Source organism: Bidens hawaiensis, unplaced genomic scaffold (genome assembly GCF_021521415.1).
Source record: "Bidens hawaiensis isolate Kalapana, Puna unplaced genomic scaffold, B.hawaiensis_p1.1 tig00030170_1, whole genome shotgun sequence".
NCBI classification, from domain to species: Eukaryota; Viridiplantae; Streptophyta; class Magnoliopsida; order Asterales; family Asteraceae; genus Bidens; species Bidens hawaiensis.
In genome coordinates this window covers 34,069-106,157 of record NW_027505170.1, presented here as the reverse complement: position 1 = coordinate 106,157, position 72,089 = coordinate 34,069, and the positions used below count along the sequence as shown (strand labels likewise).

General features: G+C 35.6%; 4 protein-coding genes across 4 annotated transcripts; 3 read left to right on the top strand and 1 right to left on the bottom strand.

The window, feature by feature from the left end:
- The first annotated feature begins 19,830 nt into the window (after nucleotides 1-19,830).
- LOC143611206 (protein ALWAYS EARLY 3-like) lies at nucleotides 19,831-28,410 on the top strand. Its single transcript, XM_077085465.1, has 18 exons — nucleotides 19,831-19,929; nucleotides 20,024-20,122; nucleotides 20,240-20,302; nucleotides 21,259-21,336; nucleotides 21,535-21,703; nucleotides 22,694-22,926; nucleotides 23,008-23,287; nucleotides 23,379-23,441; nucleotides 23,987-24,225; nucleotides 24,335-24,616; nucleotides 24,687-24,865; nucleotides 25,374-25,656; nucleotides 25,874-26,062; nucleotides 26,140-26,292; nucleotides 26,378-26,521; nucleotides 27,078-27,275; nucleotides 27,352-27,576; nucleotides 28,121-28,410. The coding sequence occupies exons 1-18, from the start codon at nucleotides 19,831-19,833 to the stop codon at nucleotides 28,283-28,285; spliced, it is 3,141 nt and encodes a 1,046-aa protein (XP_076941580.1). The 3' UTR covers nucleotides 28,286-28,410.
- A 2,938-nt stretch (nucleotides 28,411-31,348) lies between these two features.
- Nucleotides 31,349-32,752, bottom strand: LOC143611209 (putative methyltransferase At1g29790). The gene has a single exon (XM_077085468.1). It carries the CDS (start codon nucleotides 32,750-32,752, stop codon nucleotides 31,364-31,366), a length of 1,389 nt encoding a protein of 462 aa, XP_076941583.1. The 3' UTR covers nucleotides 31,349-31,363.
- Nucleotides 32,753-44,261: 11,509 nt separating this feature from the next.
- On the top strand, nucleotides 44,262-45,983 carry LOC143611207 (pentatricopeptide repeat-containing protein At1g80150, mitochondrial-like). Its single transcript, XM_077085466.1, has one exon. It carries the CDS (start codon nucleotides 44,262-44,264, stop codon nucleotides 45,471-45,473), a length of 1,212 nt encoding a protein of 403 aa, XP_076941581.1. The 3' UTR covers nucleotides 45,474-45,983.
- Nucleotides 45,984-49,060: 3,077 nt separating this feature from the next.
- On the top strand, nucleotides 49,061-50,970 carry LOC143611208 (psbP domain-containing protein 7, chloroplastic-like). Its single transcript, XM_077085467.1, has 3 exons — nucleotides 49,061-49,381; nucleotides 49,456-49,660; nucleotides 50,576-50,970. Exons 1-3 carry the CDS (start codon nucleotides 49,108-49,110, stop codon nucleotides 50,886-50,888), a joined length of 792 nt encoding a protein of 263 aa, XP_076941582.1. The 5' UTR covers nucleotides 49,061-49,107; the 3' UTR covers nucleotides 50,889-50,970.
- The last annotated feature ends 21,119 nt before the right edge of the window (nucleotides 50,971-72,089 follow it).

The following is a 72,089-nucleotide window of genomic DNA, read 5'->3' as shown; positions in this document are numbered from 1 at the left end:
TGCAACCCTTCACAAATGTGGAGATTTAAACTTGTTACAAGCTTATTTATCACAGGTCACATTTTGGCTAAGAGTGTTCACATACATACATCACAGGTATGATTAGATATAAAACCGAGTGTGAGTGAACATTGTGAGAACATGACGTTTTGCATAAACGGAAGCTCATAAAAACAAATCATCTGTTTATATATCATTACATATATTCCTATGATTTAAGGTTGGATATTTTGTTCCCATTTTCTTGGAACTCTTTTGGGGATGTTTAAGCTATGGTCCTAACTTGCTATTTTTAGAGAATATTTGTAAGTAGCTTGCTTGAGGACAAGCAAGGTTAAAGTGTGGGGATGTTTGATGTATATAAAAATATACATCTTTTTAGCATGAAATAATCTCTAAAAACTGCAACTTCTATCATATAATATAGTTAAACAACTACTTATCATGTTAAAATGTATTTTCAGGTGAATCCAAGCCTCAAACGAAGAAACGAATGAAAAACCGAAGAAACACCAAAGAAAACCCAAGAAAACAGCAAAACATGGGGCTGTGCTTCTGAAAGCATGAGGATGTGCTTTTGAAAACACGGGGTTGTGCTTCTGGAAGCATGGGGCCGTGCTTCTGAAAGCACGGGGTCGTGCTTACCTATCAGAAAAGACAAAAAATCTACAAGAAAAGACAAAATAGCGGACAACTAGACACGGGGCTGTGCTTCAATGGACACGGGGCTGTGGTCACCTTCGAGAAAAAGACAAAACGAATTTGGCACATGTCATAATAAAACACGGGGGCGTTCCTACCTAAGCACGGGGCCGTGGTCACCTTTCAGAAACGACAAAAAGAATTAGCACATGTCACTAAAAAGCACGGGGTCATGCCTCAGGAAGCACGGGGCCGTGGTGAGTCATCATGTACGATCTAAAAACATGCAACTGGGACACGTAGACACGAGGCCGTGCTTAATAAAGCACGGGGCCATGCTTCTATCTCCAGACAGCCTATAAATAGAGGCTCTTGTGCCATTTGAATAATGTGCCTTGAAAAGAATTCTATCCGGTTCTCTCTTATAAAAACACACACTAACACTCACATAGAAGATTTAGTGAAGAGTTTGAAGGCTTGGAGGTCATCACAATCAACCATCATCATCCATCATCACCATCATTAAGAATGAAGATTCATCCACATTTTGTTAGATCATTCCAAATTTAATCATGTATTTGTTATCATCATCCATCTTAATGTTTATCATTATGCTCGTTATGAGCTAAATTCCTTTTACCATCTAAAATCTATGAAGAAGCTTTGTTTTACTTGATAATTATACAAAACATGTGGTGTAGTCTAGTAAAGTACATGGTTATATTACAATTATCTCTTGATGAGAAATGTTTCACCATCTTAAATCACTAATTCAAAGTTGGTGGTTGTCAATTCTATTGGCAATCGTTCATGATCGATTCATGTTCTTGAAAGATATAAATACTTTGATACATTATCGAAACATGGATCCTTATAATGTACTTAGAAATGATGAGATATAAGTTATGATGTATTTCTCTAAGTCTTGGTAATCCGAAAATGGCTTTGCTTAGGATATCATGCTAGTTAAAGAAGTCATATGTTAATGGAATGTGTAATTATAACCTACATAACTCAACCAAGGGGAGGTTGTGTGAGTTAACTACAACCACCTGAAGTTGTTAGAATTGGTATTTGAGAAATCGAAGTCAATCATAATCTTTCTACTTTACGAAACTACTTGCCAACTACATCATTGAGATGGCATGACATTAGGAAAGGATGGACTTTAAAATGCTCATGTTATCTCCTTAGTGCCAAAGATACTCACTTAAGGTTTAAGGAGCTATCTATCATATATTGCTACGGAAAGTTTACCACATGTTTAAATATTAATTGTTAATACTAAAATGGAGTGGATTCTTGATCTTAGATGATAACCTTCTCATAATTGAACAACTCGTTTAGAATCTCTTGTCTTGGTCACCTATATATTATATATAAGTATTTATATTTTATAAAAAGTTCGAAAATTAACCCCAAAATAATTAAAACCTCCGATTAAAGTAAAACAACGATTTATTATTAGAAACATTTGTGTCCACGGATCGATACTTGGTTCTTACCAATACTATTCTACATATACGATAGGTACACTTGCCTATTTTGTGTGTGTTTAGTGTTTGTAGAAATCACTTTTATAAATTTAAAACACGATCTTGTGCAAAAGCAAATAATCCATCTCTTTCATATTTAACCTCACGCATAGCACACATCACGCTATAATTTTCGCGTAGAAACTATGGCGACATTATCTTTATGGTGTAAAGTTCACAATATACACTGATCACAAAAGTTTGAAGCATATATTCAATCAAAAAGAATTGAATATGAGACAAAGGCGTTGGATGGAAACTCTCAACGATTACGACTGTGAAATCGTATATCATGAAGGAAAGGCCAACGTAGTGGCTGACGCCATAAGTAGAAAAGAACATGATAAGCCTAAAAGAGTTCGAGCTCTTAGATTAGAACTTAGAATTGATTTAGCTAATCAAATTAAAGAAGTTCAGAAGTTAGCACTGGAAAAAGGAAACATTAAAGCCCAGAAAGAAAATGGTACCATCGATCAGTTGGTCAATGGAGATGACGAAATACTTGACTCGGCAAATGAATTTGGGTACCTATAATTGGAAATTTAAGAGATAAGATTCTTGAAGAAGAAAATAAGTCAAAGTATATGATGTATCCGGGAAGTGACAAGACGTATCACAATTTGAAAGACGAGTATTGGTGGATTGGTATGAAGAAAGATATTTCTCTATATGTTGCAAAATGCCTAACATGTTCTAAAGTTAAAGCCGAACATCAAAAGTCGTTAGGATTATTACAACAACCAGACATACCAATTTGGAAATGGGATATGATAACCATGGATTTCATTATGAAGTTACCCAAAACTTCTCGTCAAAATGATGCAATATGGGTTATTGTAGATGACTTACCAAGTCTGCTCATTTCATTCTGATACAAGAAACATATAGTATGGAAAAGTTAGCACGACTGTACGTTGAGAATATAGTATCTTTACATGGTGTGCCGCTATCAATTATCTCCGATAGAGATAGCCATTTCACTTCAATTTTTTTGTCAAGCTTTTAAAGGGCAATGGGGACTTGACTAAACCTAAGTACCGCATATCATCCCCAAACAGATGGAAAAAGTGAAAGTACGATTCAAACCTTGGAATATATGCTTCGTGCCTGCGTAATTGATTTAGGAGGAAGCTGGGATACTCATATTTCTCTAATGGAATTCTCGTACAACAATAATTATCATACGAGTATCCAAATGGCACCTTTTGAAGCTTTGTATGGGCGGAAATGTAGAACACCTGTATATTGGTCTGAGACAGGTGAAAATCAATTGTCAGGACCCGAAATTGTTTAAAGAACCACTGATCAAGTAATACAAATTTGTGAAAGATTGAAAACAGAAAGAGATAGACAGACAATCTATGCGGACATCCTCCGTAAACCATTAGAATTCAAAGAAGGTGATAGAGTACTATTGAAAGTATCACATTGGAAAGGTGTAGTACGATTCGAGAAGAAAGAGAAATTGAGTCCACGTTTTGTTGGACCATTCAAGATACTCGAAAGAATGGACCAGTTGCTTACCCACTAGAGTTGCCTGAGGAAATGAAGGGCATTCACGATGTATTTCATGTATCAAATCTACGCAAGTGTTTAGTTGATGAAACTCTTGCGATGCCATTAAAAGATGTTAAAGTCAATGATAAGCTTAAGTTTGTTGAACAACCAATTCAAATCGAAGACAACTTGTAAGTCCCCCCGGGGCGTCGCCGATCGATACGAGATCCGCACGAGGTCTAGGAGTGCGGAATCCTCCTAGACTCGTTTATTGGTGTAGAAGACGAAGAACACGATTACACATACATAAACACACGAACAAACACACGAATGGGATAAACAAATCTGCAGATCTTTTATAAAATAACCAAAACACTTACATACCAAACATGAAAACAAATGACGGCCGACCCGAGGTGAGCTCTACCTCGGGCCGTCCCACACGACTCTCACTCTTGGTTTCTCTCTAGACAAATAAACTGATCACTAAACTCACTCAACTTTCTGGATTCACAAACCTAAACAAGACACACATATATATATATAAACTTCACGGGCTTGGGCCTGTAGGCGAAGTTGCTCTAACTTCATACTTCCACAACGCTGAACAGAATTGCATAGCGACGGTCACAAAACATGCACCAACGGACTCCCCTTTGACCGTTGCTCTCAATTCTAACAAACACAAAAGATCATCTGTTACAAAACATGCACCAACAGACTCCCTCTTAACTGATGATCTTCTGTTTGCTCTTCAACCAGCCGTGTCTGAAACTGTCTTGTAGCTTCACAAATCTACCAATCACCCAGCGTCTTCCATATCCGATCTCCCCTTCAGTGTAAGCTTCTCCGACTATATAGATTGAGGTCTTTGAAATGCATGCATCCCTGTGCCTAATTAATCATCTCAACCAATCACGAGAGTCCTTCTGACTTCACAACACGTGAAGTTCTTCTAACTTCACCAACACGTGAAGTTGGGCTCCCTCCACAACTTCACCAACAAGTCGGCATACGATAAGGTTTAATCTTCAACTACTCAACATCAAGTGATCAATTTCATCACAAAACCACCTTGACAGAATCTAACACACATGACCATTAACTAATCCGAAGCATCTTCAATCACCAGGGATAACGATCAAGAACATAAACACTTTAATTCCCGATTAAATCCAACTTGTTCCAGAATTTTCACTTTAATAAATAAGCATCACGTTTCAGGATCCAATTCTCGAACGCCTTGAAAATAACATAAATAATATGCTCTGACCGCAATCCAGTAATGACGAAAACCTTCAGTTCAATTTGACTTTCTTCAGTTGGTCAACCTCGAACAACAACAATTTCATTTTCCCACAAACACCCAAATATGTGTCAATATCCAGTTTCAATCAATATCCCATTCACAAACTCAACTCCATATCCAGAGTTGACACGTATTTGTTCACACGTAAGACCCAGAGATAACAAGTTTCACTCATTGACGGAACAACATCTCAGGTCTCACAATAATCGTGTACACCTGGCCATACAGACGAAAACTCCAAAACACTCTTTTTTTTTCTCGTTAACTTCGCCTGTCCATAACTTCGCCTGGCTATAACTTCGCCTGGCTAAAACTTCGCCTGTCAATAACTTCGCCTGGCAATAACTTCGCCTGAGATAAGCGAACTTGTGAGGTAGGCGAAGTTGTGAATAACTTCGCCTGGCTAAAACTTCGCCTGTCAATAACTTAACCTTATATCTTCGCCTAAACCCTAAAATTTAAGCGACAACTTCGCCTGAACCCAATAACTTCGCCTGCGACGCTGATCGGCCAGAAACGCATCAGAAACGTGCTAGAAACACCAAAACGCAGATCTCGAACCATAGCATAAGAGCCTAAGGCTCTGATACCACTTGTAAGTCCCCCAGGGGCGTCGCCGATCGATATGAGATCCGCACGAGGTCTAGGAGTGCGGAATCCTCCTAGACTCGTTTATTGGTGTAGAAGACGAAGAACACGATTACACATACATAAACACACGAATAGGATAAACAAATCTGCAGATCTTTTATAAAATAACCAAAACACTTACATACCAAACATGAAAACAAATGACGGCCGACCCGAGGTGAGCTCTACCTCGGGCCGTCCCACACGACTCTCACTCTTGGTTTCTCTCTAGACAAATAAACTGATCACTAAACTCACTTAACTTTCTGGATTCACAAACCTAAACAAGACACACACATATATATAAACTTCACGGGCTTGGGCCTGTAGGTGAAGTTGTTACAACTTCGCCTATGGCGAAGTTGCTCTAACTTCGTACTTCCACAACACTGAACAGAATTGCATAGCGACGGTCACAAAACATGCACCAACACAACATGATCAAGTTCCTCAAACGCAAGCGACTCAAGTTAGTAAAGGTTAAATGGGATTCAAGATGAGGGCCCGAGTATACGTGGGAGCTCGATTCAGAAACGAAGAAGAAGTATCCCTATCTAATCCAATAAATCTCGAGGACGAGATTATTCAAAAGGTGGGGAGGATGTAACACCACGTAGAAATCCATCATAGAATTAACCTAAAATGCCAAACCATAAGGTACAGGGCTTGAAAATGAAAATTCTGATCTTCAAGATCTTAGCGCGGCGCTAAGGTTTCCAATTTTTGAAGATGTTAGAGCTACGCTAAGGTTTCCAAATTTTGAAGAGGTTAGAGCTACGCTAAGGTCTCATCAGGAGACGTTAGCGCGGCGCTAAGTCTCCAAACAGCAACCGACTTAAGAGATATTAGAGCTACGCTAATGGACTAAAGGAGACCTTAGCGCTGCACGAAACCTTGCTAAGTAAACAGAGACACGTGACCAACCATGTGTCAACATGTGGCACGATGATACAAGCCACGTGTTAACACGTGGCAGATACAACCTTAGCGTCGCGCTAAGTTCTCATAAGGAGATGTTAGCGCCGTGCTAAGGAATCAGTTTTCTCCTATAAATAGTGGCTATGGGATTGAGCTTTCTCACTCTAAAAACACACTCATATTCACACACTTAGCCTAGAAACTCATGCTAACTTACCCGGCCAACCGAGGACTCATGTTCTCGAAGAACGTGCAAGAAACGAAGTCCCGAAACCCTGCCAACGACTTGTCGCTCTTTTTCTTATTATTATTATTATTATTATTATTATTATTATTATTATTATTATTATTATTATTATTATTATTATTATTATTATCATTATCATCATCATTTCTAGTGCCCGCTTTAAGGTAGAGATTATGTTTAAGCTATTTAAATTATATCTTAGACAATAAACGAGGCTATGGTCTTTAACCTTGAAAGCATTTTATAAACATTCAACGAGTTTTCATAAACGTTACTTCTTGACGAAGTAATGTTAACAAGGGGCATATTTTGACGGGCATGTAGTAAACTGTAAGGGTGATATCACTAGTAGTGAGTTTCTTGCCTAAGGAAAAGTGATTTGTATAAATCTCAATCAACTGTGTGACCCGTTTACTTACCTGGAGAAACTCACCAACGTGTTAGAACCTATTAAGCCAAAGCATGCTATATCAAACGTCACATAAAACAAAGTGTTTACATTCACAAACAAAGCTATAAACTATTTCAAGGTTAAGCTTAAGAGTTATAGCTTAATCAATAAACACCATTCAAATATTTATATAAACCTATTTATGTATAGGTTAATATAATTCTCAATCAAGAAAGGTTTCAAACGCACCGATGGTACAGGTTAATACGTTAAACCTTTAAAACAGTCTAAACATATTTATACTCTATAAGATGAATGGGTTGTTTATCTTAAAGAGTCGATCAACGTTTACATGAGATTACGTGATCTATAAAACGTTATAATACAAAATAGAAAATAAAAGCAACTCAGACTGATTACACATAATTGTTCAGCCTAAACAGTCAAAGGCTATGTGGCCACGGGCTAACAGTGATAACTAGTTCTCCATTAGGGACTACGTGGCTCGGGGAACACTTTTGTGTGTGTAGGTTAGTGGTACAAATCCCGGGAGTAGAAATACTTCTGCTGAGCTTGTACAAATAACTATATTTGTTTGGTAATTGATATTCAATTATTTTTGGAATCATACGTATTCACCAGCACATAGCTGACGTATTTTTCCAACCCAGTGCAGGTAATTAAGTATTTATAAGAAGTAGGAAGTATTGGAGTCACCGTGGAGTTAGAAGCTCGTAACAAGATGGCTCAACTTTTTATATTAAAAATCCTTGCAATATGAACATATATTTTGTGAATGAATACATGGGTATTTAATTCACAAGCAAATTTTCAATGTAAATTAATATTTTAATCAACTTTAAGTCTTCCGCTAAAATTAACCCATAAACTCTGATATATTTACAAAACAGGTACCAACTATTGGTCACACTTCTAGGCCCTAAGTTGGTGTGTGACATACGAGCCCCGGCCAACCCACTTTTTGATATTTTTAAGGGTTTAATTGATTTAAAAGACTAATTAATTAATTTATAATTGATACAAAATAAATATTACTTTATTAAACCGACATATTTAAATTTACGATTCTTGTAAATTTATCTCGTTCAAGTTTTCATATAGGTATATATACATATACATGCATATATATACACACACATATGAATGTATTATAGGTATACATTAATAATAAACTTTATCCTATTAAAACTCAACACCATGCTTTTATGAACTTTGTACATTTCTTATATACGTATATATATATATGTGTGTGTATTTCAGTTTAATGCCTAACTTGCTATATGTTTATTTGCTTTATTTTACCGCATTCGGAGAGGTCCATCATAATAGTATGATCATACGACCGTTGTAGTGGCCGACGTCCAATCGCATGACAATGGTTTCACCGACAACTCATTTTGGTAACCAATGCCCGATTCGCATGGCAGAAAGTTAGCCATACGTTATTATCTGTTTGAATTGTGTACATGCCATAACTTAATTGTTATCTCACAAGAACAGTGCCATACCCCAACCTAATTGTGATCATACGACCGTTGTAGTGGCCGACGTCCAATCGCATGACAATGGTTTCACCGACAACTCATTTTGGTAACCAATGCCCGATTCGCATGGCACAAAGTTAGCCATACTTTATTATATGTTTGAATTGTGTACATGCTATAACTTAATTGTTATCTCACAGGAACAGTGTCATACCCCAACCTAAGGCGGAAACTTCGGGGCATGAGCTCAGTGTTCGCTATGTGTTAATATGACAATATCTAATTAATTTATTTAATAACAAACAACATTTAAGTACATTAAATGTAAATAAATTACAAAACAAGATCATATAATTATTGAATAAGTTTTAATCCTAATGGTTTTCGCTATATGTTCTTCACCTTGTTAAACAATCCAATAGTAGCCTACAAATGCGTACAAAATATATAGGTTTGTCACCAACACATGTTGAGTGAGTAGGTCACCAGTTTAAGAATACAAAATTAATGAGTATAATTATATATAACAAAAGCAAAACCGTTATCTGTGAGTATAAACACTCAAAGCAAATGAGCAAATAATAAGTGTCGGTAAAACCATTGTCATGCGTCGAATGTTGGCTACTACGACAGTCGTATGATCATACTATTCTATGATTATGATGGACCTCTCCGAATGCGGTAAATAAACAATGAGCAAGCAAATAAACATGTAGCATATAAGCATTTAAGTGATACACTCACTAAGATCACAGTTTACTATTGACTATAAGATATAAAATGTAATTGGATTATAGGTACGCATAAGTCCCCAAAAAGGTTTAAAAATAAGTGAAAAGAAAGGGAGTGTAACATCCCCAAAAATTTTGATCCAAACAAGTTAGTAAAGTTGAAGGATCAAAGTTATTCTCTAAATAAGTAATGAGAAAATTTAAATAAAGAAAATAAAATTATTCTAAAGAAATAAAAATCTCCCATAAATAAAGTTATCTTATGTTAAAGATATGGAATAAGGAAATTCCATCCCACATTGAAAGAGTAAGAAAGTGGAGGCATTCCACATGGGTATAAATAAGGAAGTTAAGAATCCATCCCACATGGAAAGTGGTAAAGATTTGGAAACTCTTTATAAAGAGATAAAATTCCATAGTAATATTCTTTTATGCCTAGCATGCACCCAGTGGTACTAGTGGAGGGTGCGAAGCACCCGACGCGCACGCGCACGGGCGAAGGGCGATGGGCGCAATGTGGTGCTTTGATGGCGCACTTTGCACTTGATGACTCCGCATGACACGTGTCAGCTTGTGGTATGGCGGCGGAGATAATACGGCGCCGCGATACGCGACGGGATTACCAAGACCCATCGCGTATCGCGATGGGCTGCGAAATCAGCCTATAAATAGGAGGCTCATGGCTCATTCATCACTCACACCAAAATCCTTTCTCCCTCTAGAAATACTCTCTCTACCTCGATTTCAGTGCCATATACCGACGATACCTCGAAGTGCGTGCCACCCGAAAATAACCCGACAATCTATCTCGAAGTACGTGCACGACACAAAGACCACCATATGTCGCCTCGTTTTGCGTGCCAAGCATCGTTTTGTGTGCCAAGTATCGTAGTGTGTGCCAAGATCTGAGGTTCCGATAGATTAAGCTCTAGAACGCGATAGAGAGTGGAAGTGTTGCTCAATCAAATCTTAGTAATAGAACTTCGAATACCCGTGTAAGGTAGGAGATCTGTTTAAGTTATTATTTTACTATTATAAATGGCTTAGACCATAGTCGGGGGTATAGCCCAAACCTTGATCATAATTATGTTTACATAAGCTTTAAACACACAAAGGATTAGAGTAATGTTTCTTTACAATTAAGAAACACATAATTTCACATTCATAAGGATATATAATTTCTTCGTGATTAAGAAACGTAATATTTTATATACAAGGAATATAGTTAATATATTGTTTCTTCATGATTAAGAAACATAATATTTTACATACAAAGGTAGCAATCAATGAATGTTTCTTCTTAAAGAATAAACAGATTATAGATGTTTCTTCATGAAGAAGAAACTCAACATATGATTAGTAAATAAACTAACAGACTACATGTCTATATAATTTATTCAAACAAATGATCAATCAAGGTTTAAAGCTATCAAAACTAGACTAAAGGTCTATAGCCCGATCAAGATATGATCCGGGTATTTATATACCTATTTTATTATAGGTCAATCAATCAGTCAGTCAATCAATCAATCATTCACAGTCAAGGTTTCAAACGCACACCGACGGTACAGGTGAATACGTTAACCTTTCGAATCAATCAAAACATATTTATACTCGACTAAGATGAACGGGTGTTTGTCTTAACAAGTCAGTCAATGATTTCATGAGATTACATGATCCCTAAAACGTTATAATACAAAGTAGAGAATAAAATCAACTCAAACCGAAGATGCATGTGACTGGATCCAAACATAACTGTTAAGCCTAATCAGTCAAAGGCTAGGTAGTCGTAGGCTAAACGGTCATGACTAGTTCTCTGTTCAGGGCCTCATGGCTCTGAGAATACCATTATGTGTGTAGGGCAATGGTACATATACCGGAAGTAGAAATACTTCCGCTGAGTTTGTCAAGAAAACTATATTTTTATTATAATGTCATTCAAATGATTTATAGAGTCATACGTGTTCACCAGCATATAGCTTACGTATTTTCCCCACATTTCAAGAAACAGATTAGTACAGGTAGCAAGGAATTATAGACATTCATGGAGTTAGACGCTCGAAAGGTAATGATGGCTCAGTTTTAAATTATTAAAATATTATAACAAGATTTAAACATGATTAATAAATCAAAAGACTTGGGTATTTATTATCCAAAAGGTTTTCAAATAAATTAATATTTTATTATAACCAAAGTCTTCCGCTAAAATAAACCGCAACTCTGATATTTTACCAAACATGTACCAACTTGTGGTCACACGCCTAGGCCCTAAACCAGGGGGTGACAGGGAGTAATTACTCACCTTATCAAATGAGCAAAGAAGATAATATAAGAACGATAATATTAGATTTATTACAAATTTTATCATTTTTTTGTAGATCTTTAAATACATTTTAAGTAATATATTTAATGTTATAAACTATTACGTAAAAATACATGTTTATAACATATACGTATAAAAAGGTTAATTTAATCATTTAAATATATTTATAACACATATAAAATTTAGTTTAATCATTCAAATATATATAACCAATTTTTATTTATATAAATCTTAAGTATTTAGATTTAAACAAGTTTTATTATATATATATATATATATATATATATATATATATATTTGTGTGTGTGTTTATACATATATACATAAACATATAAAGGGTTTCTAAAAAAGATACGGAAAAACACAAGTAACCTTGTCGGTTTTTTTATAAAAATATAACTTATTTATCATTTATTATTGTTATTATTTATTAAAATTGATTAAAAGTAATAAAATACCAAAAATAAACTAAAAAGACGGGCTGGGGAGCTCGAACCCGCTTCCCCAGCCGTCTTCGCGTCTTAACAATATGTGCACCAGCCATCTGGGCTGGTTACTAACCCTAACAATATCAATTGATAGATCCAGTTGATATCATTCAACTAAACATAGGGTTTTTATTTAGGGACCAATCACGCCTTTAATTACCTGTTACGATGTTAATTGACTGGATAATTATGAGCAACAGTAGCCGGCCTAGACGATTTGAAGAACACGATCAAAAAGGGGACTATAACGTAATTAAGTATAGGGTTAAGGACAGTGAGGGTTTTAGGATACTAAATGTATGTTTAATTGAATTATAACACCCGATATTATGTATATTATTTAAAGATTCGTGATGGACAAGAATAATACGAAGAACGGATAAATGTTGATCGATTGTACATAATTAGAGTGTCGGCATGTCAATTAGGAAAAGTATAATATATCCTTTGATTCAATTTCCATGTTAACAACGAGAATTAAGGTCCAAGTTAAGAAATGGGTATACGGGTTCGCAAAACGGGTTAAGGGTACGTGTTTGGATAATGGGTAAATGGATTAATTGGTAACAATATGCAGAAATTGCATTTTAGTGTAACATCCCATGTTTCGTATTTGTATGAATTGGGTTTAATTAAATTATAGAAGATTCATGTAATTATCTAAAGTATGAAAAGAACAAGTGTCATTAGATGAAAATTTAAACATGAAACCCTACCATCTTTCTATAAATGTAGTCACCCTCTCATTCATACTCATCCTAGTCTTCAAACTCATTCTTTAACAAATTCCCATTTTCGAGAAAACAATCCACAAAGACACAACGATTCTTGGAGATCTAACCGTCGGATCGGTCTCAAATTTTAACTGAGTGTTTATGGCATACAAATGAAGATTCCCACCGATCAGATCTTCGATAAGGGGTAAGGAAGTCCGGTTTTTATCAGCAAAACCGTAACTGCTAAAAATGGAATTTTCCGGAAAATGTTCAGCTTCTCTGGCAACTGTAGCGGCGTTTTCCGGAGACGGCGAGCTTATGGGTTTGTAGATCGAGTCGATACGATTCCGTGGCCGCTTGAATCACTCAATTTTGAGTTTGTTTGATATAGTTTTGGTCTATTCGAGTGATAACGAACAAAAACCTCAAATGTACATTTTTGTTAAAAAGGTTTAATTTTCGTGTACGGATTTGCATGAAAATTGGTAGGATGATAGAACGGTCACGATTATTTATAAAGTAATGAAATTGTGAGTAAATGGGTTAGCTGGTTCATTTCGGGTGAAACGAGTAGTGTTCAGTTCGTAAAAGGACGAGTAAAGGAAGTCGGTTTTGCATGAAACTTGGTAAGATAGTAATCGGACCTTACCATGTGAGAAAAATGTAAACTTGAACATAAACAAGTTGTTTGGAATGAAACGGGAACGAGTAACATTTGAACCAAGTTAGTGCAAGCAAACAATATGGTTCAAGTCCAAGGCTCATTTATTATGTAAGACGGACAAAACGAGTCGAAAAGAATGATGGAAATGATGGGAAATTAAATCATATTCAAACGAAAAGTAATCGAATCAAATGAACAAAGTAATCGAACGAGTGGGCGAAGTAATCGAATCGAATGGGCAAAGTAATTGAATTGAATGGACAAAGTAATCGAATCGAATCCGTCATTCAATTAGAATCTGTCGTTCGATTGGAATCTGTCATTCGATTAGAATATGCCATTTGATTAGAACTGTCATTCGATTAGAATGGTCATTCGGTTAGAACAATCGTGCGATTAGAACTGTCATTCGATTAGAATTGCGATTCGATTATAATTGAGATTCGATTATAATTGAGATTCGATTAGAATTGTGATTTGATTAGAATGGTGATTCGATTATAATGATGATTCGATTATATGATATAGTTAGCACGAGTAGTTAACTGATACTTATAATTATTACATAGTTAGCCATGCACAGCTAAGGAAGGGTATTACTGTTAACTCGGAGAAGAACAAGACTCAGGTGAGTTTCTAGCCCCTTTTCTCTGTAATGTATTTCAGGGCTGTGTGCATACTCCTATGTGTTAGTTAATACACTTACTTTAAGCGGTAAGTGTATGATGTATGAATGTATTATGAAAGATATATAAATTGTATTGAAATAATGAAAGAATGTAGAAAAGGTTAGGAGTATATATGTAGATGTTTATGAAATATGTATATATATAATGTATGTATGGTAATGAATGTATGGTGGTATGACTAGGAATGTATGGTTGTATGGAAAGAAGGGCACCGAACCCTAATAATATCCGAGGATGAATGGCACCCGGGCCCTAATAATATCCGAGGATGAAGGGCAATGAACCCTAATAATATCTAAGGATAAAGGGCACCAGACTCTACTAATATCCGAGGAGGAAGGGTACTGGACCCTAATAATATCCGAGGTATGTAGGGCGAAATGCTCTTTAAAATATAAAGATAATTATGTATGTATTAGTATGAAAGAAAGAAAGTATGAAAGTATGTAGGAATGAAGTATAAAAAAATTTAAGTATGAATGTATGTATGTATGTATGTGTGTGTATGTATGTGTGTGTGTGTGTGTATGTATGTATGTATATATGTATAAGCATGTTAAGTAATTAATATGTGTCTTAGGATACGAATACGTATGTATGTGAATGTATTGTATGTTGCCTGATTAACTAGAACTCACTCAGCATAGCTGACTTTTAGTATGCACGTAGGAAAATAGGTTAAAGCAGCTGGCTTGAGGAGACACATAGTAAGAACAGAAGAGGCTGGCGCCTGAAGAATATTTGTCATGATGTTTTATTACGATGTTTTATGTTATGTTTAAAGGCAAGATTTGAATATTTGTATTGAATGGTTAAAGTTTATATTCCACGAAAAGTTTTAAGTCACTTTGATATTAAAAACTGTGTTTATGAGTAAATCCATGTCTAAGTAGGGCACCGGGACCGAGGCCTTACATTTAGTCTTTAAACTATGAAGATGAGATAGATTTGGGTTAAAGTATATCTTAGGGTTAAAAAGGTATATTTTCATAGTTAATTTATATATAATAAATAAATATAATAAACAAAAAAAAATAAAATCATAATTATTCAATAAACGTGATATTTTATTGATAAAATTTCCCGAACAATGAAACGATTCGGGTAAATGATAAAAAATATTAATTTGAAAAATCCTAGTTGTTACAAACAATTTGCGTTTTCTTTTATATATCATATTGTATTCAAATTAACTGGTATTTTACTCACTCAACATGTGTTGTTGACAAAAACTATTTTATTTTATACGCACATGTAGGTTATCGTATGAATTGAATGCAAGTTGGTGAAGACTTATTGATGAACTTACATTAGAAGAATTTTAATCAAGATCATTAGAAGTATTTGTTTTGTTGTATTTTATGGATTATGTACTTGTTTATATTTGAATATTTAATTAAATTAATAGATATTGCCACCTTTAATATTACATGATAGTACTTTGAGAACTGTGAGCAATCAGTTCACGCCCCAGCATTTCCGTCTTATGTTGGGGTGTGACAAACGTAAAATGCAAATTAGGTCAATTTTGAAGTTTAAGGACAATCCCTGAAATTTGGTACAAACATAAATGACAATCTCTGTAATTTGTCTAAAGTTAATCACTTGTTTAAATATATATAAAGTTTAAGTACTTGAGATTATAATTATAAACATGATTATCCCTTAGTCAGTGATTTTATTATGATAATGTCAAGGAAACACATTAATGCAAGACTTTATAATACAAACCTATAATGAAATGAAATGAACATGACCGATAATAAATAATAATTAATGTTAGGTTAGTTATTACAAATAAAAAATTACAAAAGATAATACAAACCTTTAACTAACGAACGCAAACAAACATAAATGAACACTTTATCGAACGTTCACGAATGCAATCTATATCCATGTCCGTTCATTTAACTAAACAAACAAAGTTTCTTGTTCGTTTTTGTTCATTTAATTAACAAATGAACGTAAGCGAATTTCCCATCGAACGATTCATGAACTATTCGCTGAATGTTTAGTTTGTTTACAACGTAACACAAAAGGGATGCAATTGAGCTTTGTGTTAAGGGTTAGTGTCTAATTTTGGTTTCATTTACATGAAAGCACGGTAAAAAAAATGTTTCATTCACATGCTCGTACGGTAAAAAGATAAATTGTTTCATTTTCGGTATAAAAAAAATATTTACTTAAAATTTTGTTCTAAATCCACTGCTACTTTAAAACTTGTATCAACTTGAGCTTTAAGCTTGAACTTGAATGTTTGTATGTGTGTTATATGATTATATGGAGCCTAAGTGATAAACCGTTTAATAGAATTATTTCTCTAATTTATGAATGTCTCGGTTTCAAAAATGGAATGAATGTTTGTATATGTGTTATGAGATTTGGGAGTCGAAGCCATTTAATAGAATTATTATTCTAGTTTATGAAATGTCTCGGTTTTAAAAAACAGAATGAACGTTTGTACGTGTTTTATGGGATTAGGGAATATAATTAATTTTCTAGTTTATGAAATTTCTCGGTTTTACAAACAAAATGAATGTTTGTACGTGTGTTATGGGATTAGGGAGCCGAAGCCATTTAATAGAATTAATTTTCTAGCTATGAAATGTCTTGGTTTTAAAAACAGAATGAATATGCACGTGTGTTATGGGATTGGGGAACCGAAGGGATAAACCATTTAATAGAATTATTTCTCTAATTTATGAAATGTCTCGGTTTCAAAAACGGAAAACCCATACAGATCAAATGCAAAGTTATAGTATCTTATTATGCAGTTTTAGTGAAAATTGACATATTTTATTATATACATGAAATTTGATTTGGTTTTATCTTTTCACTATGTCACGTAACCCAATCAAAAAATTTAAAATATAATTATAGACAATCGAGCATTGAAAAATTCCGACAATTGTCTAGGGGTACTTTGTGTATTAGTTTTGTTTTATGGGGGCGTTAAAAGAATATGAGGTGTGAAGGATATAGAAGGTTTAGAAATTTCCTACACCCATATAAAAAGTTGACAAGTCTGTCAAAGCCGTAGGTAGAGGTGGCAAATGGGTTGGGTTGGGTCAAAACGGGTCATGGGTCTGAACGGGTTAGGGTCGAAATGGGTTAGGGTCAAAACGGGTCACTTAAAAAAAGGGTTGTTTTGGTTCGGGTCGGAACGGGTTAGGGTCAACAGGTTCGGGTTATAACGGGTCAAGGTTGGAACGGGTCAAAACGGGTTTGGGTCAAAACCCGTTTAAGCGATTTTTCAGTTCGTTTCAGCGCGTAACAGCTCGTTTAAGCGATTTCTCAGTTCGTTTCAGCACCTAACAGCTCGCTTAAGCGATTTTTCAGTTCGTTTCAGCGCGTAACAGCTCGCTTAAGCGATTTTTCAGTTCGTTTCAGCGCGTAACAGCTCGCTTAAGCGATTTTTCAGTTCGTTTCAGCGCGTAACAGCTAGTTTAAGCGATTTTTCAGTTCGTTTCAGCGCGTAACAGCTCGTTTAAGCGATTTTTCAGTTCGTTTCAGCGCGTAACAGCTCGTTTAAGCGATTTTTCAGTTCGTTTCAGCGCGTAACAGCTCGTTTTAAGCGATTTTTCAGTTTGTTTCAGCGCGTAACAGCTCGTTTAAGCGATTTTTCAGCTCGTTTAAGCGATTTTACAGTTCGTTTCAGCGCGTAACAGCTCGTTTTAGCGATTTTTCAGTTCGTTTCATCGCGTAACAGCTCGTTTAAGCGATTTTTCAGTTCGTTTCATCGCGTAACAGCTCGTTTAAGCGATTTTTCAGTTCGTTTCAGCGCGTAACAGCACGTTTTAGCGATTTTTCAGTTCGTTTCAGCGCGTAACAGCTCGTTTTAGCGATTTTTCAGTTCGTTTCATCGCGTAACAGCTCGTTTAAGCGATTTTTCAGTTCGTTTCATCGCGTTACAGCTCGTTTAAGCGATTTTTCTGTTCATTTCATCGCGTAACAGCTCGTTTATGCGATTTTTCAGTTCGTTTCATCGCGTAACAGCTCGTTTAAAGCGATTTTTCAGTTCGTTTCAGCACGTAACAGTTTGTTTAAGCAATTTTTCAGTTCCTTTCAGCACGTAACAGCTTGTTTAAGCAATTTTCATTTCCTTTCTGCACGTAACAGCTCGTTTAAGCAATTTTTCAGTTCGTTTTAGCACGTAACAGCCTGTTTAAGCGATTTTTCAGTTCATTTCAGCACGTAACAGCTCGTTTAAGCGATTTTTCAGTTCGTTTTAGCATCAAATAGCTCGTTTTAGCGATTTTTCAGCTTGTTTTAGTGATTTTCAGTTCTTTTCATCACTTAACAGCTTGTTTCAGCATGTTTTTGTTTCGTTGTTGTCGACATTTCAGTTTCGGTTAATTTGTCGATTTTTTTTGAACGAGGACAACGGACGAAACGTTTTAGTTTTTTTACATTTTTTATTTTTGTTTTATTTTTTGAGTTATGATTTTTTTATTAATTTTTTTGAATATTTTTTGATGATTTCTATGAAGATCAAAATCCCTACAAAAAAAATTCACAAAAAACAAATAAAAAATCATAACTCAAAATATAAACAAATAATGAAAAAAGTAAAAAGACCAAAATATTTTCACCGTTAACCTCGTTCATCAAAAAAAAAAAAAAAACCCGACAAATTAACCGAAACCGAAATGTCGACGAAAATGAATCAAAAACCTTTATCGACCCGTCTAGTGCGAAAACTCGAAAGAAACCGAAACCCAACCCGTCCAGTGCTAAAACTCGTGTCGGCACGAAAGCTGATCCGAGCCGAAACCTAAACCGATATCGTTCCAGTCTAAAACCCATTTTAACCCAAACATGTTACTTTTCCTTAATACACTAACCCACATCGACCCATGTAGGTAAATTTGTCAACCCATTTTGACCCAAAAATAAGAAAGTGGAATTTCAAGTGACCCATTTTGACCCATTTAATTAAAACCTATGACCCAATTCAACCTATTTGAATTTTAAAACAACCCAAATTGACCCATTTGGAATGATTTGGGTCAAGGTTGCCACCCCTAGCCGTAGGGGTGTGCAAATGGGTCAAACCCTCGAGATCCCAGTTGGACTTAATTGGGGCGGGTCTCGTGGATCTTACCCGGTTTATGTAAGAGAAAACCATCAGACCCTTAAGACCCAACCCTGACCTATTTAATGATATTCTTAAAACCCAGGAACCAGCCTTATTATATAAAATAAAACCCGAGTCGGGTCCGGCATTGGTAATGTGTAAGGGGAGTGTTGTGTATTATCGGTGTTTTCGGGGGGTTTTAAAAAAATATGAAGTTTGAAACATATATATTATATAAAGCCGAGAAGATTGAAAGAGTTGAGTGTATGAATTTTAATTTGAAAAGCAAAAAAGGAAGAAGAGATTTGATGATCGAAAGCTGATGTTCGATTAATCAAATCAAATTGAGGTAAAATTCATTCAATCCCTAATTTCTTTAAACCCTAACCTTCATTTACGTTTGTTTACTTGCGGAATCTGAATTTTGATGAAAACCCTTGTTTTTGTGTTTTTTGTTAGGTGGATCGAATGGCTCCGACGAGAAAGTCTAGAAGTGTCAACAGGCGGTATTCCGATTATGTTGATGTTTCGCCCAGTAAAACTGTTGCCAACAAATCCGGACCACAGGTTCTAGATTATATATTTACTTCTTTAATCATTATCTACTATATATGCGATGTAAAGAACTATACAAAGTGTTCTAAGCAAGAATATCATGCAGAAGAGGAAGCTTTCTGACATGTTAGGATCTCCATGGATTGATGAAGAGGTTCATCGCTTTTATAAAGCCTATCGGAAATATGGAAAAGATTGGAACAAGGTTTATGTTTTCTTTCTTTCTCTCTATCTTTTTCAACGTGTTTCAGTGATGTTTACTTTTTTCTTTATTACAATCCGACTGGCTGATGTGCGTGTTTTGTTTTCCGTTCAACTTTAGGTGGCTGCCATGGTGCGTACTAGGAATTCTGAAATGGTGGAAGCTCTCTACACAATGAATCGGGTAAGAATGGTATCTTCTTTGAAATTTTTAAGGATGGCATCCTATATATAAATGTGGTCACATTTTTACTAGTATCATTAGTTTAGTGAGATACACGTCAACATACAATTGCTTGCATTGATGACTTAGAGGTGGAAAAATGGCAACTTGGTTACATGTCAAGGTGGATAGTTTATTAGCGGGTCAAAATGGGTTGGGCCAAACTGCAAAAAAATAATAATAATAATAATAATAATACGTATTAACTTTTTGATTCAAATATGACCAGAAAAAAATGTTAGTACAATAGTTGTATATCTTTTTTTCTCTTTCAAAATTTCTTATGCATCTGAATCACTTTTGACTGAATTTTAACTGTTTGATACATTTGAGCTGTTTTTTTTGAGTTAAATCTTTTAGGTTAATCTGTTTGATCCTCTGGAGATAAAACATGAAATGGTTTCAAATTTCCACCTCTAATTATAGATTACATATAATCAAATATAATGTTAAATGTTAAAGATTTAGTTGACTCTAGTGTATGGATAATTTTGGTAAGTCATCTCTTAAATTAATACCCTCTGTAAGGATTTTCATGCGGGAAATATAAAAGGATCTTTTATAGAAGTTACTCAAGTTAGACTCGGTTAAGTTTGAATGATGAATTCTAAAGGGCGTACGCGTGTATTCTCACTTTAACTGATTAAATATAGAATACAAAGTTCTAACTAGCAGTCAAAGTTAGGGGTGTGCAACAATCATCCTCAAATTATTCAAAATGAAAGCCGAAGTACATCGAAACCGTTTAAACTTTAAAACCAAACCGAATTACATATTCAGTTTAAACTGAAACCTAATTGAGTTTTCAGTTCCAAGAATCTCAATTCGGTTCAACCGTTTGAGATTAACTTTTTTGACACTTTCAATAAATGTGTCTAGGATTGAAGATTAACCGTTTTTACACTTGTGATTTTTAGGCATATTTATCCTTGCCTGAGGGAACAGCGTCTGTGGTTGGCTTCATTGCAATGGTGTCTGATCATTATAATGCCATGGTGAGATCATTCATATAAGTTGTTTTAATTGCTTTTGTGTTGATATTGGCTATTGCTGAGTAGGCAGTTTTGTTTACTGATAATGGTTACTTATATGTTGAGAAAAGGCACCCCTTTTATTATATTGTTAAAAGGGTGTGCTCTTTTATATAGTATTAAAGTTGTGGAATGCTCTTAACTAATGCAGTTTTTTAACAGGAAGGAAGCGATAATGAACTCAATGATATTCCAAAATTACTTCACAAGCCTAAAAGGCGTACCCACAAATTGCTTCAGCAAAATGTCGGACCTGACGACCAACTGCAATCTAGGCTAGTTGGTTCAAGTGATATGTCTTTGCCGCAACTGAAGCGAAGGGAATCTGACGGTAAGTTAAACCCCTTCAGCTTTACCATGGTTATTTTAATTCTAGTATGGTTTGCCATTTTCTTTAAGTTTGTCTTTTAGGCACAATCATCTTTACCCAAGTTTTAGTTATATAAAGACAACTTACACTTCCCCCCCTGATCTTTACCTATATATTTCCTTTAATTTTATTCTCAAACCAGCTTCTCCTTTTTCCAAACACCACACACACACACAATTTTTAAACAACCATAACTTTTCCATATGTTAATGTGTTTTGTTTAAAGGTACACTATAAAACAAGCATTTTTTTCTCTTAAATTTGAGTATGATATTGTTGTACTTTTTTTTTCTAATTCAAAAAGGTTAGCATGTTACGTGATTACATGTGCTTGTGTTCCTTGTCGCATCTCACCAGCGCCCGGCACCTCTCAATTACACACACACACACACACACATAGTAGGGAGATGTTCATTACAAAACACTAAATTATTGTAAAAACAAAAAGAACCTAAATTGTTTAATTCTTTGTATCAATGGTTCATACCTTTGTTAACTTTTACTTGTTACATACATATCACTATGTCATTTATTTAAAAATCATTTAACTAATTTGCATATGTGTAGGTTCTATAAATAAGCCTAACTTTTGTTCAAATCATGTTTTTAATTGCAGGAGAGATGAATAAACATTGCATTTCAACTTTAATATTTTTAAGATTGAAAAAGATGAATGATTTAGCTTGTCCTTTTTTTTTTGCAAAAAAAACCGTGCTATGGTTAGAACCCTCCCTTATATACACCATGTGTATTATTTATATATATTTAGTTGAAATCAAGCCGGGGGTCCCTTGGAAGCAGCCTCTCTATTCCCTAGGGATAGAGGTAAGGTTTGCGTACATCCCACCCTCCCCAAACCCTACTAATAGTTTTTGCCATGTGTGGGATTTACTGGGTATGGCTGTTGTTATTTAGTTGACATCAACTTCTAATGGTTTTAAATTAATCTAGGATGTACTGTTCGGAAAAGGACACCCCGGTTTCCCATCAACCATTTATCAAGAAGAGATAACAGTGGAAATCCCGTCTCACCATACAAAAGAAGCCAAAAGAGAGAGGTCGATGACGTGGCACATGGTGCTGCATTGGCATTGACAGAGGCTATACAAAGAGGTGGCTCCCCACAAGTTTCTCAATCACCATACCGCGTGAAAACCACACCTTCCAAAAACAAACAAAAAAATGTAAATAGTTTATTCATTTTCCTACCTACTCATATAAAATTAACTCGATGAGACACATAATATTTGACGTGGCATTTGCAGTTGGATAGTTTGAGGGCAAAGCTTCATTTTAATTTGATTGATGAAGAGTGTTTTGAGGGCAGTTCTGGAAGTGGTGGAGCTGAAAATATTGGTGAAGAAACTTACCCGAAACGGAGTAAATTTTATGGACAGAAAGATGATAATGAGTTCGACGATGGCGGGGAAGCATGTAGTGGTACGGGTGAAGGAGTTGCTGTTGGTATCGAGGCTGCGGATGAAAATATTGAGCAATCCTCGTCACAGGGTCAAAGAAAAAGGAACAAAAAGCTTTTCTTTAGAGGTAAGCATGGTTAATTTCTTTTATATAATTACTTTAATATTTATGATGACTCATTGCACATGTTAGTTGCTCTTACACCTTGTTTGTGCAGATGAAAGTTCTGGATTGGATGCACTGCAAACATTGGCTGACTTGTCAGTGATGATACAATCTGGTAAATATATAATATGCTTATATGTTTATTTGTTATTCAAGATCATCTCCTATGTATGTACAAAAACACCAAATCTGATGTTTTTAGTGTAAAAGAAACCACCATTGAATAAGATATCAAAGTTGGTGTAACGTTTGGTGCAACACAATTCAGTAAACATTTTTAACCAAAATTGACATAGCTCTATTCATCACATCAGATGTCTATAAGTTTTATTTTAATCCATTTGACATTTCCTTTTCACTAACTAGCTTTAACTTTTTATGTTAAGCATGTTTTAGATGACAATTCTGCCCTTACACCTAAAGTACAAATTTGTAGTTTACTCTACATTTTCCTGCTAATGTTTGAAACCTTTTAAACTAGCTTTATTATCTTCTGGTTTCTGCTTATACACTATTTCAATGCATGATAATTCTGTGTATATTACATTAGATCCGGCCAAGACTCATATTTGACTTTGTATGTTTATTTTAGGGGACAGATTTAAGAAACTAATTTCTAAACACTCTGAATGATGGTAATATTTTTCAATTTCTGTGCAGATTCACCCGTATTGAAAGAAGATAAGCCACCAGCGGGTCATCGGAGATACAAAACTAAATTATCAGCCGACAAGAAAACAGTAAACGATTTTCCTCGATTTGATGCTTCAAAATCAGGAAAATCTGAATCAGGAAGAGAATCTAAAGTTGATTACAAGGCGCTATCTGAAGGAAAACTGATGATAGATCAGTCTATCAATAAATCATGGAAAAGGAAAAATAAATTTTCCTTAATTGAGGTAATAAGCGTGGAGAAGTACGAAACATGTGCTTATTTATAAACTATTTACAATACATATGTAAATTATTTAATTTGTCAAATTATCTTTTTGTGTGAACTTGATTCAGGCCACTGTCACTGAAGAAGAAAAATGTGCAAATAAAGTCATAGGTGCAAATGAAGATAATATCCCTGCGAAACATCATAAATCTACAAGACTTGTGGAATACTCTTCTTCAAATAGCAATACATCAAGGACAGGAGCTGCTGACTCAGCAATATCGACGGTACTGCTTCAAACTTCTGACGCGGTTGGTTTACCATCCAAAAGACGAAATAAACGCAAGGTGAATCCAAATAGAGTACCTTATAAGAAGACCAGACCTCAAGATGGGTCCCACTGCTTAAAGGTCATTTTCCAGCTTTTTTTTAGTGTCTCTCTTAATAAAGTTAATTTTAAACTAATATAAGGTTTTGCAGGATAAGGCTTTTCGTTATTTATCGTCTCCTATGGTGCGTAGATGGTCTACATACGAGTGGTTTTATAGTGCGATTGATTATCCGTGGTTTGCTAAAAAGGAATTTGTGGAGTACTTGCATCATGTTGGATTAGGTCACATCCCAAGACTAACCAAGGTTGAGTGGGGTGTCATACGAAGGTATATTATCGGTTTTTTATTATTTTGTTAATGCTGAGTTTTAATGGTGGGAAACCAAGAATGTTAATGTTGACACTCAGGAGCGTGCATGGGTCAGTTTTGGGATCAAACCGAAAATTTGATTTTTGAGTTTTTGGAAAACCGTTCGGTTCCAGGTTTCTTTCGGTTTTTTTCCCATTTGGGCTTGAAATTTATGAGCAAAAAAAATTTGGCTCATAGTGCTACATCTTTTTGTTAATTAATTGATTATTATTCATTTTGGCTAAAATATGTTGGTAACACTATTTAGAAAACTCTTATAATTTACTTATATTTCAAAATAAAAATGAAAATCTATAAATTTGGTTAGATTTTTTCAGTTTTAATTACATGCAAAACCGAAGCAAAAGTTAACATTTTACATGAACCTAAAACCAAATGTGGTTTTTTGTTTGGGTTCGGTCTTTTCGGTTATGGATCGTTTTTTTCGGTTTCATGCACACCTCAATGACACTAGTTTTTATATCAGTTCGTTAGGAAAGCCCAAGAGATTCTCAACGAATTTCTTGCGTGAAGAAAAGGAAAAACTTTCGCAATATCGGGACTCCGTAAGGAAACATTACACTGAGCTTAGAAGTGGGACCCGAGAAGGACTGCCAACTGACTTGGCCCGCCCGTTGGCAGTTGGTCAACGAGTCATTGCCATTCATCCAGAATCAAGAGAAGTTCGTGATGGAAGTGTGCTAACTGTTGATCATGATAAATGCAGGATACAGTTTGATCGCCCTGATTTAGGGGTCTCATTTGTCAAGGTAGGGTTTGCACTGTATACAGTTTCATTTAAAGGGTAAAATGACCAAGTTAAGGCACATGAAGTGATAAATTTAACGCCCAGAAAATACATAATCTGTGACAACATATGAGCATAAAGGATGATTTATGCTGTACCCTTCGGTTAAGGATGAAAAGTGAAAGTTACTATATACTTAAATGACCAAAACTGCAATTGTAACTGTTACTTTCTGACAGGATATTGATTGCATGCCATCAAACCTGTTGGAAAACATGCCTGAAGCTTTGAGGAGAGAGAACATTGCATTATATAGACTTTCTATGAACTCTAAAGAGCCAAAGTTGCCACATTTAGGTCCCGGGTTGTTAATGTTACCTACTTTGAGTGAGCCAAATCCTCCAATCGCCATGATGAATCATCGGCTGGTTAGTTTTCTGAAACAATTTGTTTTCCTTTATTTTAAAATAAAAATTTGTAACAACTCACAATATTGTTTCTATAGGGACATAATGCGTCGAGTGCAACTGCCAAAGCAGCTGCAGAAAATGTCATTTCACAGCATGGAACTTATGCTCCTCCTTCAGTTTCTCAAGTTCAGGCACGAGAGACCGATATACGGGCTCTCGCGGAGCTTACTCGCGCTCTTGATAAGAAGGTAATGTTTGTGTTTGTAAACTTAATTTCTGTGAAGTTTATGATTATTAGTGAAGTGTAACAGAAGGTTCTTATTTGGATTTTAGGAAGCGGTATTGACTGAACTTAAGTTTGTAAATGATGGTTTGATGAGTCATAGAAACAAGATGGGAGTGGATATGAAGGTTTCTGAAAGCTTTAGAAAAGAGTATGCTATGGTACTATTGCAGCTCAAAGAAGCCAGTGACCAGGCATATTCCTCGCTCAAAACTAATTATATATATATATATATGTATTTCATATTATTTGCAAACACACACACACATACATATATAAGGCGAGGTTCTTTACAGCACACTAAAGTATTGGAGAACCAAAAGAACAGACTCAAATTGTATAAATTTTCATTTACAGGTCATTTTTTAAAAGATTGTACTTGCATACAAATGCATAAATTATTGGAGAACAAAAAGAACAGACAATTGCTTAATTTTTTCATCTATGGTTCATTTTTTAAAAATTTTGTGCTTGCATACAAACGTGTATGTTTATGTACATCAAAAAACCTTCAAACTAATTTGTTCATATGTTTTTCAATTTTCAAGCGTTTACATGCACATGTGTAGGTTTTATACATAAACAAAGTTTGTTCATATATTTCTTTGAATTTCATGAAGCGTTCAAAATTTTGAAGATTGGAAAATGAATTATTCATTGTGTTCTCACAATATTTAGTGTTTTGGCTGCGTCCCTCCCCTCCATATTTATTTTTATTCAAGTAACAAAAGTGTGGAAATATGTTTTCAGGTCACTTGTGCTCTTCTTAACTTGAGGCGACAAAACACATACCCAGTAAACCCTTTGCCTCCTTGGCATCAACCTCAATTCAATCCTATAAATCCAACTGACAACATCCCATTGGATAATCAGTTACCATCTAATGTCATTGAAACTGTGAATAATTCAAGACTTGAAGCACAAAAACTTGTGAATATTGCCATGCAGGTAACCAAATCTTCTACATCTTCTCGTTATGTTTTCATCAAACACCTATTAAATTATAATTTAATCAACGTCTCAGGCCATTCCTAAATTAAAAGTGGACCAAGATTTCCATTCGCGCATTGCAACCGTTTTAGAATCGTTAGGCGTGAGGAAAAATCCAACCCAATATGGGTCATCAACAATCAGACTGGACCCGTTACTTGCTTTAGATTCTAAGTTTAAGTTTGATTCTGGTGACACCGAGCCAGCAATCCCAGTTGAGCTTATTGTGTCTTGTGTTGCTGCATATCATGTGATACAGGTTGGTTTTGTGCTTCTTTTAGGTTGTACTTCATTCTTGTATTAATGAGTAAATTACACTTTTCGTCCTTTAAGTTTGCAGCTTTTTTCATTTATCGCCCCTAAACTAAAGATATTTCAAGAAACATACTTTATGTTTTAAAATCCTTGCACATTTTGTCCTTTCCACCAACGGGCGTTAATTTTTTCTATTAAACCTAGTCGCGTGCCTTGCACATGATGGTAGTTTGGTCTTTTTTTACCCTTTAATTTGACAAGAAATTAAATAGATTTCATGTCATATTTTAGGGTATAAAGACGAAACTACCCTCATGTGCAAGGCACATGAATGAGTTTAACATAAAAAAATCTAACACTAGTTAGTGGAAAGGACGAGATGGGCAAGCTTTGTAAAACTTGGAGGATTTTTCTGTAGTTTAAGGACAATTACCGACAAAATCTATAAATATAAAAGACGAAAGTGTAATTTATAATTTACTCTATTATCAAATGGTATATAGAACATATAAGAGATATAAACAATACCCGAGTTTGTTTCTATGCAGATGTGTACTGAGCGACAATACCCGCCAGCAGATGTGGTTCAGATGATAGATTTGGCGTTTACAAAGTTGCATCCACAGTGTCCTCAAAACATGGGAATATTTAGGGAGATACAGATGTGCATGGGGAGGGTCAAAACTCAGATACTTGCTCTTGTTCCATCCTAGGGAAGTTTGTTTTTTTTTCTTTTTGACTTATATAATTGTTATTACTATATTCCGATTTCGCTAATAATAGTTGTTTGTGATGATGATAGTAATAATTACAGAAGGCAGGTTCTTAGTAATGAACAATGTAGAAATGTTAAAATATATAATTCTTGATGTGTTTCAGTTATTAGAGTTTAGGTGTGACTATGGTTCGGTTATGAGCCAAAACCGGACTTGTAGCCCATGTTTTGTGATGACTGAATCAGAAAACTTGGTTAACTGAGCTAATGGTGTCGGTTTCTCAATTGGTTTGGTTATTTCGGTTTTATTTTTTTTTTTATTTTGGTTATGGTTTAATTAATTTTGTAAAGCTTTTGCTTTCACATATTTTTTGAATTACTCAGCATACACCTTCTGTGGTTGCTGCTTTAAAAAAATATATTTGATCAATAAATATTCAAAGAAGCATGACCAATGTTTTTATAACTAGTCCGGCTATCGAAAATTTAAAATATTAGGATGAAAAAAATACTATACTTAGAAGAAAGAGAATAAAGTTATTAGAAAAAATGTATATGTTCTATTATTCTTATGAATATGTTTTACTATTGAGTTAAAAAAATTTAAACAAACCTCACTATAAATTTTAAAGAAATAGATAAATTCATCTCAAGGTGAGGTTAAAAGAAACCTGACAAATTTTTTTTTTTTATGGAAAATTCTCAAAATGACCCAAACTAAGAGAGAGAAAAAAAAATGATCCAAAATGAATCCAAATTCCCAAAATAACTCATGGAATTTGTACAGGGCTGACACATTGGTAGTATAACCGACGAGATTTTCCAACCAATGAAAACTTGCCACTTGTAAAGTTTCTGACATTTCCGACGATATTTTTAAAAATCTTGGGGTTTTTGTCCATATTTTTAATTTAAATCATTTGGTAAAAAACAGTCTATTCAGACGGTTTTTTATGTTTCTTATCTGGTCCGTTCAAATTAATTTTCTTGAAAAAAGAGCTTTTTGAATTTCGTCTTTCAAGACGCATTTTGAACGAATTTCTTCTTCCCAGTTCATATTCTCGTGGTTCTTATCTGGTAAGTTTTAAAAGTTTAATTCCGTCTCGACCGATAGAATTTTTAGTTTTCCATCTCGACCGACTATGTTTTTGAATATCCTGTCTACTCCGACTATAATTTTAATTAAGTTTCAGGTGGACCCACCTTCTTAAATTAAATTATCAATTTTAAGGATATTTTTATTTTCAGTTTATTTCGTTCAGAAGCATATAATCCTCAGTTAACTTACAATGTAACATAAATCCAACATCTCATAAACCCCACATGAAACTCGGATCTGAAAATAAAATCATAACAAGATTCAATTTTTATGTCCAAATTTCGAATTTTAGTAACCAAAAGCTCATAAAGAAAGCAAGAAACACAAGAAGATGCAAACTTTATAATCCAAAAACAAATAATAAACAAAACCCATAAGTATCTGACACATCTCATACTTTCTTCCCACTTGGTAACATCAAACTGAGTTGATCAAATCAAAAAATAAAACTTAACACTTAAACCACTTCAAAAACCCTAACAAACCCATGAACAGAAGAAGATATACTTCATTTTGGATGATGATGGATGATGATCGGATACAAGATAAACAAGCAGAAGAATGCATGTCATAACACCTAGTGGGATTGCGTTATCTCTAATAATCTCTCAAAAAATTTTATCACCTCGCCTAACATCCAATACGCTATTTTCCATCAAAGATCCTTTAAACAAAGAATAAGCTCGGTGTTCATTACCAGAAAATAAAATATCATTTTCTAGTGGATCCTAGATTTACCCTCAAAATCAGTTTTGAAAAGCTAGTTTTAAAACAAGTTTTAGATTTTTACAAAGTATTTCTTCAAAACAATAAATATTTTTGGCTATAAGAAAGATTGTTGCAGCTACAAAAACACAAATTGGTCCTCTAAACCACCTAGAAGTAATAAAAAAATGCATAACTAAACCATCTGCTATATAATATGTTATATAATTGGTTCGGTTTTTATTAAGATTTAATTAGTGATTATTTTTTTTCCACTCCTAGTGATTTGGGGTTCCATTTTTTCTCTTAAATTGGTATAGTTACGTACTTTATTTAGGGTTGTGCAAGAAAAAAAACGATATGAAACTAAAAAATTCACATTGAAACCGAATCAAAACAAAAACCAATGATTTGGTTTTATGTATTTGTATAAACCGAATTTACAGTACAGTTTTGGTTTTGGTTTTGCATGTAATAAAACCCAAAAACCAAATCAAACGAATTCTAGATTTTTATTAAGTTATAGTAAGAATTTAGTAAACACGTAAATCACTCATTTTTAACCAACTGTATAATAGTCAATTAGTTAATAATTAACAAAATTATTTATACCTATATTCAATATTTTCGACCAACTCTTTTTTCGGCCTAAACTTTTCAAGTTTAAATGGCAAAAACTGGAAAAACAAAAAAAAAAAAAGCAAAACCTAACGGTTTCAAAAATCTAAAAACTAAAGTTTCGGTTTTTGATTTGATTTTAGTCGAAAACCACACCACGCACATCCTACTTTTATTTGTGAGATTGTTTTTAATATTTAACAGAGTAAATTATAGTTTTCGGTCAAAATAACACTTAGACTTCAATAATTCTAAGTTGACTATTTCAATCAAAATATGAATCAATTTTCCTTTGAAATAAAGCCAAGTATCTAACACCGTTTTCGTTGGTTGTTATATAACGGACAGGTTTACTGACTGACCCATACCATACCAATCATTTCCATTCTCTGATTCTCTCTACCATCCCATGTTTGACCACCACTTAAGCAGCAGCATGCCATAATATATTTATCTTATCATCTTCTCCCGATTATGCAATGAAATACAACTTCTTTCAAAGTCAACAATTGTAAGATCCACTAAAGTAGGTATGAGTCCTTTTAACATGTTGGATGCTTACCAAACACTTTCCAATATTGGATCCATATTCCATCATCATTTTATAAATAAAAATACAAAACATTACACCAGACTCAAAACAACCACCACAATTCATAAAGATCTTGGAGGTTTCTCCAACAATGCAGAAAGATACACTTCATCTTTAGACTTGGGAGAAACAGCCCACTTATGTTTCTTGTACCTAAACTGCAGAAACATGTACATATAATCATCCAAATCTTTCCGGTTACAGAAAAACCGATCCACCCACAACAGCCCGCCCGGTCTCAGAACCCGGTCCCAATCAAACAAAATAAAATCCATCAACTGCAAATCAATCCACCCATCCATAAACCCTGACGTGTGTATCAGATCCATTGTATTGTCAAAAAACGGTAACCGTTGATTCAACGTCACGTACAACGGGATCAGGCCACGGAGCGCGATCATCTCATTAAACGGGGCTCCTAGATTCAAAGCCGTCGTCACAATCGTCACATTATGCTCCCTCATCCGCGCTGCGAACGTCCCCGTCCCAATGCCAAAATCCAGCCCGATTCGTATCTCACCGGGCTTAACGTTTAAGCAGTCTTTGATCAAGAAATCAGTTGGGACCGACGCGTTGGCCACCCATTTAACCTTTTCCTTGTCCATCTCAAAACAGCCCGTGCATTTCGAGTAACCCCGTTTCGGATTCTTGCTCGACAAACACTCGAAGTTTCTACAAGCGTAGTTACTCCACCGCACGTTCCTTCCGTCGGGTATCTTCCATAAGGACTCGTTAATCGGGTAGGGCTTTTGGTACACTTTCGAGGCCCGGGTGAGACACCGTCTTCTTGGTAACGGGTCGCAGCCCTTGATCATCAGACCCTGAGCCACATTCCAATCATCTTTACAAAAGGAGCCGATATCGTAATCCATATACTCTTGAAGCTCTTTGGTAACCGAGACACAGGCGTGGCCTATGCTGTTGTACACCTTGTCACTCCCGTAAATGTTCTTCCTCCCGACCCGACTGTCCTTGGGGGTTATATACTTCCTGATTTCCTCGGTTACAAAGGAGTTGATGAGCGGGTCTTCATGCATGGAGCCGTTTTGAAGCGTGGGTAGGCGAATCTGTCTGAGGGAGATATGCGCAGCGTAAAGAGGCTGAAGCACCTGCTCTTGAATAAACTTTTTATGCTCCAGCATCGGAAGATCTCTAGTCTTTTCCAACCGCTGTAGGGTGGACTCTAGCGTTTCTTGTAAGCTAAGCATTCTGTCGAGCACCTCCTGGACGCGTGCAGAAAGCGAGATGGCATCAAAACCAAACCCCACTTGATCTTGACGATCAACAGCGTACAACTGCTTGCAGATGTCTTGATGGCGCATGAAGAAGCCAGCTGAGTAGAATCTCAATAAGCTCGAAGCGCTAACGATTATGACCAGCAGTCCAAGAAGGATCTGTAGGGTGCCTAGAATTCGGCCTAATCTCAACTTTGGGAAGCATGAAACAGCCATGCTTTCTTTATCTTTATATATGAAAGAAAAAAAACACCCAGGGATTTGATTGATGAATAAAATGTTATTGTGGAATTAAGAGGGAAACAAAGTGGTTCATGGAAATGGTGTGATTAATTAAAAGGACGAATGTTAAGATGCAATTCAAGGTGTAAAGTTATAAGTCCTGAAAGTGAAGCACAGAAAACGTGGGTTGTGAATTGCAACGAGGGTAAAGTAAAGTAATTCATTGGGGTGGACGTATTATTATTATTATTATTATATAAATGGAGAAATCAGGTTGACTTGAGTGATGATGGTGGGTTAGGCTTAGGCTGGTTTACCACGATGACCAGAAATCGGCTCATTTTCCGCTCAAGATGCAATAACAATATTATAAAGTTACGTGTTTGATAAGCAACTATCCTCTCTCTCCCATGGTAATGATTTCAACTTTCAAGAAAAGAATGGAGCTTTATGGTTTGCTGTTGCTGTTGCTGGTGTGGTCGGTGGTGGCAGGGTAATTTAGGATTTGGTGGTGGAGCGCCCTTTACATGTGATTTCAATTTTAAAGCAATTTTTCTCTTTTTTTAAACACAGATAGAGGTTGCCAAAGCATGTTTTTACTAGTTTTAAACATATTTTTGCACAAGAGATTGGGCTGAAAAACTTAACCAAAACTTAAAATTAACCATTACCGAGCAAAACTGATGCTTTTGGTTACATTTAATATGCATTCATTAACCGAATTTAACCAAAATTGAATCGAACATTGTATGTTTGTGTTTCCAAATATTATACCTCTATATTAGGGATGGGCAAATTCGGGACTGGTACCGGTTGGTACCGGTACCGTACCGGTATTGGTACCGTCGGTACCGAATCGGTACCAACATTTTGAGTTTCGGTACTGGTACGGTACGGGACCGGTATTTCCCGAAATTTTACCTTAAATACCCGTACCGTCCCGGTCCCGTACCGGTACCGAACCGAATATTTCGGTACCGGTACCGGTACCAAGACCCGCGATTTTTGGGACCGGGACCGGTCGGTACCGGTATGTGTAACATCCCAAAAAAAATCTCAAATAATAATATTTTATAATGGAAAAGTTTACTTGGATTAGTAAATAAAATAAAATAAGAGGGATGACAAGTAAGTTAATTAGATAGATTAATCATGGACTAAAAATGAAAGATTGGCCTTAGGTCCACGGGCTTAAGGGAGTATAAATACCCCCCTTAAATCTTTCCATTTTCATCCAACTTATTCATCTTATTCTATCTACACCCTAAAACACACACCCAACCTTTCCAATTTCGGTCGAAAGCTAGAGCAAGAAACCGAGATAAAAAATCAAACCTTTTATTGATAGATCTTCGGGATACAAGCTAAATACAAGGTCAAGGTTCATAACTAAAGCTAGAAACGTCAAAATGTATGTTCTCTATGATTAAAGGTTACATTTTCATGAACGATTTGCCATGAAACTTGACCCTAGAGTAGATTGGATCTAGATGTCTCATAAAAATGCAAACTTGGAGATTAAAATGAACCTAATGGTCTTATGGTAGTATTTAGCTCATAGATGAATCCTAGATCTAGTAAAGAACGTTTTGTGGTTAAAGGTCCGAGCTTTATGCTAAGAAATGGGCTAGATCCCGATGAGGGAGTGATAACGGATGTAAACAGTTATGACTAATGATGAAAAAGGGTTAAAAGTTCATGATTTGAATAATAGACCAAGTTAGCTGGGCTAGGTGGGTGCATAAGATAGAAAAATGAGCTGGGCTAGGGATTCTCGGCCAAATTTGAGAATCCTTGGTCAAACCTTATGGTTTTCGGTCAAATAGACAGCCAACAAGAGTTCTCGGCCAGAAAGGTCATGTGTTCTTGGTCAAAAACACATGTTCTCGGAACCTTGTGTTCTCGGTCAGAGTTCTCGGCCGAAAACACGGGTTTTCGGTTAAGTGTGGATCTCGGCCAAATATGAGAGTTCTCGGTCTATCGGGTTCTCGGCTGATCATGTCCTCGGTGGGGTTTGGGCTGAATCCGGTTGGGCCCAGATGGACAGTTGGGCCCGGATAGTAAATCGTTGGACCAGAAACAACTAAGCCCACATCCTGCTAAGCCCATTATTTTAGGCATAACAAAGCCCAACTTAGAAAATACAGTACCGACTAAATTAATTATACGGTTAATTAACGAGGATATCTATATAATAGTTAGCCGTGCTCAGTTAAAGAAGGGGATAACAATTAACGGCGAACGCAACAGGATCCAGGTGAGTTTCTAGCCCCATTCCTTGTTATGTTTTCGGGGCTATGTGCATACTCGATGTGATTAGTTAATACACTTACCTTAAGTGGTAAGTGTATGCCTATTATGATATATGTGTATGTTATAAAAGAATACTTGACGGTACATGAATGATCTTCGGATATTGCACGTACTGTCAGGAGATAGTTAGATGATGTGATTGTTTATATATATATATATATGTTGTATGTATGAAGTATGTACGTTATAGAATATGATAATGAAAGAAAGTATGTAAAATATATAAATGAAAAAGAAAGTATAATATGAAGGAATTGACGGTAAAGGGTGGCAGACCCTAATAATATTTGTGAAGAAGGGTGGCAGACCCTAATAATATATGTGAAGAAGGGTGGCAGACCCTAATAATATATGTGAAGAAGGGTGGCAGACCCTAATAATTTCTGTGAGGTTATAGGGCGAGAGGCTCTTTAAGGGTGGCAAACCCTAATAATATCTGTGAGGTTATAGGGCGAAAGTCTCTTTAAGGGTGGCAGACCCTAATAATATCTGTGAGGTTATAGGGTGAAAGGCTCTTTAAAATGTATAAGTATGTATGTAAAGAAAGATAAAATATGAAGTATGAAAGAAAGAAAGTATGAAAGTAAGAATGAAAGTATATACTTACGTATGTATGAAAGAAAGTAAAGAAGGACAAGTATGTAATATAAGAACGTATTGTATGTTGATTGTATTAACTAGAACCCACTCAGTGCAGCTGACTTTTAGTATGCATGCACCCAAGTAGAATGAGGCAGTTAGCTTGAAGAGGACACATGGCAGAGTTGGACGAAGCTGGCATCTGAGGATTTTGCTATGATGTTTATTTCTATAATTTAAGTTATGTTTTAAAAGACAAAATATGGATGTTTGTAACGAATGGTTTAAGTTTTATTATTTCCGCGAAAGTTTTAATTAACTTTGATATTTAGAACTGCGTTTATGAGTAAATCCAACGTCCAAATGTGAGGCACCGGTAACGGGGCCTTACAGTACGGTCCCGATCTCATCCCTACTCTATATCCATCTTTTATGCATCAATTTTCAGCTTTGAACATTTAAATTAAAGTTGTAATTGTTTATAACCGAGCTTGGAACACCTTAACCAAGCTTGAAATCGACATATTTCAGATTCGAAACTTCTTAATTGAGCTAGAAACAGCGAAACCGAACCATTTAACAAATAAGTAAAAAGTGCATTTGACAATTAACCGAACCGTTTTCTACTGGAATCACTTTTTAAACTTAGGATAATATCTATAAAACTATTTAAACAAAATTGTTTAAATAAATGTTATTTGAAATTCAAATAACTCTTGAAAGAATAATTCAACTTAGGGAATGTCTGTTATCCAAACCAATCAAGAAGACCCACTTTGATATAAATGAACTGGTCAAATGCATCAAAGAAATTTATAGTGATTTGGGATTGACAAAGCATAAAATATTTATCCCGTTTAGTGAAAAACATGGGTATGTGGTGCAAGAATAGCTAGGGATTAAGAAGCTTAAAGACATGCGATATGGAATGTGCATTCACGGTCGATGCATATCAGCTGTCTAGTCATCAGACCGTAACAACTTACTTTCAAATGTTAGGCTATAAATAGAATACTTATGCAACCTTATTCCACACCTATTTTCTCTACAAATGTAACAACCCCGACCAAAGGCGGCGGAACATGCCGGGGTGAAACGGATTGCCCAAGAACACAAGACATTATTAAAGTGACAATATTTAATCAACTCATTAATTTCATTCAGCCATCAAAGTAACACATATTGTTCATACAAATAAACATCAAAATATAAAAAGATAGATATTGTTCATTCTTCTAATAACCTAGCGGTATCAAATAGAATGACGTCTTCGAACTCCAACTCAAGTAATAATCAAACCTTTAACAATGCATAAAATAACATTTGTCAACACGTATGTTGGTGAGCAATTTCATAGTTTTGAGTATATATAATATGAGCGAAATCCACAAACGTATATGAGACTATAAATAAAAGCATCAATCATGGTATATAAAACATATGTAAATGAGGATCCTTTCTAATCAGTAACAACCGACATACTTGGATAATGAGGCCCTATTCTACTAGCACAAGGATAAGTAGTTAGGGGAGCGTATGATCATACTTAATGAGGCTCAACAACATAAAAATAAACACTCGCGCATGTAAAGCATATGAGACATATAACACACAATAGAGCAAGTATTCTAGCATCATACACCCTAAAGTTTGTGGTTTGAGAAATGAGTATAATATAAATCATTTTTGTTTGAATAAGTAAGCATGTTACCCCCAAAAGATAAAAGTGAAAACGGGGGATGAAATGTACTCACGTTAACTAAGTAACTTGAAAGATTGATTTGTGAATAATCGGAGATCGGGTTTTACGAGAAAGACCTAGATTAAACGGGTCTTAAGTTAGTAGGTAGTCTTGGAAGGGTTTAAAGTAAAGTATGACAAGTAAAGTAAATAAATGAAGTTTATGGTTTAAAAATGTATATATTTGGGAAATTAAAGACATGTTCTAAAAATTAAGTTTACTCGAAACCGGGTCTTGGTATTTCATTCATAATTATTTCTCAACCTATGTTAAGTAACTTATGTGGGTTATAATGCACTAATGCAAGACCCTTTGGGTATATGAACACCAAAACAAGGTTTTAATCGAGTGTTCGGATTTGTTAACTTGGGTCTAGATAATTAACTAAACTCAAAGTTAACTTTCCAAAATGTTTTGAAATAACTCAATAAAATCGAAAGACTTAACCAAGTATATAGTTCTATTATGAAGAACCTTAACGTCTGTTAAGTGAGTATTTGGTTTCACCGGTCCAAGCTTGTTATAAGATCAAGTTGGATTCTGACACACCAAGTAAGTTGATAAAATACTTAAAATTAGTTTAAAATACATTCTTGAATAAAAGATGAGTTTCGATGGCCAAAAACACACTTGTGTGTCTTAGGCAAGTGAACTCGGTTTAGTTTGGTTTTGGTTCGGTCCATGACTCAGAATGATACCGAGGATGGTTGCCACATACCCAAATACCATAGAACTATCAAAATGATTTTAGAAGTTACAAGGTTCAAATCTTTCATAAACATGTTTATTTAACTATTTTAAACAAAACTAGTAAACAAAACTATTTAAAACAAAAGCTAGTAAACAAGAGTTCGGTCTTGGTTCGGTCTTGATTCGGGTCTAATCTCGGGATAAAACCGAGACTAGTGACTTCATACCCAAGACCATGAAACTCTTTAAACATGAATTAAAACTAAACTATTTTAACTATTTTAAACAAAACTAGTAAACAAAACTATTTTAAACAAAAGCTAGTAAACAAGAGTTCGGTCTTGGTTCGGTCTTGATTCGGGTCTAATCTCGGGATAAAACCGAGACTAGTGACTTCATACCCAACACCATGAAACTCTTTAAACATGAATTAAAAATTAAACTACTTACAATATAAACAAGACTAGTAAAGCATTAAAGGAAAATAGTATAATCAAGAACTACAAAGAGTTCTCCATGAAGCCTTGCCTTGTAGCATATCACCTCCCGAAGAAGATGAAAGCCGAAGGAAACAAGGGGTGCATATTATATATGTTGTACCACAAGATATGAATTAGTAAGTAACAAAACAAAAATTAAAGAGGGTTGTTGTTTGATAATTATGAACCTTGAAGGTTTGAGAATGGTGTTCTTAGTTTGAGAGAGAAAAGATATGAAATGAGTAAGAAGAAATGAAGAGGATAGGCTTGTATATATAGGGTATTGGTCAAAGTTGTTTTCCATGGTTTATATCAATACTTGCATGTGTTTTGAAATAAAGGTTTAAACAAGTCAAATAATACAAATAAGTAACAAAATACAAAAAGTAAGAGATGATTATGAAACATAAAAACCCATTGTTTTATATTATTGAAATATTCGATTTACAAATCGGGTTGGGTTTTGATACAAATACAAATATAAAAGGAGCGAAAATGACGAATGTTACAACAAAACTACATATACATATGCATAGGTACATATACATAGAAAATCTCTCATGATTACAAACAACATTCAAGCATCAAAGTGAAGATGAGAGATCAATATCAAAGAAGAGTAAGTGCTACAACCTCTTTTATTCTATTCTTGTATTAGTTAAGGGAGCATCACCACATGTTGTCTAATGATTGTACTAATGACCTAAGAGGGGGAACACTATTGATATAGTGTTATATCTAGTGAGGATACACTATGTCAATATCTTAACATAGTGAAAATTTGATGACCTTGTAAAGGCTCACTATCTTGACATAGTGGGTTGAAAAAAGGTGATCACTACCTTGGACTAGTGAAACGTGTATTTGGTGACCCCTACCGTTTAGGGAGACGTCTATGAAGGAAACCCTCGATAAAAAGATTGGGGAGAAGACTAGAATGGATTTAAGATTCACTTGAAAATTTATAAATCGGTCATGTCATATATATCCTTAAACTATTTACTTATTACATTTTTATAATTATGTTGTTGAGCGATTGTGGTAGTGAGGTTGTGATTTTGGATGATGGTTGTTGTTGTGAAGGTGTAGCAACGATAACAATGGTTGTGAATGGTGGTCAGTTGTGGTGGTTGTGGTAGAAACAACGATGGTGGCTATATGATGGTTGCTTGTGGTGATGTGTTGTGATAGGGACTTTGGATTTAGATCTGATTGTTATTGAAAGTAGTGGTTAGAAAGCTTGTAAGAGTATAAAGGTTTTGGATTTGTTGGCATCGGTGGTTGGCCGCTCCATAGGTGGTTGTGACCATGTCCTTATTCGTGCATCTCACATGCTTGGATACAAATTGAAGACTCATTTTAAACTAAGTTCTCACCCCTTTCTCTACAACATTTACACATACACACTTCAAGGTTAATCTCTTCTATTATTCAAGTCTAATCAAACTTTATTTATCTAGAGAAGATGTCAAATTATCTTGATATATTGAGATTAAGAAGACCTGTAAACTCTACCTTGACGGGTGGTGGTGGTGGCAGACGGGGAGTGGGTGGTGGAAGGTGGTGGATGATGGGTGATGGTGGTGGTGGTGGACAATGGGTGTTGGTTGTGTGTGGTCTTTTAACCCTTTGCAGACCTTAGAAGATCTCAAAAGTGGATAAGTCTGCACCAAAAAGAGCTAGCACATACGTTTTTTTTAATGAAACGTTTTCGAGAAAACAAAAAATCTGCAGATAGCAATGTCTGCGCGGCGCAGACAATACAAGCTACACAAACTTTTTTTCAGAAAAACAAAAAACACCATTTAACATCCAACTTGAATATTCATTTTACAAAACAAATTTTTAATCATTAAATTATAAATATATGCTTCACAGTTGATCATTTTTATAAAATCAATCCATATATCTATTGATTTTTTTTTAAAATTTTCATATAAATTTATAAATGATAAACATAAGCTTTAAATCTATCTATTTATTTTTTTCCATTAATTTACTAAACTATAATGTAAGGATAGATATAACAATTACTTTCATATATAATAAAGTTTACCATCTTTAGTTTTTTTTTTATTTTTTTTTTCATATATATCAATTATTGTTTTGGGTTTTTTGTGGAACTTAAATCTGATTGTTACAGATAAAAAGTTGGTAAATAGATTGTTTGGTACAAGTTAACTACATCTGGCTCAATATTTGTTACGTGTCAAAAAAGAGTAATATGAGTATTTTTTTGAAGTTTGAGAATGCAATAGATTTATTGTCAAAATTGTTACTCAAAATTGTTACGGGTTCAAAGTTTGAACTTGAAAATGTCAAACAAGTTTATAGCCAAAATTCTTTCAAATATACATATATAATACTGAGAATGAAATTTCCAATAGATAGGGCGTTCTCGGGTATGTTTTTGCACTTGCATTATTCTTATTTTTTTATTAAGTTCATTCTTTATTTGAAAGAAATCATTTTGTAATATAAATTAAATAAATTTATGTACACATATTATAGATACAAACATAAATGTAATACATTTTTTATATACATTAGAATATGGGTAATGGGGGTGGTTGGAGGGGCGCGGTCCAGGTGGATGGTGATGTGGCTCGCGAACACCGCTATACCCATCAAGTGAGCATGGGCGCGGACGAGCACCGTGGTTGGGACCGCGGGAGCGTTGTAGCCGTTAGAGGAGAGTTGACTGGTCAAATTATCTGTTGGCCAGTCAATATATATATATAATATTTTTTACCTATAAATACAAATCCACACACATACTTTATAAAAACTCAAACCACACTGTCCCTCTACCAAAACTTCTATTTCTCCCCATATTTATAAATGGCATCGTCGTCATCGTCTTCCTATTCTACCGAAGGAGACGAACTCATTAGTCAAGCGGTTCAAACGACGATAAGCTTTTTGATAGATAAAAAACGCCCCCGAGCCCTATTATTCCGGCAACCAGGTATTCGTGATCGAAAGACTGCTAACGAAACTTTTATACGTCATTATTTTAGTCCCAATCCCACATATGGTGAGGATAGTTTTAGAACCCGTTTTCGAATGACAAAACGATTATTCATGCGTCTAGCAAATGACTTGCAGGAGCACTTTGAGTATTTCCAACAAAGGGATGACGTTAGAGGTAAGCCCAGGTTCACGACTACTCAAAAAATTACCGCCGCTCTTCGGCAACTAGCGTATGGTGTTGGATCGAACATGTTGGACGAGTATCTATAAATGGCTAAAAAGACCGGACGCGATGCGCTTAACCACTTTTGTAGAGGTATATAGTTTTAATATTATTTTATTATTTACGTTTGTTAATATATTGTTTAAATATTTATATAACTTATATAATTTTAATAATTATATTCAGGGGTCATATCGCTATACAAGCGGAGATACTTACGTAGACCAACAATGTATGCTATCCAACGCATATACGAGGTGCACGGTGAAAAGCATGGTTTCCCCCGGATGCTCAGGAGCCTTGATTTTATGCATGTTGGTTGGGCTATGTGTCCTACTGCTTGGCGAGGTCAATTCCATCGAGGTGATCACCCCGACCCTACTATTGTACTTGAGGCGGTGGTGTCACAGGATCTTTGGTTTTGGCATGCGTTCTTTGGGGTTGCCGTGTCTAATAATGACCTCAATGTTATCGATCAATCACCGATAATCGATGACCTTATCGACGGGGTTGAACCCCCTCAAGATTTTTTTGCAAATGGAGAACATTTCAAGTACGGGTACTACCTCGTTGATGGTATTTACAACGAATGGGGGATACTTGTTCAAGCTTACGCGTCTCCAATTTCTGACAAACGAAAGTACTTCACGAAGAAACAAGAATCGGCAAGGAAAGATATTGAAAGGGCGTTTGGAGTCCTAAAGAAAAGATGGGCAATGTTGGCGAATCCAATAAGATTTTGGACAAGGGAGAAGATAACAGAAGTCGTCATCACGTGTATAATCCTACATAACATGATACTAGAAGGCGAGGGTCACGCTAGGGGTGTTCAAGAAACCCAAAATCCGAAAAAACCGAAATCCAAACTGAAACCGAAACCCAAATAAACCGATCCGAATTCTTATTCAGATATTCGAATCGGATCAATCCGAATATCCGAATAAGTAATTCGGATTCGGCTATGGAATTTTAAAAAATTCGGATTGTTCGGATTATTCGGATATCTGATTAATCCGAATAAAAAACATGTTTTTATTGGTATTTTCCGGTTTGGTATATATGTTAGACTATTATTTGAAGTTTAAACTTTAAATTTATTTTAAGAGTAATTCGTATTTTCCGGTTTGTATGTTTATTGTGGTTCTAAACTATTAAATGTTAGGAACAAAAAGATAGAAAACGATTTTAGCTTTATTTCGGATTATTCGGATATTATCCGAATCCGATCCGAATTGAATTCGGATAGATTCGGATCGGATAGGAATATTCCTAATTCGGATCGGATCGGATTTCGTATATGGTCTAAAAGTTTCAAATCCGAATAACCCAAACCGAATAACCCGAATAATCCGTTATCCGATCCGATGAACACCCCTAGGTCACGCTATTTGTAAAAACTACCAAGGTGATATTCCAAGACAAGAATCGACGATCACCAATGAACATCGACTCGACAACATAAATATCATCAAGAGCCGTGAGTTACACGGCAACGTTCGACATGAGTTGGTCGAGCATTTGTGGGATAGAAGACCCGATATTGTATTAGACTAGTATCAATGTAATATTTTATATTATTATTAATGTAATGTTTTATATTATTATTTAATGTATTATTTAAAATAATTAAATAAATAAAAAACTGGATCAATCCCTTGATCACCTGGACCACTACACACTATAGGGCTTGGTTGAGGGGCTTGATCCATGACCATGTCATCGCCTACGTGTCGGGTTTTGATTGGATCAATTGGGGCTCAACCAAGCCCCATTACCCTTAGCCTTATGTGGTTATTTACTTTATTTATAACTTTATTATTTGGATTATCCTGTATGTTACACGAGCTCTAAAGCTAGTTACGCATATATATGAAACCTTAGTTGTTCGTTAAAGAAAAACTATTTAGATTTATATATTTTGAGACTATGATTGATTTTCTTTATACATGAACATAATGTGTTGTCTGATTTGAGTAGCGGTAGACATCGTTTTGGGATGGATGAACCAATTTCCAACCTGACTGAGTCCCAACTCAAGCAGGTTTGGTTCAAGACCCTCCCCGTCAGTTCGTAATCTCATTCTCTCAAATTGGTTTGAACCCGATCCGATTTAAATACATGGAAAAAAAACCATTTCACCCGATTCAAATTGGTATGAGATATAACCCGTTTTGAACGTGTTGTATCGGAGTCAATATTATTCTGGTAAAAACCTAAAAGCCAAATGGGCCAGCAGCGGATTGAAATCCGAAAACCTAAAAATGGTTTGTTGGATGACTCGCAAACAACTGGTGAATCACACCACCCACAAACACAACAACGTAAAACCCTTCACCACTACGTTAAACCCTCCCTCCGATTGACAATGCAATCCTCTCATTCAATCTCCAATACACCAGTTCAGGTACGCCTAACCTTCTTCATCTAGGGCCTCCATATATATTTCAATTCTATTCAATTCAATTAACCCAGATATGATTCTGATCTGAGATTCGAAAATAAAATATGCTCTCGCTGCGCCTAGGCCGCAGATTAACAACCATTGCTGCAGCAGCACCCTCCATTACATCCTCCAATAATAATATTAACATAACCGCAAACGATATTAAGAAACCCCTCATTTTAGACCAGCCTGCCCTAATTAAGCTTAAGGCTGAAAGAAACCCTCATAACTTATTTCAACTGTTCAAGGCTAATGCCACCAACCGGGCTGTGATCGAAAGCCAGTACGCCTTTGATGACACCGTTTCCAGGTTAGCTGGTGCCGGTCGGTTTGATTACATTGAGGACTTACTCGAGCATCAGAAGACGCTGAAGCAGGGTCGTCGTGAAGGCTTTGTCATGAGGATTATTATGCTGTATGGAAAAGCTGGAATGACTAAACATGCTGTTCGTACTTACAAAGATATGCATTTGTATGGCTGTAGTCGCACGGTTAAGTCGCTTAATGCTGTTCTTAAGGTTTTGGCTCAAACGGGGGATTTGGAGGCCTTCGACTCGTTTTTTGGCGACATTCGTTTGCAATATGATGTTAAATTCGATGTTGTTTCTTTAAACATCGTGATAGACGCGTTTTGTCGAATGGGTATGCCTGATAAAGCTTGTATCTTGATGGGAAATATAGAAACATCAGGGATCAGACCGGATGTGGTCACGTATACGACTCTAATATCTGCTTTTTATAAACTGAATCGAGTGGAAATCGGGAATGGTATTTGGAATCTTATGGTGATGAGAGGTTGTTTACCGAATCTTGCGACTTTCAACGCTCGGGTTCAGTTTTTGGTGTCGAGAGGACGCGCGTGGCAGGCTAATAGTTTAATGGGAATGATGAGGTATATTGGAGTAACGCCTGATGAGGTTACGTTTAATTTGGTGATAAAAGGGTTTTGCAGAGCGGGCTATCTTGATATGGCGAAAAGGGTTTATTCTGCTTTACATGATGAAGGTTATAAACCAAATGCTAGAATTTATCAAACAATGATGCATTATTTATGTAGAGAAGGTGAGTTTGATGCCGCGTATACAATGTGCAAAAATAGTATGGAAAATAATTGGTTTCCGAGTGTTGATAGCATTTATCAACTACTTCAAGGGTTGCAGAGTATTGGGAAGGTAAACAAGGCTAGGGTTATTATAAGTTTGGTGCGTAAACGAACACCTTCATTTTCTGAAAAGCAGTTGAGAATAATGGAATCTTTTTTGAAAAAGAGTTGACATTGGTGTAGAAAAGCTGGTGTTTTTTGTATAGTTTTTGAAACGGTTAGTTGGAGATTCGTTTATGATGGATAATTATCCACGAAAGAGATAGTCTAGCATGTTAGGTGAATTTGTTGTACCATCTTAATAAGATTTTAGATGGGAATTTGACAATAGCCAACTTGAGTTCTTAAAAGTTTTGTCCTTTTTACCTTTCTCGTATAAGTTAAAATTTTTATATATCGTTATTGCAATTTTACTATGTTGTTAGATGGCTGCTGTCGTAACGTTGATTAAGCCGGGCAAACTGGACTGGTCGGTGTGTTTGGGTGACGTCGCCAAAGTAGGTTTAGGTCAGTACGGTCTGCGTCAATGAATTCTGATAAAACGGGTTGTTTTAAAAAAGTATCAATATGGTTTGGGTCAAAATGAGTTCTGGCCAAAATGGAGTCAAGTTGAAATGAGTCATTTAAGAAAAAGAAATACCAAAATAGTTTCACCTGATGTATTTTTATGATGCTCATGGCGACGATGGAGGTGGCGGTGGCAGTGAAGTTGCAGCGGTGTTGGTGGTGGCGACAATGGGTATGTGGTGGAGACAAACAGTGGTCATGGGTGGTGCCAACCCATTCGGGCCCTTTTAAGTTAGGAAGTTATAAAATAGTTTGTCGTTTTGACTTGTTGTCTGATTTGGGTGGATTGAAATGAACCCTTTACAATTGATTTTTGCTCAAATTAGCCCATGCATATATATTTTTAATAGTAATGTGTATCCAAGTTATCATTTTGTATGGGTGGTGGATACCCTAATGAATATTTTGTAACAAGCATATTATTGCATGCTTGTGATGGTAAAAGACCTGTTAAAGACTAAGACTGGATGCTTATTTGTTATTATTCATTAGTATGACACCCACTCAGATGACAAGTTACGAATAAAAGATGAAAGGTTGGCAGTGAAGATTGAAGAACAAGGAAACAAGGCAATCTGAAGGAGGGGCATATACGTAATTTCAAAGGTTCGTACGCTTTCAGCATTCTTTCGTTTCACTAGTTATTAGTATTATTGTTATTATATTCATCAATGTTTTAACTGCAACTGTTAATGTGGGTATAGCCACTTGTTACCTGTTAAATAAATCAGATTACTGGAGTATCAATGCATGATAAAAACCTATGAATGATAATATAATAAACTTGTTTAACAGTACGTTAATTCTTTTTTTTTTCTTGAACTCTTTACATATTATCATGTGACTATTAGGATGCAATTTCTTGCATGCATATACACTATGAACTTAAGCATATATCTTTCTTTAGTTATATTATAAATCTGTGTATTCCTTGTTAGACCAACTCTGTTATGAACTTGTAGATCTGCATTTTTCCCATTTGACCAATCCTGATAACACCAATCTTGAAGTTGGATCTCCCTGTGATTCGGTTGTGTTGTGCGCCGTCATAAAAGATAAGGCATGGATGAGTACTACCCATCACATGACATGGTTATTGCTGCAACTGATGTGATTTAAGGTATTTGTTTAGTTTTGGGTTTCACCATATTCGTTGTTGGGGGCTAATTTGAACAGCAGTTGGCCTTTCTATAGTGTACCGTTGAATATGTGTATATCTAGTGTTATAAGCATAATTTCAACTTTTTATATGTCTGGGTATGTATGTTGTTACATTGGGTGGTTTAACAATTTATTCAGATTCAAGGACTTATAATTGACCAGTGGTTTCAACCGTATGTGAGATATTTTGTGGTTCTCGAATTTCTTGGGTTGAACAAGGCTCCTATCTAGAGATGTTCAACGAAACCGGTTCCTGGAACCGAACTGGTGGACCCGAACCGGACCCGAACCGGTTCCTACCCGTTTTTTGTAGGAACCGGACCCTATCTGATTCAACCCGATGATCCGTGACCGGTTCTTGCATTTTTGAGTGGGGGCGGGTAGGAACCGGAACCGGTTCCTAACCGGTTCTAGCCGTTGGATCGAATATAGCTGTTGGAAATCGTTTTTTAGGCCGTTTTTTGACCGTTGGGGTCAAAAATAGCCGTTGGATCGAACAGGAACCGGGTTAGGAACCGGTAAGAACCGGTTAGATAGGTTAGGGGTCCGAGGGTGGGAGAACCGGTTCGGTTCCCTAACCGGTTCGAGCCTGGAACCGGTTTTAAAAGGGGGTTTTGAATATAGGAACCGGTTAGGAACCGGTTCCGGTTCCTAGTCCCAAACCGTTTTGAACATGCCTACTCCTATCTGCCGTGTTCATGATAAATTCTTTTTATTTTTGAACTGACTTGTCGAGAAATAAACGCGTGCGTTATCTTTAACTTTGATCTTTAAGAACAACTCTTTATCATTGGTAACTTCATTCAACGAGTAACTTGTATCAACAAGTTCCTTCGCCAGTAAAAAAAGTTTCTTCTTCAACAATGATTTGTTACCAGTAGCAATTTACTCTTGTGGTAACTAGTTGCCATCTAGATGTGCACAAAAAACCGGTTCCGTACCCGACCGCAGAACCGGTTCCAGTTTCTACCCGGTATACCCTATACCCGGAAAACCCTACCGGTTCTCTCTTTTGTTTCAGAAATCGGTTCCTACTCGGTTCTGGTTCCAACTCAGTTCCATTTCGTACCCGGAATAATCGGTTCCACCGGGTATTGCATTAAATGAGATGCATACTTGAATTATAGCTGTTGGAACCGCTTCCAATGGCATTATAGCCGTTTTAGGACTGTTGGAACCTGTTTTAGAGATCCTACAATTATATAACATTGGTTTTGATACATTTTGTACCGGTTTTTAAGAAACCGTTTTAGGACCGTTGGAACCATAAAATACCCGATTTGTGCACGTATAGTTGCCATCATTAGCAACTTGTTTCTTTAGTGGTAAGGAGATCTTATGCGGTAACTCTTTGTTAACACGTCTTACGCACTTTTTGTCCACAATCACTAACTCTCTTTGACAAGAGCTTCTTTACCATCACTCAATACTGGAGAGTTTTGTAATAATCTTAGAAAATAATATAATCACAACAAAGTAAACTTAAAAGTAAAAACACTTGAGAAATTAAATAAAGTTACATGATTACCAAAGAGTTAAAAGGGTGTCAAAGGTCACTATTTTAAATATATTATCGACAATTATTTTTTCGATGAGTGCAAATTTTTTGAAATGTTAATTGTTTAAATTTAGAAGAGTGTTCGCAATAGCATGTAAAAAAATGTTTAAATTTACATATAGTATTCTTCCCCTAAATTCATCTAGTTTTTCCTTATATTTGCATATGCACATTATATGAGTTATTATCAATAGCATAAACCATGTAAGACACTGTGTGGGATTTGAACTGATCACAACTGGTTATATTACAATATTGTCGGTTCTCAGGTCTTGAGAATACCATTGAACGATTCCGGGTCGGGTATGGTCTGTTTGCTCCTATATGGAAGAGCATAAATCACCGAATTGATCGGTTATTTAGAATATGATCGGTTCATACCATCAAACAGGTCCACATATAAATTTGATTTTCTTTGAAAAAAGATGTGTCAATATGACGTGGCATTGTATAATTTACAAATGTGCAAAATCCAAAAGAAACAAAGATAAGCTTTGATCACAAACCACCGGTCATTCCGATGGCAATTCAACACTCCTACCCTTACCGGACTTACATGACTCAACAAAACCCCGGTGACCGGAAAGACACCTCGCCCACAACCGCCGACCAATTCAGACGACGGCTTCTAACCGGCATTGGCTCAGCTTCTTTAGTCGCCGTCGGCGCTAACTTCGCCGGAACCACGAGTTTTCTCCTCGGCCTGTCGCCGGAATATTCCCGGAATCTCAAACTGGATGTGCTTTATCCCATCAAAGGCTACAGTCGGTGCATTCATTCTGAACAAGGATTTGGTAATTAATTAATTAATAATGTTTTATCATATGTTAATGCTTGACTCGTTGACCTCTTTTGTACTGGTTTATAGAATTTATGTACCCACAAAATTGGGTTGGAGATCAGACATTATTGTACAGAGCAGCTGGGAAGGCAGAGATGGAAAGATCACTAGACCCGCCGCCTCTGAACCGTCGTAGGAATGTGAACGAACCGGTTGTTGCCTTCGGGCCGCCAGGCTCGACTGGAGAATTGAATGTTAGCGTTATCGTTTCCCCTGTTTCGCTCAATTTCTCGTAAGTTGCATGTTACTTCAAGTGTAAACGAGCCGAGTCTGAGCTTGGCTTGTTTCGAGCTCTAGTTATAAAGCTTGAGATCGACTTGCAAGTAACGAGCTCGGTTTGGGGCTGGCTTGTTTTATTTATATTTATAATTACTTTATACAAATTTATAAATATATCTTTATACATACCATAATATAAATTACTGATATCATAATTTTATATAATAATAATAGTTATTATTGACTAAAAAAACATTTGTCATATAAGCGGTCCACGTCACTTAATATTTCCACATAATTGTTCACGCAAGCAGCCACATCATCACAAACTAACGGCGTTAGACTGCGTTTAGAAAAAAAAGAAGCTTGGTGGAGGAAAAATGGTTGAAAGTTGGGCCTGTCCTGGTACATTTCTTAAGTTGGGCTTAGCGCCAATCAATAGTCAAAATTGGGATTATAAATCCAATATCCCTGTAATATATTAACTTAGAATTATATAATTAATAGGTTGGTTAAACTTGCGAGCATACTTCAGCTTGATGGGTGAAGCTTAGACTCGTTATTAATAAAGCAAGCTTATATTTATGCTCAGTCTCAAGCTCAAGCTTGTTAAAACTCAAATTCTTTTCAAGCTTTTAGCGAGTCGACTGTGAGTAGCTCACGAGCGAGTTACTCATTGAACCTCTACGCTAAACAAAAATGAAATGTAAAGTTGACCTAAAAAGTCAAACACGTTTTTTTTAAAACATCAAATTTGATCATGCGTCAATAAAAGGTTTTTAACCATACTTTGCAACAAAATTTTATGTGGGGACATTGAAGATTGATTAGAAAATGAAATAGTTAAGTTTGACTTAAAAAGTCAAGATTCTTACTTCTTAGTTCTTACATTATATTGCCAATTACGCCTATGAGTTATTGTTGATAGAATTGAAGCATTTGGAGGTCCGGAGGAAGTAGGAGAAGCTATTGTACGGACGATCACAGGATCAAGCCGACAGCCTGACGTTAAAGGAACGCTTATAAAGTCAAACCTTAGAGAAGATGACACGAAGAAAGTCAAATACTATGTGTTGGAATTCATGGTAGAAAGCCCTTTGTTTAGGCGGCACAATGTGGCTGTTTGTTGCGCTCGTGGTGGTTGTTTATTCACTCTCAATGCACAAACACCGGAATCTTCATGGCCCGAGCTGAAGTCGGACTTTTACCAGATTGCGGATTCTTTTAGCCTAACTTTATAGTCCATGAATGTGTGGGTTAGCGGATAGACTAATAACACTTTTTGCCTTGATAATGCAGTTGAAACATGAAAGTGAATACAACTCACACACCTTGTATCATGGTGTGGATACTGTTCGGTTAAGTTGACTTGTTAATCTGGTTAACTTAAATTAATAAAGTTTCTCTAAAATTGTGAGTTGTCTTGTAGGATTTGGTCAGTTATCCAAGGTCAATTAAAAACTGAAAACTTGGATTATAAAGTTGCAAAATAAAATGATAAAATTGGATCAACATGTCCAGTTGATTGAGTATGAATAAAGAATCCATGAATGATGATAGACAAGTAGATTTCTAATTTCTAATCGTAACTAAATCTTCAATTTTTGTTTTGATTTGTAGCGAATATACTGAAGCAAAATAGATAACTATTGAAAATTTTAAAGACAAAGATCAAGGCACATAATCCTCTCCTACTAATTTAGTCAATATTGTTATTTAATGCAATCCCTTGATTTATGTTATCTTGTATGTAAAAACGTATTATAAATGCGTCGTAATATCAAAAGCATTTATGTGGTGAAATTACATATTTTCACACGGTATAGAGTCTATCTACGATTCTTTTTCATTCCAACCCTTTAACCATAGTTGTTGCTCTAAAAAATATTCTTTCTAATGTCCTCCCAAACTAAATTCCTCCCTTCCAATGAACACCTTCCTTCAAATATCAAGCTCTCTCCCACAAACTTTCTACAATGGAAAAACCAAATCAAACCCTTCCTCCTCTTTCGGGGCTGGTGTCGTTTTGTTAATGGCACAATCCCGCATCTCCAAAAACACTAACTGTTGACGAAATAATAAACCCCAATCCCAACTATGCTCTGGTTTCAAACCGATCAGCGGGTCCTCTTACTCATTCAATCTTCACTCACAGAAGAAGCCGTGTCTGAAGTCTTATGTCTCTCATCTACTCATGATGTCTGGCAAGCATTTGAATCGACTTATAACTATTATTCATTGGGGAGAGCACAAAATCTTAAAGACACCCAAGACAACCAAAATAGGGAACTCTTTTGTTGTTGTTTTTGAGCGAAAATTCAAGGCAATTTGTGATCAAATGGCTGCAATTGGAAAGCCGCTTTCGGACTCCGATAAAACTCATTAGTTTCTTTGTGGTTTAGGACCAACCTTCGAATCGTTCTCCATGACACATCACGCTGTACGACCTCCTCCTCCTTTTCATGACCTTCTCTCTAAAGCCAAGGGACACGGGATATTTCTTGCTTCTCTTCGTGGGCCTGAACCTGCTCCGGTTTCCTTTACTTCCCATGAAACTTTTGCTCGCTCAAACGATTGAGGTCGCAGTCGTTTTAGTAGAGGATATTCCGGCAGTTTAATGAACTCTCGTGGGCGAGGTCGTCAACCTCCTGAATGCCAGTTATGTCGCACAAATGGGCACTTCGCAAATGCACGCCCAAATCTAAAAAGTTTTGCTCATTAGTCATCCTATTCAGCTGCAAATCTTGCTCAAGCATTCTATGCGGACTGTAAAATCTCCGCTTCCAAACCGGATTGGTGCGTTGACTCTGGTGCTACAAATCATATGACACCATCAACTTCTCATGTTGACTTGTTGACCTCTTATCAAGGAAATGAGAAGGTTGCCTTCGGTAGTGCTAATATTCTTCTAATCTCTCGTATTAGTACTCTTCCCATTAATCCGCACTTAAAATTAAACGATGTTCTAATTGTCCCTAATCTTAAGAAAAACTTACTCTCCTTTATCAAGCTTACAAATGATTAATCAATTGATTTCTTATTTTCTCGATCTTATTTTGTCATTCAGGATTCCGTCACAAAGACCGTTATAGCAAAATGGATACATAAGGACGGATTCTCTGTCTTGAGCCTCTATTTCGAGTACTTGACCATTCTTTCTTCTTCAAAAGCATCGTTTGAACTTTTTAACATCCTACTTTCGATGATAATAAATAAAAAGAAATTTCGTTTACTTAAGGGTGTGTTATTATTTAGTTAAGTTAAATAAATAATAAAGTGTGGGCTTGGACAATAAAAGATGGAAGAAGGGATGGTTATGGGTCTTAGGTCCATGGGCTTAAGGGTATATAAACTCCCTTAAACCTCCCTAAAACCCTCATTTCCATCTTCTAGCCTCCATACACACTCAAAAACACACACAAACACTCTCATTCATTATGGATTAGATTTAAATCTGAACCAAGAAGGGTTTGTGTTAGATCTTCGCTATACAAACAAGTAAAACGTCCATAATCGCACGTTGGAGCTAACCCGTAGCCACAATATGCCAAAAAGGTACGTTTTATATATAAAGGTTTAGTTTTTGAAGACGATTTGCCCTAAGATTCGATACAAAGGCAAATCGGGCCTTATTAAGTAGGAAAGTTATAAACTTGGACGTAAACGAGGTGTTTGGAATGAAATGGGACAAATGGGTGACGTATGGACCGTGTTAACGCAAGGAAACGATGTTGTATAGACCAACGCTCGTTCCTTATGCAAAGCGGGCAAAACGAGTCAAAAGGAAAGGCTGGGAAGTGATGAAAATCTAACCCATATTTGAATCGGGTCCTTAAGAAGCCCTATTCAAAGAAGAAGTAATCGAATAGCACGAGAAATGTGATCGAGAATGACCAGAAAAAGTAATCGAATCGAATGGGTGATTCGATTCGATTAGAATTTCCATTCTATTAGAATCTGCCATTCGATTAGAATTGAGAATTCGATTAGTTCAGACTTGAGTTTTTTGATGAAATTTTAATAAAGGAATGTTAATGAAAATAAAAATTTTCGAAGCTGACCTGGCAGCTCGATCCCAGACAGGGGCTCTGTGTGACATTCGTCAATTTTGGGTCTCGATTTGTATTCGTTTATTATGTAAACCGACCCGTTCTGTAAACCGAAGCTTATGATATAATCAAAATGATGGATTGTATGTTATAATATTGTTTTACACTTGTTGGGTCTTGAAAACATCCTTTTCGGTCCTTAAAACGCGTAAAAATCACTTAAAACGAACTACATGGGCCAAATCTGCCATTTTTGAAAGTTTGGAAAAGTCTGGCATACACCCCATCGCGCTACGCAATGTGGGGACACCCATAGCCGTCCCTTGGCGCGACCCTTCTTCAGTGAAGCAACTCGTTTATTGTTTGTTTGTGACTTGTCTTGACCCATTTTGCATGAAAACTCTTGTAATTCTCATCCATATTTGACCACCAACATTACCCTATATATACACCACCATTTCCCTTCATTTTCCGCTGCTACAACTCCAAATTATCTCTCAAACTTCATAGATTCAAGGTTATTTTCTTAGTTGTTCTTGAAGGTTTGACTTCCAAAAGTCGAGTTTAATCTTTCCTTCTAATTAACTTATATAGTCATAATAATACTTGAATATGGTGGTACAACATATATATAATATACACCCCTTGTTACCTTTGGTAGTTACTTCTCCGGTCTCGATCGGTGAGGTTTCGGACCTTGTAAGGCAAGGTTTCATGGAGGACCTCGTGTTCTTGATACACACACACACACACACACACACACTCTTATATAACATGTTTATACATACTAACCATGCTTAACTTCTGCTCATTTTAGTTTATTTACAAGTTCCATGGTTATGGGTTCTAAGAGTCTATGCTTCGGTTTAACCGTAAATAGCTCTGGACCGTAAACCGAACTTTGCTGACTAGTTTTTGTTCAATACTTGTTTAAACATGTTTAATGTTAGATCTCAGTTTATAAAATCATTTTTTATAAGTTTTATGGTTATGGGTTTGTAGATTCTAACCTCGGTCTTAACCCAAAACTAGATCCGAACCGAAAACCGAACATTTGTTTAAAGACTTTATTGTTAACTTTTTAGTTGTAAAACTTAAGTATTTTCATTTGTACATTATTATATAAGTTCTTGGATATTTGGGCATGTGGAAACCATCTATGAACTTATTGTGAGATGGAAACCAAACCAAACCGAACTAAACCGATTTTCACTCGCTTAAGACACACAAGTGTGTTTTTAGCTATCAAGACTTGTATATTTCTTTAAAAATAGTTTACAAACTGATTTTTATAATTTTCTTAAGTACTTGGAAATGTTGGATCCAACTTGATCTTATAAAAAAGTTTGGACCGACAAAACCGAACACTATCTTAACGTGCGTTGCTAGTTCTAAAACAATAGATCTACATACTTGGTTAAGTCTTATTAAGTTTTATTGAATTATCTCATAACATTCATTATTTTGGAAAGTTGACTTTGGATTTGACCAATTTTCAAGACCTGAACCAACAACCCGAACACTCGTTAAAACCCGTTTAGTATCTTTATTCCAAAGGGATTTGCATTCTTGCATTTTACCCATCTTATTACTTAACATACGTTGAGTAAATATTAAGGTTAGATACTTTAACCCGGTTTCGAGCAAACTTACATTTTTAAAGGGTTATTATTATAAATTGTAATAGTTACATTTTAAACATTGAAACATTGAAACTTTAACTGTTTACATTTCTCAACATTTATTTTACTTAAAAACTTTCAAGACAAAATTTCTAAATCCGAGACTTCTTTCCTTTTTAGGCTTTGTTCGTTAAACCCGTCGTTCTGGCAAATCTTCAAATTATCATCTTTCAAGTTTATTACTTGAACATGAGTACTTTCTTACCCCGTTTTTCATCTTTTGTTTTGGGGGTGACATTTATTACTTATTCAAACTAAATGCTTTATACTTGAGTCTTAAACCACAAATGTTATTGTATACTTTACTTAAATAATTGCTCGATTTGGTGTTCTATGAATATATGCCTATGTGTTTATCGCTTTTGGTTGGTGGAACTATAAAATCCTAGTCTATTTGGCAACCCTTTATAGCAAGGTGTCGTTAACGTAATGCAATTAACGATAACTACTAAATCCTAGACTATTTGGCATCCCCTTATAATTAGGTGTCGCTAACGCAATTCTATTAGCGATTTATCTTTTACCAAAATTATTCTTTTATTTATTGTTTCGTATACGAGTTTTATGGCTTTTCTTATTACATATATATATGCTCAAACTTAAGAATTTCTCACCAACCTTTGTGTTGATAAACTTTATTTTATGAAATGTTACAGGTTTTGCATCTTGGTTGACATAAGCTTGTGGAGAAAACGTTGTCAAGACCTTTAGGATATTAGTAAAATGAACAATATTTAATTTGCTATATATTGTGATATCTTGTTATGGCTGTTTATGAATATTTGCTATGTGACATTTTCAATGTTGTGAAATGAAATGAGTTTGTTAAATATTGACGCTTTAATTAGTGTCATGTGCTTATGGGCAATCGTTAGATCCCGGCATGTTCCGCCGCCTTTGGTCGGGGTGTGACACTCTGCCTCTTGGACCATGCTAGGGGCTGCTGCCCCTAGACCTCGCTACCAGGGGCGCTGCCCCCGGACCCCGTAGCTAGTGGTTACATTAATATAGAATTATGATATAGATAGAGATAGTTAATTAGTACTTATAATTATTACACAGTTAGCCGTGCACAAGTTAGGAGGGGTATTAGAGTTAACTCTGAGAAGCACAAGATATAGGTGAGTTTCTAGCCATATTTCCTTGTTATGTTTTCGAGGCTGTGTGCATACTTAATGTGATTAGTTAATACACTTACTTTAAGTGGTAAGTGTATGATATGTGATTGTTTTATAAATGATGTATGAATGATATATGAATGCTATAAAGAAGATTAAGAGTATGCATGAAAGTATATAAATATATATAAGGAAAGGTATGTATGGTTGTATGGTACGATGGTGGCAGACCCTAATAATATCTGTGAATGAGGGTGGCATACCCTAATAATATTTGTGAGGTTATAGGGCGAAAGGCTCTTTAAGGGTGGCAGAACCTAATAATCTCTGTGAGGTTATAGGGCGAAAGACGCTTGAAAACGTATAAGTATGAATGTAAAGTAAGATAAAAATGAAAGTATGAAAGAAAGAAAGAAAGAAGGTATGAAAGTAAGAATGAAGGTATATACTTATGTATGTATGAAAGGAAGTAAAGCAGTTAAGTATGTAATATATGAACATATTGTATGTTGTCTAATTAACTAGAACTCACTCAGCATAGCTGACTTTTAGTATGTACGCAGGTGAACAGGCTAAGGCAGCTCGCTTGAGTGAAGACACATGGAATTGGACTGAAGATATCGGCATCTTGAGAAGAATGTTGTGATGGTTTGAAATGACTTTTTAAATTATGTTTAAAGACAAGAGTTTAATTGTTAAGAATATTTGAATTATTTTGTAATATATGATTTATCTTTTTATATTCAGTGAAAGTTTTAATTCATTCTGATATTTAGAACTGTGTTTATGAGTAAATCCAACGCCAAAGTAGGGCACCGGGACTGGGGCCTTACAACTTTGGCATAAACGTCTTGGGTATGTTTCCTTTTATGTCATTTCTCTTTTTAAATAAACATGGTTGTTTAATCCTCACTTCTATTTTACCTAATCCTAGCCTTAGTTCTTCGTGTGAACTTTCAAAGAAACGTCGATTACCATTTCAACTAAGTGATAAACATTCATTACATGTGCTTGATCTTGTAAATTGTGATTTATGGGGACCCGCTCCCATCGTTTCACAACATGGTAATTAATATTATGCTGTGTTTATTGATGACTTTTCAAGGTTCACTTCGTTTTATCCCTTGAAAGTCAAATCATATTTTTTTAAAGTTTCAAACATTCATGACTTTTGTACAAACACAATTTTCATGCAAAATTAAAGTCTTTCAAAGCGACGAAGGAACCAAATTCATAAATAATAAATTTCGGCATTTATTTTTAAATAATTGGACTCATCATAGGGTGTCTTTCCCATATACATCCCAACCAAATTAAATGGTTGGGCCGAACGGAAACACCGTCATCTCAACGAAACCAGGTTAACTATGTTTTTTTGGTGCGAATGCACCGGCTACCTTTTGGGTTGACGCCTTCTCTTCCACTGCTCATATAATAAGCCGTCTACCCCCAAAATTATTAAATTAAAAATCACCATTTGAAGTTTTATTCCATATTGGAATCACCATACCGAATTATACAAATTTCAAAGTTTTTGGATGTTGTGTGTTCTTATACCATACACTCCACATAAACTGACACCGTGAAGACTTGAGTGTATTTTCGTTGGGTGTTTCACATAATACAAAGGGTAAAAATGTGTCACACCACAACCTACGGTGGAAATACAAGGGCATAAACTATTGGTTCATTGCTCACAAGACACTATCATACAATATTTATTATGGCAATATCTAAATTACTTTATTAACTTCACATCAGGTACACAAGTCTTAATAAATTACAAATAAATCAGAACAAATATAATAACAAACTGTCTTTTTTATTTATAACCTAAGGTCTTTTCTAAATGATCTTCAACCTTCACTTCAAACCAATGATAACCTGCAATATGCGTACAAAATATGATAGGTTTGTCAACAACACATGTTGAGTAAGTAATCACCAGTTTTGAGATAATAGTATAATATAAATAAAATTAAGCAAACCAATTATCAACGATTAAACCATAAGCAAGGGATTGATGTCGTTTGGCCATTGCCTTGAGAATTGTGCTTTGGCTACTAAGACAAAAGAAATACAAATAATGGTGTCGGTTGACCATTGTCTAGTGAATCGGGTTTTAGCTACTAAGACAGCGTATTGTCATACTTTAATGTAATTATGTTGGACCTCTCCGAACGCGATAAAATAAATCAACAAAACAAGTAGCAAATAACATTTAACCGTTCAACATAACAAGTCATGATTTGCTAGTTAAATGTGATAAATGAATACAGAATAGGTATGCATAAAGTCCCTAAAACAGTTTGAAAATCAATAAAATAGGGGAGTGATTACTCACCTTAGTGATTGGTGAGGTAAACAATAAAATAAGAATACTAAACGAGTCCCGAGTCTTTAACATGCTAACTGATCTAACACGAACAGACTTGGAACTTTGAGACAATAATCTAGGATTAAAACAAAAAATAATGCAACTAGAATCAGGTTAAATGGACATGTAAAACTCTAGTTATGAAACTTTTAATATTTAAGCGAGCCGGTACTGTTTGAAATCCAAACTTTGAGTCGGGAGTTGGGTTGGTGTACACACAAAATTTCATGACAATAATTAAAGTCTTCTGGCATGAAAGATAATTCTTGCCAGAAGATAGATAAATTAAATAGTCAAATAATTTTGACTTTTATGCCCTTAAACGAGTCGGGATCAAATTGACCACCGAGACTCCCTCAATCACTAAAATTGATTGAGGTATTCAGTTTATGAGATAAATATCTATGATTTTACAGAAGACAACTTACCCGGAAGATGAATGGGACAAAGAGAAAATCAAGGTCAACTTGTTTTGGAACTTGCAAGTTAAACCTAAAGATGAAAACCTGATGAAGAACATCAAAAATACCAAAGGGGTTGGCTTGAGGATGATGGAGGCCGACGTTGCAGAATATTTTAGGTTTAGGAATGGGTTTTGATTTAGTATAACACTCCAAATTCGTTTATTAGGTAATAGTACGCTTAGGGAAACCGAATAATGAAATTATGACCAAATAAAATCAATTAACCCAATGATTTCAAATGGCTCAACAAGAAAATGATATTGGAAAAGTTACATCATATTACATAGCGTAGGCCTCAATTTTCGTGATTTTTGGTCGGTTTAGGAAATATTACGCATTAAAAACGAATAAATGAGTAAAACGAAACTGCTATAGGTCTAACCCCGCATCAAGCGGCCACAAAGAGCCTCCCTCTCCATGTGATCTTGTGTGTGTGGGGGGGGGGGGGGGTCGGACTTTGGTTTTTGGCAAAAGTGACCCCTGAACCTCTATAAACGTGATTTTTTCCCGTTTAGAGTGATTTTTAGGGTTTTTAAGCATTGCTTGAAGACTTTGAAAGTTATGTGAGTATAAGATAGGTTAAACCAAAATCCAATACAACTTTTTATTTAAAAAAGATACAAATTATACTTTCAAGTCGGGTTAAACATAAACGAACATAAATAAACGAATCCGACTTGTAGAATGATATGAGTTAAATTATACATATATTTTATATTAATATTTCCTCCACCTTTTATTTGTGTTTGAGTTTGTTTTTAACAAATATTACTCTTAATTGGGTCATATTTGAATTCTAAAGGTTTCAAGAAACAACGAGCTATAATTGAGAATTTTACTAAACCTGAGACTAACAAGAAAGAGTCTGATCTACATAAATTTTGTGACATTCGTGACAAAACGAGGTATACCTTATTTATCTCGTAGCGAGTAAACTGTTAACCGATTATTTCGTATTGAGTAAAGGATTAACCAAATGATACTGTATATGAACCAGATATATCCGGGGTGGGGGGGGGGGGGTGCATATGCAAGTGATATATGTATTATATTAACTAACATATTGATATTATAGCCCTCGTATGTACAAAACCGCTTAAACGGAAAGATTATCGTTTAACAATACGCTGTGATCTTAAACCCAAACGCAACTACCAAAACAAGCATTATATCATCCATTAAGCTGGAATTACTTATTGACCACTTATTTAGATGTTTTAAGCGACTTGTGATAATATTTTGTATTTTTACAACGAGTCTGTACGTTTTTCTTAATTTATAAAAATTAGCTGAAAAACACTCGTTTTTGCGACATTTGTTAATCCCGAACTATTTTTCTCATAAAAAACCGAACCCGAACTAAATTCGGATTCGGGATTTCACATTCTGCACGTAAAACGAGGTAATGTAGGCCAAAAGAGGGGCCCAAGGCACCCCTTAAGTGGCAGCCGCAAAAGGGTGGGACCCCCCTTAACATATCTTCATACATAAGTCGTGTAACTTTATATTTTTCACATATTATCTCTCAAACCAACTCAAAACTTCTGCATAAACTTAAAGAACTAAGTTTTGATTAGTGAAAAACATGTTTAACCATCTAAAAACCTTTAAAATGATCCAAAAACATGTTTTGACCCTAAACATGGTTACACATTATAATAATACACTTTTTTGCCCAAAAAAACGGATTATGATGTTTATATCACGTTTTTACGGTTTAAAAAATGGATTTTAAACCCTATGCTACAGTGCTGGATGATTGATTTTCTATGCTTGATTTTGTTTTAATTTATCTTAAGATACTTTATATAGCCAACCAAGGACCCGAAAACTTGAAAAGAGGGCTTAACCGATTAAAATTCGCAAAGGTATTAACCGAAAACCCTAGTTTAGGGACAGGGTCATCAGGGATCATATGAGTGAGTCTCAGTTCAAATTTGGTAATTTTTCGATTAACGCAGAATATTTGGCGATTTTATTACCATTTATCGGTGATTTATTGGGAATAATAGTTAAACAGTTTAGAAAATTATGAACATTTGTGTAGAACTCGAAAATGTCATTTTAAGATGACACATGAAATTTGGGGTCCATTGGATAAACCTAGATATGGTTTGTGGATTCTCGTTTAATCGAGTTTTAACAACTGAATTATGCGCAAAAAGGTATTTTATCTAAATAGTTAATTTCTGGGAATTTTCAGGGATTATATGATTATATTTTGACAACTCAAAAAATAATAGGATTTCGGGTATCGTTTGGTATAAACGGGAGATTTATCAGATAAAATAACATATAAAAACAAATTTTTATAAATAAATAAGCAAGTTTAATAATTCTGGAATTATTTTTATAAAAATATACACATTTTAATTTGTTAGTGTAAAAATTCTTATAATTTATATATATTTAAATAAATTTTATAATGATTTAAAGATTAAAAAATATAAGTTTTGATAAAACCGACAATGTTATGATTAACGAGCTGACTGGTATATCAAAACATCAAAAGTGGTCAATTGCCATAGTTTTGGATAAATGTAGTAAAAACGAACTTTTTAAGAGATTTTCGGACAATTCGTGTGAATTGTACGCGTTTTGTACAATCGAATCCGTATAAAAACGGAAACATACCCTGTAACCAATCCAGATACCGAAACCCTAATTTTCTTTTATAAATCAAATAATATTATCAAACTATACGTTTACTCAAGTTAATGTGAATTACCTATTTACAAAACACTGTAACATCCTGAAATTTCTATGAATAATATTAATATATTATTTACGTCGGAAGAATTAAATTTTAGTTAGTAGATTAATAATGATATAATATTGATGAAAGGATAATGGACTTAAGATGAAGATGGGCCTTAGGTCCATGGGCTTAGAAAGTATAAATACCCCTTAAACCCTAAATCTTTTCCATCTCCATCATTTTACACCTTAGCCTCCTCCATAAAAAACACACACTTAAGCCTAACACTCTCTACTCTATTCTATTCAACGATCCAAGACCAACTTAAGGTAAGAAATTATTTATCTCAGCTGACCCAACATATTAGAACCCGACACCGCAGCCCCGTGATGCCGAATGAGCCGTTTGAATCTAGATCTAGCTTTATTTGGGAGTTTAATCAACCAAAAACGAGCTTAAGGGTCATCTTAGCTCAGATCTGGACACCCTGAAGCTACCTAGGTCATAAACGATCAAACTCCGGCCAACCATGGTGGTTAACGTCGGCTAATGGCGTCAGAATCGAAGAAAAACCCTAAAAACACGATAAAAGAGGCTGACCTGCACTTACACGGGCGTATAAGTATTTACGCTGTATAAGTATGTGCAACGTATAAGTATATGTAACGTGCACCGTATAAGTATATATAGCCGTGTAAGTCAGTAGGCCGTATAAGTATGTATAGGCGTATATGTATGTTCAACGTATATGTATGTTCAGCGTATATGTATGTTCAACATATATGTATGTGCAATGTATATGTATATTCAGCGTGTAAGTATGGTTCAGAGTATAAGTATATTAAGAACACATAAGTCACTTATGCGTATAACTTATACACAGAGTATAAGTTATATGGCGTATAAGTTATACGGAGGTACTTATACTTGAAATAACTTATACATGCTGAATTATACGCTGGGGGTGATTTATATGCCCTAAAACTTATACGAGTAACTTATACGAGTAAAAGATGATTTTTCAAATAAACAAAAGATAAATGGCGTATACGTATGCAAACGATAGATATGGACTTATATGATGGTTAAGATAAGAATAATTAAATAATTAATAATGAAAGGTAACGTTTAAAATAAAGATTCGATTTTATTAACCCGGGCTCTGCCCTTGAACCCTGCTAGGGGCTGCTGCCCCTAGAACCCCGCTGCTTGAGATGTTGCCCCCGGACCCCCTTAGCTAGAGGTTACAATAACCTAGAAATATGATATGGATAGGGCTAGTAAATTGATACATGTAATTTTTATGCAGTTAGCCGCCCCCAGTTAAGGAAAGGAGTTACCATTAACTCTGAAAGGAATCAGACCTAGGAAAGTTTCTAGCTCCATTTCCTTGTTATGTTTTCAGGGCTGTGTGCATACTCAATGTGATTAGTTAATACACTTACCTTGTGGTAAGTGTATGACTTATATGATTTATGTGATTGTTATTGAGGTTATGATTGAATGCTTATCGGTACGTGAACGATCTTCGAATATTGCACGTATCGCCAGGAAAGGTTATCGTTAGTAGATGGGATTGTTTTATATATGATGCCTGAATGATATATGTATGAAAGATTGAGAGTATGTGATGTACATAAAATTATATATCTTTTTAGCATCAAATAATCTCTAAAAACTACAACTATTATCGAATAATATAGCTCAGAAGGCTACTTATCATATTAAAATGCAAATTCAGGTAAAACTGAGCCTTAAACGAAGAAACAAGTGAAAAGATGAAGAAAAATGAAAGAAAACACAAGAAAACCCTAAACCACGCCCCATGCCTCAAGAACCACGCCCCCATGATTTTTAACACAAGAAAAGACAAAAATGTATAAGAAAAGACGAACACTGGACAAAGAAGCACGAGGCTGTGCTTATGCCACCATGGGGCCGTGGTCACCTTTCAGATAAGTCAAAAAGAATTAGCACATGTCACTAAAAAGCACGGGGCCGTGCCTCAGGAAGCACGCCCCCGTGGTGAGTCATCATGTACGATCTGACAACATTTAATGCAACCGGACACCTGGACACGGGGCCGTGCCTCTAGGGGCACGTGGCCGTGCCTACTTCCTCAGACCGCCTATAAATAGAGGAGAATGTTGCATTAATCAAGTGTTCTTGAAGAAAATCTCTACACGGGTTTCTCTTATAAAAACACTCACATTACACTAATATTGAAGATCTTGTGAAAAGTTTGAAGGCTTGGAGGTTACCATCATCATCCATCATCGTCAACATCATCATAATCCATTATCATCATTAAGATGGGAGATTCATCCACATTTGGTTAGATTGTTCTAGTTTAATCATGTGTTTGTTATCATCATCTCTTTTAATGTTAATAACAATGCTCATTATGAGCTAAACTCCATTTACCATCTAAAATCTATGAAGAAGCTTTGTTTTACTTGATGATTATGTGAAACATGTGGTTTAGCTTGGTAAAGTACATGGTTATTTTGCAATTATCCATTGATGAAGAAATGTTTATCACTTTAATTCAATACATCAAGGTTGATGACTAAAAATCATTCATGATCACTCATATTCTTGGAAACTAGAAATGGTAAAAAGAATATTTTGGTAATTTATTCAAGATAAAACATGGATTTCTATGTTGCACTTAGAAATGATGAGATATAGGTTATGATCTATTTCTCTATTTTTGATAATTCTAAAATAACATTGTTAACACGATTGCTTAGGTTATCATGCTAGTTAAAGAAATCATATGTTAATGGAATGTGTAGTTATAACCTAATTTAATCAACCAAGGGGAGGTTGTGTGAGTTAACTACAACCACTCGAAGTTGTTAGAATTGGTATTTGAGAAATCGAAGTCAATCCTAATTGTTCTACTTTACCAACTGCTTGTCTACTTGAATTGACATTCTCGTGGTAACATGCTATTAAGCACATGATAGACTTGAAAATATGCATGCTATTTTCTACTATGTCATAGAATATATTCACTCAAAAATGAGGAATATAGTCTATCATATATTATTAGGGAAAATTTATCACATGTTTATTTAATAATCATCAAGGAACAATAGAGTGGATTCTTGATCTTAGATGGTAACCTTCATATAATTGAACTACTCGTTTAGAATTTCTCTTCTTTCCACCTATATATTATACATAAGTATTTATATTTTATAAAAAGTTTAAAAATCAACCCAAAATGATTAAAACACTCCGATTACATTAAAACGAAGATTCACTATTGGAAACATCTGTGTCCATGGATCGATACTTGGTTTTTACCAATACTATTCTACATATACGATAGGTACACTTGCCTATTTTGTGTGTGTTTAGTTTTAGTAGAAATCACTTTTATAAATTTAAAACACGATCTTGTGCAAAGTTAAATCTCCAATCCATTAATATTTTTACGCACCGCACACAAGACATCAAAGTTTTTGGCGCCGTTGCCGGGGACACGGTACGTTTCTAAGAATGATCCAAGTTTTAATTTAATCATTGTTTATAATTGTACAAATTTTTAACTTTTATTTTATTTTATTTTATTCTCTTTTATATTATATTAAATATTTTTAAGGCTAGCCTAACCTTTACTTTAGCTTAACTTATACTTTAGTTTAGTTTTAAAATAGCTTAGCCTAACTTTTAGCTTAACTTTAGCTTAACCTTTAGTTTAATTTAAATAGTTTAAATTTGATTTAACCCCATGTATGTCCTCTACATTCGGACCTGAGCTTGTTTCTCCAATTTCTGAACCGGAGCGACTCTTTCGTCGACGAACTCGTAAACGGACTACAGAAACCGTTGAAGCAATCAAGGACGAGTTAGTAGACGCCACAATATCAGGAGAAAATCAAACCGAAGAAATGATGGAAGCACAAAATAATGAACCAAACATGAGCCAGTATGCCAAGCCAACTCTCGAAGGCTACGACATTGGAGTGACTCCACTCGATATCACAGAACATTTCGAAATCAAACCAAGAACCATTCATATGGTGGAAAATTCAGTTCAATTTCATGGTCTCCTCGACGAAGACCCTCTTTCTCATATATCTCAATTCTTACGAATCTGCGGAAACTTTAAAATTCAAACCTGTTCAATAGATCAGATCAAACTCAAACTCTTTCATTTCTCTCTAAGGGGTCAAGCCTTAGAATGGATAAAATCCATTCCTTTTGGTTCCATCACCAACTAGGACCATATGGTTGAACAATTCCTCCTCAAATACATTCCGCTTGATAAAACAGCCAAATACCGAGCCAACATTTACGGATTCCATACCGATGATGATGAGTCGTTACACGCAGCACGTGAGAGATACAAAAGTCTTATGAGAAGATGCCCACATCATGGACTGAGCGTATGGTTGCAAGTACAAACTTTTTTTGACGCACAATCCAGTCAAAACAAACAGGCCATCGACCAAGTCGCCGGTGGAGACCTGGGATCCAAATCACCTAACGAAGAATTTGAAATAATGGAGAAGGCAGCAAAGAAGAGTTTCGCTTATAAGCCACCAAGATCTACACCAACACATGAAGGAATGCACCACGTCGATTCCAACACTCTTGTCACCGCACAACTTGAAGCCCTTTCTAAAAAATTCGAAAAACTTCAAGCCGAACTATCGAAAACCAAATCACCTTTGACACCTGTGGAGGAACTCATAAGATGAGTGACTGCAAACAAGTCATTATGGCTATGGAAGAAGTTGACTTCATCGCCCGTCAAAACAACGCTTTCAGCAATAACTACAATCCAGGATGGAGAAACCACCTGAATTTCAGTCAGAAAGACTGAGGTAACACTCAAACCCTACCTAGATTCAAAAAAAGACCGATAAATCAGACCTTCCAGCCTAAACCTCAATTCCAAAAACAAAGTTCCAGTAGCCATCAGAATCCGAGCTACTCAGAAATTGAAGAAATGTTGATCCAAATCTTGACCAAAACGAATGAAGCACAAAAGAAGGCCAGCTCAAGAGCTGTTGATATCAGCGGAGTATTGTTTAAGCATGAAGCTGACCTTAAAAGTCAACAAGCATCATTGCTGAATCTAGAAATTCAAATTGGACAGATTGGCTGACAATTATCCGAAAGACCACCTAGCACTCTTCCAAGAAACACAATCACAAATCCAAATGCGACAGCTAACGCTGTTACACCAAGAAGTGGCACGACCATTGTTGCCTCACCAACTTCATATTATTATGGAGAAGGGAGCCCTTGACAAAATGTAGGAGATAATGATTCCAACAGGTACCGTACAACCTAAGGAACCAGTCCGAACTTATGTTCCACCTATTCCATACCCTGGACGACGAAGCAGGAAAGATTGGAAGCTCAGTACAGGAAGTTTTAGAACTCTTCAAACAACTGATATCAACATCCTTTTCGTTGAAGCCATTGCTCAAATGCCAAAATATGCAAAGTTTCTCAAAGAAGTGCTGACAAATAAGAGGACGCTGGAGGAGCTATCACATGTCACCCTCAGTGAAGAATGTTCAGATGTCCTCCAAAACAAGTGTAAGGCCCCGAACCCGGTGACCCTACTTTAGCGTCGGATTTACTCATAAACACAGTTCTTCAAATCAGAGTTTATAAAAACTTTTCGCGGAATATAAAACATCAATCATTTGTTACAAAACATTAAATCTTTTCTTTGATACCATAACACAAAACTTTATATTTAAAACATCTTTACTTCTTTCTTCAGATGCCAGCCGTTCAATCCATGCCGTGTGTCATCCTCATGCTAACTCTATAATCAGATCACCTGCGTGCATACTAAAAGTCAGCTACGCTGAGTGAGTTCAAGTTAATCGAACGCCATACAATATGTAACAATTCCGGCAAATCCAGGTATACCCTAGCCGGAATATACTATTTACGTGTTATTTAATACTGATTATATGAGTTATAGTACGTTTATACGAATATATATGGTCCACAGTATGAATCATACTCAATTATATAGTGAATCGTATTGGAATTACAATTAATCAATGATCGGTTATTGAAACTCGAACGAATCGGGAATTTCATCATAGACGAAGTATATAATGTTTAGTGATATTTACGAAGTATTAATGCTTCGGGATAAGTAAATTATAGCACAGAAAAAGGATTTCGATTTAATGGTACGTCGGTACGCTAAACGAAACCTTTAACACCAAACCAAGCAAGAGACGATCAATCAAGCCGAAAAAGATGCGTAATTATTAATAATATGATGTTTTAATGTCATGGGTTAAGTTTTTAAAGTTTTTAAATCAGTTTTATATAAATTTTATGTTAACCCAAAAAACAACCATTTTATGCTCGTTTTAGGCCGAATTACGAGTTTAAACGAGAAACGAACTGAACCAGACTATCCACAACATTATCCGGATTGTGTAATCCAAATGTGTGGCTAATATTGAACTTGTGGGCCCCCCCACACCACATTTAGGCGGCCCCCTTTACACACCCTTTATACATTTTCATTTCTTTTTTTTACTTCACAAACTCTCTCAAATTCTCTCAAACTTCAAGTGTTCTTCCAAGATCATCAAGTTTTAATCAAAATTTTCAAGGTATATACATGTTTTAATGCTTGATTCTTGTTTATAACTCTATAATATTGAGAAAAGGAGGTTTCCATGTGAAAGACGGGTGAAAACCCGAGATAAAACCGATTCTCGTATGATCAAGGGATGTATACAAGTTATACAAATGATCTTGATCCAAGTAATGAGTTAGAAGTGTTTAGAATAAAATTTTACGGTTAAAATCTTGTTAAAATGAGTTTCCAAGTGAAAGATGGGTGAAAACCCGAGATGAAACCGACTCTTGCATGATCAAGAGATGTATACATGTTATACAAGGGATCTTGGTCCAAGAAATGAGTAAAAAGAGTCGAGAACGGATTTTTACGGTTAAAACCTTTGTTTTTACTTAAAAACCAACACTTTGAAAGAAATGGTTTGACTGTTGGTATAGTTTGCTTGGTATAGTGTTATTGTGCTTGTAGGTGTTGTATCTAGCGGCTAGCAAAGGCTAGAAACCGAGATCCTTGCGATCTAAAGCTAGAAAACACAAGATAGTTCGGTTTTCGTGTGTATATGAGATTTGGACAGATTTTTGTGTGCTTAGATTCGGGTCACGAAATTTCACAGAGATGATCTACACATGAAAATATGAGATCTGTGAATTTTTGGTAATTTTTGGATAAAAGATGAATATTTGGTGAATTTAATGCTCGGTTTTGGCCAAAAATAGTGAAAAATAGCTAAACATGATGTAAAATTCTGGAAAATTTAAGATAAGCTTTTTATAAAATATAAAAGTCAGCCACAAAATTTGAGCTCAGTTGGAAAAGTCTAAGTAGGCTTTTCGGTGAAACGAGTTCTAGGGCTTTCTAGCTCGGTTTTGGGTGAAAATGGCTTGAAATATGAGTTTTAAATTCTGGAAAAATTCCAGGAAGTTATGAGGATGACAGAGATCATCCCAGAAAAATTTGAGATTTTTCTAAAGTGTTTTGGTATTTTTGACATATTTAGTGTTTTAATAAGATTTAAAAATAGATAAATAAATGTAAATATAAGAAAATAAATCTGGAAAAATTCCAGGAAGTTATGAGGATGACAGAGATCATCCCAGAAAAATTTGGGATTTTTCTAAAGTGTTTTGGTATTTTTGACATATTTAGTGTTTTAATAAGATTTAAAAATAGATAAATAAATGTAAATATAAGAAAATAAATCTGGAAAAATTCCAGGAAGTTATGAGGATGACAGAGATCATCCCAGAAAAATTTGGGATTTTTCTAAAGTGTTTTGGTATTTTTGACATATTTAGTGTTTTAATAAGATTTAAAAAATAGATAAATAAATGTAAATATAAGAAAATAAATCTGGAAAAATTTTGTAAAATTTTCTTTCTGTCAAAATAAGTTTTGTGCAAAAATTCAAGACCCGAGACTAAACGGGTAATTATTTGTGCTAAAAAGAACGTTAAAACAAATATTTAAAGCTTAAAACGTGTAAACCGGCAAAGTTCGCATAAGCGAGCTGACTGGTACACGAAAACTTTAAAAATGGACTATTTTCATAAATCTAAGTAAATTAAGTAAAAATAAATCATCCGAAAATAATTCGGATGATTTGGGTAATTTTACCCGATTTTACCGTTTCCGGCACCGAAATACCGGAAACGGGCCCCGCGGCCAAACGGGGTGTTAAACCGAGCTATAATTTCATCACTTTAACTAAATTGACTGTCAAACTCTAAGCAATGTTACCGTCTGAGTCCTTAGAAGTGTCGCGGGGTTAACGTTGTCCCCGGATCGAGTACAGTACTGGGTTAACAATGTCCCCAGATGTACCGATTAATACGGATTTAGTTTATGGGAATTATATAGTAACGACTAGATATTATATTACAGATCCAGGCACGTAGCTGTTCATTGTATTACCCACAGACTCACAAAAAGGTGAGTTTTCACGAGCCCCTTTTAATGAATTGTTTTAATTATATTTTCCCGGGGCGGAAAACATGTCTTATTTAAAGTATTTAAGTACATACCGATCGTATGGAAATACTTGTACATTTATATATATATGGACTGATGCACAGAATATATAAAATGTTTATCATGTGTTATTGTTCTGGGGTAACATAGTTCCCAGGGGTTATTATTGTTCTGGGGTAACATAGTTCCCAGGGGTTATTATTGTTCTGGGGTAACATAGTTCCCAGAAAGTTAATGGAAATGTTCTGGGGTAACATAGTTCCCAGCATGATTATATTGTTAATAAATGATTATTAAAATGATTTGTCAGTGTTTATTTAAATTAGTGAAACTCACCAACTATTCGTAGTTGACCCTTTTTCTTTACATGTTTTCTAGGTATGCCCAAGTTGGAATGATTGATATGTGCTTAACTATCTGTGCTACCTGTTGGAAGCTTGCTGCTCTATGTTTTGTAATGAATTTATTAATGTCTTATCGGTAAAATATGTGTGTAACACCTAGACAGTAATGAAACTCGCAACAATGTAATATGTTATAAATTAATGTAGTGGTATTTTCTTTATAAGCAATGCTGTTGATATCAGATGTGTCTGTTGCATCCCGTGTACGTTTCCGCTGCGGTTACGGGGTGTTACAGAACTTGGTATCAGAGCCATTGGTTATAAAGAATTAGGATGTCTGAAAAAGATACCTAAAATATAACCAGTAGCTCAAGTATTATAGGATCTGAATATCAACTAATAATATATTGTGACGAGATCGGGATGAACTTGGATGGACAAGTGGGTTATTATGGTCCGGAACATAATAACAGACTTGTCTGCACGAGGGAATTCAGGGGAAGTCACGGGGGACTTAAATAGGTAAAATGGGCAACATATGTGTAATTGTATAATAATATTATTATGTGGCAAAATTGTATAAGTAAGTGCATGATTAATTTAATTAATTATGAATTACACTATGAAAAGGGACTATATGTTTGTTAACTTGTGTGCAGGTAAAAATGGCAAGAACACCTAGTGTGTCGACGGAAGAGGACCCGGAAGAGGTCAGTTCCGGGGCCTCTGGAAGCCCAAGTGTAGCACCCAGCTCCGAGCCTTCGGAGGCTAGTCATAGTACTTCTAGACAGACCACCCCAGCTAGGAGTGCTAGTTTACCCTCCCCTGCTAGGGTTACCAGGTCTCCTACCCCGCCCGCACCACAGACCGCCCCGATTCCCCCCAGACACGGTCCCCGCCTCACGGCGCGGATCAGTGCCCCGTATGTTCCGCCCACTGTTACCCCACCCAGATCCACTTACCATAGGGGCGAGTCCTCCCGCCCCCAGCCCGAGCCTGCGACCCTACCTGTGTGGGGTCTTCCGAGGCAGGAACGGGACTTGGCGGCTTGGCTACGTGTTCTCACCGAACAGGTGAACGAGCACTCTGCCGCCCTGGTCGTGGGGGTACAGAGGCGGGCGTACCTCGGGGACAGCATACTGGACCACCAGTATGCTAT

Coding starts and splice junctions, on each gene's coding strand:
- LOC143611208 (XM_077085467.1), top strand. CDS start 49,108: ATGGCAATTCAACACTCCTACCCTTACCGGACTTACATGACTCAACAA. Junction 49,382..49,455: donor TCATTCTGAACAAGGATTTG/GTAATTAATTAA, acceptor ACTGGTTTATAG/AATTTATGTACCCACAAAAT. Junction 49,661..50,575: donor CCTGTTTCGCTCAATTTCTC/GTAAGTTGCATG, acceptor TATTGTTGATAG/AATTGAAGCATTTGGAGGTC.
- LOC143611206 (XM_077085465.1), top strand. CDS start 19,831: ATGGCTCCGACGAGAAAGTCTAGAAGTGTCAACAGGCGGTATTCCGAT. Junction 19,930..20,023: donor CCAACAAATCCGGACCACAG/GTTCTAGATTAT, acceptor AATATCATGCAG/AAGAGGAAGCTTTCTGACAT. Junction 27,276..27,351: donor TTGTGAATATTGCCATGCAG/GTAACCAAATCT, acceptor TCAACGTCTCAG/GCCATTCCTAAATTAAAAGT.
- LOC143611209 (XM_077085468.1), bottom strand. CDS start 32,752: ATGGCTGTTTCATGCTTCCCAAAGTTGAGATTAGGCCGAATTCTAGGC.
- LOC143611207 (XM_077085466.1), top strand. CDS start 44,262: ATGCTCTCGCTGCGCCTAGGCCGCAGATTAACAACCATTGCTGCAGCA.